Source organism: Arachis ipaensis, chromosome B5, assembly GCF_059453495.1.
Source record: "Arachis ipaensis isolate K30076 ecotype BB chromosome B5, ASM5945349v1, whole genome shotgun sequence".
In the NCBI taxonomy this organism is placed as follows: domain Eukaryota; kingdom Viridiplantae; phylum Streptophyta; class Magnoliopsida; order Fabales; family Fabaceae; genus Arachis; species Arachis ipaensis.
In genome coordinates, this window is record NC_142440.1 from 54,504,546 (window position 1) to 54,576,634 (window position 72,089).

At 39.0% G+C, this 72,089-nt stretch overlaps 2 non-coding genes across 2 annotated transcripts; one reads left to right on the top strand and one right to left on the bottom strand.

The window, feature by feature from the left end:
- The first annotated feature begins 6,127 nt into the window (after positions 1 to 6,127).
- On the top strand, positions 6,128 to 6,236 carry LOC148564225 (small nucleolar RNA R71). Its single transcript, XR_015885022.1, has one exon. It is a non-coding gene; the product is annotated as a small nucleolar RNA R71 (small nucleolar RNA).
- A 9,308-nt stretch (positions 6,237 to 15,544) lies between these two features.
- On the bottom strand, positions 15,545 to 15,648 carry LOC148564226 (small nucleolar RNA R71). The gene has a single exon (XR_015885121.1). It is a non-coding gene; the product is annotated as a small nucleolar RNA R71 (small nucleolar RNA).
- Between the last annotated feature and the right edge of the window lie 56,441 nt (positions 15,649 to 72,089).

The following is a 72,089-nucleotide window of genomic DNA, read 5'->3' on the forward strand; positions in this document are numbered from 1 at the left end:
AGAAAGGTTGAAGCAAAGAGGAATGGCTAGGAGTGAAGAGAGGACAATGGAATAAGTGAAAATTGAACCGGGTTGCATGAAGTTAGCCCCAACGTTAGCCCCCTAACTTGGAGGCTAACGTTGGGCATATGAATCACTCTTTGGAAGTAGCCAACGTTAGCTCCAACGTTAGCCCCCTAACTTGGAGGCTAACGTTGGAACTTGAGAGTTTCTCCCTGGGCTACCAACGTTTGCGCCAACGTTAGCCCCCTAACTTGGAGGCTAACGTTGGCACTTAAATCACAATGGGGGAGTAGGCAACGTTTGCGCCAACGTTAGCCCCCTAACGTGGAGGCTAACGTTGGCACCAATCACACCAAGCAAGGCCAACGTTAGGGTCAAAGTTAGACCCCTAACGTTGGCGCCAACGTCTAAACCAGAAGAATGTGGTTTGCTGATATGAAAAGTTAGGGTCAAAGTTAGACCCCTAACTTTGACCCTAACGTTGAAGACCAACGTTGGCTAACTCCATTTCCGGTTCAATTGGTTCACTTCGGTTCTTCTTCAATCTTCAAGAGCAATCAACCAAGGCCTCTTTCAACCCAATTCCACCAAGAACAAAGGCCCAACTCAAGGCTTGAAGATCATTTTGGAAAGTGTATAAATAGGATAGAATTCAATTTGTTTGGAGAGCTTTTTCGGGAGAGTTTTCTTTTAGAGCTTTCCTTTTAGAATTTTCATAATAGTTTTCGAAGAGCTTTTGAACTTGAGTGAACTTTAATTTCTTGCTTTCATTGCTTTCAATTTCATTTGACTTTTGTCTTGGATCTTGGATTGGAGAATTGAAGAAATTCTGTTTCAATCTCAATCTTGGATCTCTCTGTTTCCTTTACTGTTAATTGAATTAGCATTTCTGTTTCTGTTACTTACTTCATCTATTCTCTTTGCAATTTACAATTTCCTTGCTATTGTTCTTGTTGGATCTAGGAAGGCATTGAGATCTAGACTTGGTTTTCTAGTCTCTGGGTCCTGAGATCTGAATTTCTCATTTCAATTCCCTGCTTATTGCTTTTTCTGTTCATTTACTTTACTGTTTCAAGATCCGGTTTAATCCCAATTCCCTTTCCCTCTTCTGTTTGATGCAATTTAGTTTTTCCTTGTTTAAATTCTGCAAATCCATTCCCCAATTCCCTTTACATTTCAAGCAATTTATATTCCTTGCACTTTAAGATTCCGCAATTTACATTTCTTGCACTTTAAGTTTCTGCCATTTAATTTCTTGTTCTTTAAGATTCAGCAATTTAATTCCCTGCTTTCTTTAATTTCATGCAATTTACATTCTGCAAGTCACAAATCACTCAACCAACACTTGATTCGCTTGACTAAATCAACCACTAAACTAAAATTGCTCAATCCTTCAATCCTTGTGGGATCGACCTCACTCCCGTGAGTTTTTATTACTTGATACGACCCGGTACACTTGCCGGTTAGTTTTATGATGTTTTGGAAAAGATTCGTTTCTCACCAAAATATCTCATCAATTGTTTGCCACCAAATCAATGAGGTTTTGAGCCTCCTCTACTGTCTTCATAAGTTGCAAAGAGCCTCCTGCTGAATGGTCTAGTGCTTTCTAAGCCTTAAGAGTCAATTTTAATAGAAGTTTTGAAGGACGTCCCATTCATTAAACATTTTAGGGGGACATTTTCTAATCAGGGCCTTGTACCTCGCCCATGCCTCATAGAGAGATTCTACATCCATTTGTGTGAAAGTTTGCACCTCAGTCTTGAGCCTGATGATCCTTTGAGGGGGGTAAAACTTGGCCAAAAATTTATTCACTAGATCCTCCCAGCTAGTGATGCTTCCTTATGGAAAGGTTTCAAGCCATTGAGCAGCCTTGTCCCTCAATGAAAATGGGAATAGCAGTAATTTATATGTGTCTGGATACACACCATTGGACTTCACTGTGTCACAGATCCTCAAAAAAGTAGATAAATGCTGATTTGGATCTTCTAGAGGGCTTCCTCCATAGGAGCAGTTGTTTTGTACCAAAGTGATGAGTTGGGGTTTCAATTCAAAGTTGTTTGCATTGACATTTGGGGTAAGGATGCTACTCCCACAATGCCTTGGATTAGCAAACGTATATGAAGCCAAAACTCTCCTTTGGGGTTGACCATTGTTGTTGGCCACTCCCACTAGTGGATTTATTGGATTTTCCTCCATTTCTTGGTTCTCTTCTCAACCTCCAAAGTGTTTCAGGATCAAAAAGTGTAGATTCATCGCTTCTTCCTCCTGACATAAACACAGAACCAGGAACCAGAAATAAACACTCTATTGCTAGAGTGAAGTTAGTGTTAGCTTAAGCAAAAATTTAAAAAGTTAGTATGCTTAGTAAAAAGAAAAAGAAAAAGTGCTTAATCTAGACCACCACCTTACTTAATCATTGTCAATCTAATCAATCCCCGGCAATGGCGCCAAAAACTTGATGGGTTACAACCGAAATTCCAACACCTAAAACTCACCTGCAAGTGTACCGGGTCACATCAAGTAGTAATTACTCACATGAGTGAGGTCGATCCCACAGGGATTGAAGGATTGAGCAATTTTAGTTAGGTGATTGATTTAGTTAAGCAAATAATTGATGATTTGATTGAATTGTGACCAACAGAAGCTAAATTGCATGAAATTAAAAGGGAGAGGGAAAATTGACGGTAAATTAAAGAATAGAAGAAGTAAAAGAGTTGAATATTAAAGTGCAAGAAATGTAAAGAGATGAATCTTAAATTGCAAGAAATGTAAATAGCTGAATCTTAGAGTGCAAGAAATGTAAATTGCTTGAATAATAAAGGGGTGTGGGGTGCTGGGATTCAGAGATCAACAACCGAAAGTAAAGAAGATGAGCTAAATACAGTAAATCTAAACAGATTTGGCAAATTTCAGGGAAGAACAAAGCAGAAAGTAGATTCAACTCAATTGCAAGATCTAGGAAAGAAATTCAAGAGCTCATAGGCTCAATGAGACTAGAAAACAAGTCTAGATCTCAATCCCTTCTGTGATCCAATAGAGAACAATTTGTAGAAGAAAAGAAAATTTAAAAATAGTAAATAAGATTTAGACCCAATCCTTAGATCAATTGAGAGGAAGAGTGAGAGATGATTCTCAGAATTTGAATCAATGGAACTCTTCAAAATCTCAATTCAAGATCCAAAGGAAGATAGCAAAAGCAGCAGGAGAAATGAAAATGAAATCAAAATCCCAAGTCCAGTTCCAAAATCTTAGAATTATGCAGAAGAGAACAAAGATGAATTGTAGATCAAGGATTGAAACAGAATTCCTTCAATCTCTATCCACAATTCAAAAACAGAAAGCAAAAAATGCAAAAGTGAGAACAAGGAGGAGAGAACTCAGTTCTCAATCCCAATTCCCCAATTCAAAGCTCAAAATCATAATGAAAATTCAAAAGTGAGCAAAAGGTAAAAGGTAAAGTCCTGTCTAAATCAAACTAAGTCCTATTTATATACTTTCTATTTTTGATTTTTAGAATTTGGAGTGGGCTTCTCATTTGGTGAAGAATTGAATCCAAAATAGCAATTGAAGTGAAATTGGCCCATAGTGCACCTCCAGGGGAGCGTTCAGTTAACTAAGTTAATTGAGCGCTCCAAGTCTTGGTCCCATGCACATCAATTTTGTGCGTGCATGGCTCCAGGGTAACGTTCAGTTACTTAAAGTAACTGAGCGCTACATATGCTTGTGTTCCTTGGCCCCTTTGTTGTTGAACTAGCGCTAAGTGAGGAAGAGTTAACTCAGCGCCTCAAGCTTGTACACGGTCCCTCCTTCGAGCCTTCCTTCTCCTATTTTGTGCTAATTTTATTTCATAAGTAGCACTCAGTGAAGAAGAAGTAACGTAGTGTTACTTTGCTTTGAGTGGAAGCTCCAAGTTCGAGCCTTGAGGAGAGCAATTCAACGCCAATTTCATTGGCCATTTGCAATGTAAGGAGCACTTGTGCAAGGAAGCTCCAGGTTCGAAACATTGCTCCAACACTTTGGCCCAATTTTCCTTTACAAGTAGCGCTCAGTGGAGTAGAAGTAACATAGCATTACTTTGCTTTGAGTGGAAGCTCCCCCTTTCGAATCCCACTGGATGCATTTTGTGAAGCCAATTTTCCTTATGCCTAACAATATAGGGTAGCGCTCAGTTAAGTAAAGCAACTGAGCGTCCTTGCCCTCCTTGGAGTAGCGCCTTCTTGTTATCCCTCAGGTGTAGGTTCAAGTCTTGGTGAATGCTTTTTGGCTAATTTCCCTTGGAGTAGGGCTTCTCTTGGCTCCCTAGGTGCAAGGTTCGAAACTTGGTGGTTTCACTACTAGGTGTAGCGTCTTGCATTTTTTTCTTGGAGAGGCACGATAAAGGTAAAAAAATTTAACTCGGTGCCCATGCTTCTTTGTTTCTTGTAGCGCTCAGCTAGTAAAGCTAACTTAACGCCATAAGCCTTGGTGCTTCCTTGGTCATCCATGGCCTTGCCTTTGGTCATGCTTCCACTGGCGCTTAGTTAGGTGATTAAACTGAGCACCCTTGCCTCCTTTGTGCGCCACACTTTTGTACCTTGCGTCACGCTTTTCAAAGCGTGGCCTAAGGTCCAAAGCGTGCTCTATTTTCAAAAGTGTGCCAAAAATTCCTTTTTCAACCATTTCTTCACCTACAAGTAATCAAAACAAGCAATCAAAGTATCACCAAATTCACAAGGTTCATAAATTATTCAAAAACCAACTAATTTTAGCTTAAACCTCATGATTTAATGTCAAATAAAGGATGATTAATTGATTCAACAAAACCATGCAAATCCACTCCAAATCACTTACTTCTAATGCAAGAAAGTGCATAAAACCTAATGAAACAAGTGAAAAATACTTGAAAAGCTAGCATAAGATGACTTATCATCAGGCATGAGGTTTATTCCTGACCCAAGGTCACACAGAGCCTTGTCAAAGGTCATGGTGCCTATGATACAAGGTATTAAGAACTTTCCAGGATCCGATTTCTTCTGAGGTAATTTCAGTTGATCAAAGGCATTCAGTTCATTGATGAGCAATGGAGGTTCATCCTCCCAAGTCTCATTACCAAATAACTTGGCATTCTGCTTCATGATTGCTCCTAGATACCGAGCAACTTGCTTTTCAATAATATCTTCATCCTCTTCAGAGGAGAAATACTCATCAGAGCTCATGAATGGCAACAGTAAGTTCAGTGGAATCTCTATGGTCTCTGTATGAGCCTCAGATTCCTTTGGTTCCTTATTAGGGAACTCCTTAGTGGTCAGTGGACGTCCATTGAGGTCTTCCTCACTGGAAATCACTGCCTCTTCCTCCTCTATAGGTTCGGCCACTTTGGGTATATTGATGGCCTTGCACTCTCTCTTTGGATTCTCTTCTGTATTGCTTGGGAGAGTACTAGGAGGGATTTCAGTAACTCTTTTACTCAGCTGACCCACTTGTGCCTCCAAATTTCTGATGGAAGACCTTGTTTTAGTCATGAAACTGAGAGTGGTCTTAGATAGATCATAGACTATGGTTGCTAAGTCAGAGATGCTCTGCTTAGAATTCTCTATCTGTTGCTGAGAAGATGATGGAAAAGGCTTGCTATTTCCAAACTTATTTCTCCGACCATTATTATTATTATTGAAGCCTTGATTAGGCTTCTGCTGATCCTTCCATGAGAAATTAGGATGATTCCTCCATGAAGGATTGTAAGTGTTTCCATAGGATTCTCCCATGTAATTCACCTATTCTATTCCAAGATTCTCAGGGTCATAAGCTTCTCCTTCAGAGGAAGCTTCTTTAGTACTGCCAGATGCGGCTTGCATTCCAGTCAGATTCAGAGAAATCATATTGACTTACTGAGTCAATATTTTGTTCTGAGCCAATATGGCATTCAGAGTATCAATCTCAAGCACTCCTTTCTTCTGAGTCATCCCATTATTCACAGGATTTCTTTCAGAAGTATACATGAACTGGTTATTTGCAACCATCTCAATGAGTTCCTAGGCTTCTGCAGGCGTTTTCTTCAGATGAAGAGATCCACCAGCAGAGTGATCCAAGGACATCTTAGACAATTCAGACAGACCATCATAGAATATACATAGGATGCTCCATACTGAAAGCATGTTAGAAGGAAACCTTCTGATCAACTGCTTGTATCTTTCCCAAGCTTCATAGAGGGATTCACCTTCCTTCTGTTTGAAGGTTTGGACTTCCACTCTGAGCTTGCTCAACTTTTGAGGTGGAAAGAGTTCAGGCTTTCTTTAGGTTGTGAATCCAACCATATCCTAGCTCTGTCTCTTACATCAAAAGGGAAAAGCATAAGTCTGTAGACCTCGGGATCAACCCCATTGGTCTTAACAGTGTCACAGATTTGCAAGAATTCAGCTAAGAACTGATGAGGATCTTTCAATGGAAGTCCATGAAACTTGCAATTTTGCTGTATTAGAGAAACTAATTGAGGCTTAAGCTCAAATTTGTTTGCTCCAATTGCAGGAATTTAGATGCTTCTTCCATAGAAGTCGGAAGTTGGTGCAGTAAAGTCACCAAGCATCTTCCTTGAATCTCCACCATTGTTGTTGTTTTCGGCTGCCATGTCTTCTTCTTTTTCGAATATTTCTCGAAGGTCCTCTCCGGAGTATTGTGCTTTAGCTTATTTTAGCTTCCTCTTCAGAGTCCTTCCAAGTTCAGGATCAGCTTCAACAAGAATCTCTTTATCCCTGTTTCTGCTCATAGAAAAAAGAAGAGAACAAAAATGAAGAGAATCCTCTATGTCACAGTATAGAGATTCCTTTATGTGACTATAAGAATAGAAGAATAGAAGAACGAGGTAGAGAGAGGATAAGAAGAATTCGAACACAGAGAGAGGGAGAGGGTTCGAATTATAAGTAGAAGAGAAGTGTTAGTAAATAAATAAAATTAATAGAAAGAGATGAGAGAAAGAGTATTCGAATATTAATTAAAAGAAAAGAAAAATATTTTTTGTTTTTATTTTAATTATTGGTTAGTATTCCAAAATATTAAAAGAAATAAAAATAAAATTAGAATTTAAAATAATTAGGTAATTAAAAAGGATTTTGAAAAAGTGGTTAGTGATTTTCGAAAATTATAAGTGGAGAAGTAGTTAGGTGGTTTTGAAAAACATAAGAAATAGTAAACTTTTTAAAATTAAAAGAAACAAATCAAGTGTTTAATTAAAAAAGATTTGAAAATAAATAAGAAGTTAGAAAAAGATTTTGAAATTAAATTTTGAAAAAGATATGATTAAAATTTATTTTGAAAAAAGATTTGAAAAAGGAATTTAAAAAGATTTGATTTTTAAAATTAAGGTTGGTGACTTGACTAAAAAGAAACTAAAAGATATGATTCTAGAATTTAAAGATTGAACCTTTCTTAATAAGAAAGTAACAAACTTGAAATTTTTGAATCAAAACATTAATTGTTAGCAATAATTTTGAAAATTATGATTTAAAATTAAGGAAAAGATTTTGAAAATCAATTTTAAAATTTACGAAAATATTAAGAAGAAAAATGAAAAAGATTTGATTTTTGAAAAAGGTTTGAAAAGATAGAATTTTTAAATTGAGATTTTGACTTGACTAACAAGAAGCAACTAAATTTTAAAAATTTTTTGACTAAGTCGACCCAAAGTTTTGAAATTTATGAGTGAAATAAGGGAAAGATATTATTTTTTTGATTTTTTTGATTTATTGAAGAAAGAGAAAAACAACAAAATGAAACAAAACATAAAAATTTTAGATCAAAACAAAAAATGCATGCAAGAACACTTTGAATATCAAGATGAACACCAAGAACACTTTGAAGATCATGATGAACATCAACAACATATTTTTGAAAATTTTTAAGAAAAGAAACACATGCAAGACACCAACTTAGAAATTTTTAATGTTTAGACACTATGAATTCGAAAATGCATATGAAAAATAACAAAAAGCACAAAACAAGAAAATCACAAGATTAAACAAAGAAAATCATCAAGAATAAGTTGAAGATCAAGAAAGAACACATGATGAATTTTAAAAAATTTTGAGAAAATTAAAAAAAAATGCAATTGACACCGAACTTAAAATTTGACATAAGACTCAAACAAGAAACACAAAATTTTTTTTTGTATTTTTTTCGAAAATAAAAATAAAAAGCTTAAACATAAAATAAAATTACCCAATCTAAGCAACAAGATGAACCGTCAGTTGTTCAAACTCGAACAATCTCCGGCAACGGCGCCAAAAACTTGTTGGACGAAATTGTGATTCACACTTTTCACAACTCCGCACAACTAACCAGCAAGTGTACTGGGTCATCCAAGTTATACCTTACGTGAGTAAGGGTCCTTCCCATGGAGATTGTCAGTTTGAAGCAAGCTATGGTTATCTTGTAAATCTCAGTCATGTGGATTCAAATGGTTATGAGGTTTTGATAATTAAAAGATAAAACAAACATAAAATAAAATAAGATACTTATGTGATTCATTGGTTGGAATTTCAGATAAGCGTTTGGAGATGCTTTGTTGCTTCTGAACCTCTGCTTTCCTATTGTCTTCTTCCAATCATGCATGCTCCCTTCCATGGAAAGTTGTATGATCCTCTCGGGTGAAAAATACCAGGTACGATCTCTCCACGGCTAATCAACTGTCGGATTTCTCGTCTCGGATGAAAAATACCATGTACAGCTACCGCACGGCTAATCATCTGTCGGTTCTCACTAGCGTCGGAATAGGATCTCTCTATCCTTTTGCACACTGTCACTGCGCCCAACATTTGCAAGTTTGAAGCTCTTCACTGTCATCCCTTCCCACATCCTACTCGGAATACCACAGACAAGGTTTAGACTTTCCCGATCTCAGGAATGTTGCCAATGGTTCTAGCCTATACTACGAAGGTTCTAATCTCAGATTCAGATGCTCTGTTGTTAGGAGAGACGATGCGAATCGTAGATCAGAGACTGAAGAGAATATACTCCGGCTGTCATCCAATGACTACGTTGAACATCATGTAGACCGCTTGTGGTTGTCAGGCACGCAGATCTTGGCTAAGCGAGTAACGAAGATAGTGGGTGATTGTCACGGGTCACCCCTTCATTCTGACTTAACTGAATTAAATATGAGAGTATATCTTGGAGAAGAAGTAGGCGTGAATTGAAAGAAAAACAATAGTACTTGCATTAATTCATGAAGAACAGCAGAGCTCCACACCTTAATCTATGAGGTGTAGAAACTCCACCATTGAAAATACATAAGAGAACAAGGTCTAGGCATGCCCGAATGGCCAGCCTCCAAACGTGAATAATGGCATAAGCTGATCGAATACAATAGTAAAAAGTGCTATTTATACTAAACTAGTAACTTAGGTTTACAGAAAATGAGTAACTAAGTGCAGATAGTGCAAAAATCCACTTACGGGACCCACTTGGTGTGTTCTTGGGCTGAACATTGAAGCTTTCATGTGCATAGGCCATTCTTGGAGTTAAAGGCCAGCTTGGGCGCCAGTTTGGGCGTTTAACTCAAGTTTTGGTGCCAGTTCTGGCATTTTACTCCAGAAAAGGGTCTCTGGAGGGCATTTGAATGCCAGTTTGGGCCATCAAATCTCGGGCAAAGTATGGACTATTAAACATTGCTGGAAAGCCCAGGATGTCTACTTTGCAACACAATTGAGAGCACGCCAATTGAGTTTCTGTAGTTCCAAAAAATCCACTTCGAGTGCAGGAGGGTCAGAATCCAACAGCATTTGCAGTCCTTTCTCAGCCTTTGAATCAGATCTTCGCTCAGGTCCCTCAATTTCAGCCAGAAAATACCTGAAATTGTAGAAAAATACACAAACTCATAATAAAGTTCAGAAATTTGATTTTTGCATAAAAACTAATAAAAATATAATAAAAAGTAACTAAAACATACTAAAAATTATGTAAAAACAATGCCAAAAAGGGTATAAATTATCTGCTCATCAGTGGGCGAATATCTGCTGCCAAGTCCTAGCCTCTCTAGACAGATAGGTAAATAACATCCCCTTAGGCCTCTTGTTTTTAGAATCCATCACCCAAGGGGCGTCTGGTGTGGCAATAACACACTTCAGCGCCTCATAATCAAAGGTCATAGCATTTATCGCTATCTCTGCCTCCTGGTATGCACATGTATCACCAGTCTGAGGTAGACAATGCAAAACACCCTCAATAGCAGCCTCAGTCACTAAGACCTGCCCGCCCCATAGGTGGACTAACTCAAGAGTCGTGCGGAAGAGGTTGCAGTAGAACTCCTTGACCCATGAAGTGTTTATCCATCCCACATCCCTATCAACAAACCCTAAGTCCAATCCCTGAATGTGGGTATTAATGGAGTGCCTCAGGTCATTGGGAAGGGCCAATTTCTTCTCAATGTTCAGCTTTGTCTTTCAATAGGTAGGTAGCAGCTGATTCTGTTTACCCACTTCATTAAGTGGGTTCTTTGCATAGTTGGCATAAGGAGAGAGGGTAGAGGCTTGAGATTTCTTCCTCTTTCTTGAGGTAGAAGCCTTTTCTTTTCCTCTATCGGCCATCCTGAATGCAAATTTGATATGATATAAGGACATAGCCAAGTAGAGAGATAGCAAGCAAGCTATGGCATATTCCTGAAGTGAGTGAAGAAAAGAAAATTCTTGGAATGCAAGTAATCACAAGGTAGAAAAGAAAACAAGGTTACAAACCAAGAATGTAAACGATAATCACATCATGCTTGTTTAATAAGCTTAATGAGCATCATACCCAAAAAGAATGGTTAAAAAGGGTTAGTTGAAAGCTGAAAAGAAAAACCAGCAGGTTAGGCAAGTTAAAAGTTTGAAAAACTAGTTCAAGGGTTAGGGGTACGATGGATATTTGCTTAATCACAATGAATCACAAGTATGGATAACAAGCATACTCACAAACCTGAGGGAGAAACAGTCATTGATGATGAAATATGAGATTGCAAAAGAAGCAATTAATTGAAAGTAAGTCATCAATCAATGTCGCGGTCATGGATAATGCAATAATTAGTGTTGCAAAGGTTGAAATGCATTTTGTGTAACGTAAACTAAGTTGGAAACTAATTTGAGTGAAAAAAGAGTTACACAAGTTGAAATAACCAATTGTTGAAAATGTATGAACCATATTCAACACAATTTCAAGTTAAATCAAATGGTGAGTGAAGCACAATCCAAAGGCATTAGATTAACTTGAAAGGTGAAGGCATGTGAGGGTTCAAAGCAAATCCCGGAAAACATAATAAACATGGAAGAACCAACCCAAAGTTACCTAAGAATTGGGCTTTGTGTAATCAAATGAGTACTCAATTCCAAAAGCACGAAGTTCAGTTATAGGTAACATGTTTAAAACCAAAAACAATTTCTAGAAAATTGGGCAACATTCCGGTAGTAAATCGGATGTTCCCGGATAGCAAACAACAGCAAAAATCAGTCATATGAATTCAGCATATCAAACAATCAAGGAATTCATATGACTTGGCGACATTAAGCAAGCAAGACAGTAGTGAAACAGAGCATATAAGACAGAGCACACCACACATCATACTCATCATGTAACACTCAAACAATTAAACACAAACGGAGATCTTATCAGGCCTAGAATCATCTAACCACAACCTAGCTACCTAACAACCTAGCATCAACTAAAACATGCATATCTAACTAGCCTAGCAAACAGAGTATTCAACTAATTAAACTAATCTAAGCATGACAAAATTAATGGAAAGTGGTAAAGAAAAAGAGCAAGGGGTGAGTGAAACCTAGAAGTAGAGGCAGAACAGAATCGGGAATGGATAGGGGAAAGGAGAGGGACAGCGCCGCCCAGCAGTGGTGGCGGTGATGTAGGGCAGAGAGAGAGGTGCGGTGAGGGTGGTAGAAGGGGTGAGAGGCCGAGGGTGAGAGAGGGAGCATAGAAGAGAGAACGGTGAGAGAAGAGGAGAAGTGGGAAAGAAAAGGAGAGTTGGGAGTCGCGGCGGCGCTCAACGGCAGTTGCAGAGAGGAGTGAAGGTAAGGCTGAGGGTGAGACGAAGAGGGAGTGAGGGGGGATGTTAGGGTGCGCGACTGCGCTGTGCTCTTTGCGTCCCTTAGGGTATATGAATTTGAATCCACGCGTACGCGCATGGTGCGCGTCCGCGTGGGTCAGACAATGAGTGAGTGGCGCGGAAGCGTCGGGTGTGCTTTCGCGCAGTTGGGGTATGTAGGCATGGGCGCGGATGTGTACAGTGCGTTCGTGATGCCAAGGCATCATAGGCTAGTTTCACTAGCATTTTTCTGTTAGTTTTAGTTGTTTTATGCATTTTCTTGAGCTTAAAGTAACCAAAAATGGTTAAATGAAGAACAAAGCAATGAACCATCGAAACAATATAATTTTGATGCAAATTCCATGAGTTTTAGTTATATTACTTAAATGTTATGAATGGAAGATTTCTCATGAAATTTTGCAAGACTTTGATGCAATTGTTTGGATGATTTCAGGGAAGAAGAGGCTAAGCAAGGAAGCAACAAAATCAATAAAGGAAGCTTGAATATCACATGTGGAGTTTAAGTTCCAGTTTAAGCCTAAACTGGAGCTTAAACGCCAAAATCATGAAGGATAAGAAATGCTGGGATTGAAGTTTAACCTCCAGTTTGACCTCAAACTGGAGGTTAAACGCCAGAATGAAAAGCCTCACTTAAGGAGCATTCCACGTTTAACCTCCAGTTTGACCTCAAACTGGAGGTTAAACGCCAGAATGAGTATGCCACCCAGGGAGGAGTTCCACGTTTAACCTCCAGTTTGACCTCAAACTGGAGGTTAAACGCCAGAACCAGGAAGAGTACCAGGGAACCATTCCACGTTTAAGCTCCAGTTTGACCTCAAACTGGAGCTTAAACGTGTTCGACAGCTTTTCTACTCCAGGGTTGCTCTCTCCATTTCCACGTTTAACCTCCAGTTTGACCTCAAACTGGAGGTTAAACGTGTTCGACACCTCCAGGGCTACCATTCTAAGCTTCCACGTTTAACCTCCAGTTTGACCTCAAACTGGAGGTTAAACGTGTTCGACCTCCAGTATGCCTCCACCCTTTTCCACGTTTAACCTCCAGTTTGACCTCAAACTGGAGGTTAAACGTGTTCGACCTCCAGGGCTGCCCTTTCTATCTCCACGTTTAAGCTTCAGTTTAACCTTAAACTGAAGCTTAAATGTGTTCGACTACATGACTCTCCAGGGCTACCTTCTTCCATTTCCACGTTTAAGCTTCAGTTTAACCTTAAACTGAAGCTTAAACGTGCTTCTACAAAAGGCCTCACTGGAAGTGTCTGGCGTTTAAGCTGCAGTTTAAGCTTAAACTACAACTTAAACGCCACTCTTGGAAAAGGTTTCTGGGCCAAAAATATTGTGATTTAAGTTAGTCTTTGAGCACAAAGATTAACTTAAACTTACTTTGGTATGAAACCCAATTGAATATCATGGTTTATGGGATTGGGCCTGAAGGATTGATGAGTTTGAAATCTCAATTTATTGAGTCATGTGTCATTATTTGATTATCACTAAGTTGGCTCAATAAATGTTACAGGATTTGGATCAACAACCTCATCAAGATTATGGATCATAAACCCAAGGCAAAAGGAAAGCAAGGAGAGGCCTCAAAGCCCAAGAAGCACAACTGAAGCTCAATATAGAAAGTGTATAAATAGGATAGAAGTTAAGTTAGGGGGGAATCCAGCCCCTGAGGGGGACTTTTTAGACTTTTACTTTCACTTTTAGCTAGTTTCCCTTTTCTTTGTAATTGAATTGAGAGCTATGATTCACTAAACCCCCTTTCATTGGGTTAGGGAGCTCGATTGTAATTCAATGAATCAATAATAGTTTATCTTCTTCTTCAATCTTTTCTCTTGTAATTTTGTTAGAAAGCTTCTCGATCTAATTCCATTGAGTAGTTGTCTTGGGAAAGAAACTACCCATACTTGGAATCCTTCGGAGCCTTGGGAAAGGAATGGAGGATTCATGCTAGAGAAGCTTTCTCACAGTGAATTGAATTGGGGTTTGGATGGATATTGTGACATGTAATCCTACCAAATTGTGGTTCATGAAATTGTGTGGTATAATCAGTGATCAAGCATCATCTCTTCTTATGAACATTTAAACCAAGGGATTGGGAATTTGTTTGTTTTTAGAGAGAATTAGTGAGCCAAGGGATTGTGATCCAATCATATAAGATTGCCAAGCAAAATTCAATGAATGCATTGGTTGAGGAAGAGATATACATGTTTTGATTCGGAGATTTCAATATCTCCTAAACCCAATGAATTCCCCATTTCTGATTTCCACTTTCTCTTTACATTCTGCAACTCAATTCATGCAACACCCCCATTCCCTTTTAATTTCAGCAATTTAGTTTCTGCTCTTTAATTCATTGCAATTTAAGATTCCGCCATTTCAATTCCTTGTCATTTACTTTTCCCGCCAATTTTACATTCCGCAATACTCATCTCAATCTTGATTCCGCTCAACTAGAACACACTTCTAATCCGAATTGCTCACTCAACCAATCCTTGTGGGATTCGACCTCACTCTATTGTGAGTTTTTACTTGACGATAACCGGTGCACTTGCCGGAAGGAATTTTGCCGATCGTGCAATTTCCTAAATCGTAGCATAACTAGATTATGTGCATCAAGTTTATGGCGCCGTTGCCGGGGATTGGTTTTCGATTGACAATTCTCAAATTGGAAGCTAACTAGATTGAGCAATTTTCTCTTGCTTTGTTAATTCTGTCCAAGATACTTGTTGAATTTTAATTTCTGCACTTGGTTACATGCTTTCCTTCTTTATGCCTTTAAATTCATGCAACTAACTCACTGACTCACTAACTGTTTGAATTAATTCCTCAATTGAGTTAACCATACTCTTCCATTAACCAAGAGTATTTCACTTGTTTGTGTTTGAGCTGTGTTCTTGTATGACAGGTAGGAGAGGAGAGACATCAACTCCTCCATATACCGAACCAGAGAGGACCCTTCATAGACTTAGAAGGGAAGCAAGAGGGAAGAGAGTAGTGGGAGAAGAGGAATCTGAAGGAGAATCTGAGGACAATTTTGAGGAAGCTTTAGATCTCAACATGGATAGAGAAGTTCACAACCATGAGAGAGATGATGGAAACGATGCCATCCCTGAGAGGAGGGTTCTTAGTTCATACATAAACCCAACCTCTGGGAATTGTGGTAGTAGCATCCAGAAACCACCCATTCAGGCCAACAATTTTGAGCTCAAGCCACAGCTAATATCACTTGTGGAAAATCATTGTTCCTTTGGAGGAAGTGCTAATGAAGACCCAAACCAACATCTCACAAAATTCCTGAGAATTTGTGACACTGTGAAGTCCAATGGAGTCCAGGAAGATGCCTATAAACTGCTTTTGTTCCCATTTTCACTTAGGGACAAAGCAGCTAAGTGGCTGGAATCATTCCCAAGGGGGAGTCTAACAACATGGGATGAGGTGGAAAGCAAGTTTCTGGCACGTTTCTACCCTCCACAAAAGGTCAATAGGCTTCGATCTGAGGTTCAGACTTTTAGACAACAAGATGGTGAAACTCTCTACGAGGCATGGGAGAGATTCAAGGACTTGACAAGGAAATGCCCACCAAACATGTTTCATGATTGGGTGCAACTGCACATCTTCTATGATGGGCTCTCTTATGAATCAAGGAAGGCTGTAGACCATTCATCAGGAGGTTCATTGAACAGGAAAAAGACTGTGGAAGAAGCCATTGAAGTGATCGAGACAGTGGCTGAGAATGAGTACTACTATGCATCAGAAAGGCACAACACTAAGGGAGTCATGGAGCTGAACCATGTTGATACAATTCTAGCCCAAAAAAAGGTGTTTGCCAAGCAACTAGCAGAGCTTACCAGGCAAATAGAAACAAAGCAAGTGGCTGCAATACACACACAAGATCAAGAGGAAGTAAGCATTGAAGGAGGTGATTGGGATGAGGCCAACTATGTGGGAAACCAACAAAGGCAATCATATGATCCACACTCCAACACTTACAACCCAGGCTGGAGAAACCACCCAAACTTTGGGTGGGGAAACCAACAAACCCAACCACAAAACCACAAACCTTACAACCACAACCAACAAAACAATTCCACATACCAAAACTCCAACCAAAGATCATACCAAGCCACACAAAACACTTACCCCCAATCATCATATCATGGCCAAAATAATCAACACACCCAACCTAATCCGAACCAACAATTTCAAGATCAATTAAACCGGATAGAAGGAATGATGGCAACCATGAGTCAAGACATAGTTGAATTGAAGAGCTTCAGGGATGATGTGAGAACTACCTTAAGAAACCATGGTGAAAAACTCAAGAGGATGGAATCTCAAGTAGGAGAGCTATCTCAACAGGCACCCAAATCAACTGCAGTATTCCCTAGTGACACAGAAAAGAATCCTAAAGGGGAACAAAAGAGAGTAAGATGGGAAGAATGCAAGGCCATCACCATATTGAAGGAAGTCTCAGAAGAAGAAGGAATCAGGCCCTCAGAGCAGGAACCAGAAATCTTGAAAGAAGGTGTGGAAGAAGTTAAGCAGGAAGGTGGAACTGAGCAAGCCAAGGAACTGCAAAAAGGCATGATGGAAATAAACCAACCAAAAGCACCATTTCCTGAGAGGTTAGGAGGAGGTGAAAAAAGGAAAACCTATTCAAGGTTTCTAGAGACATTTAACTCTCTTCATGTCAATATTCCCTTTCTTGAGATTCTTCATCAAATGCCCACACACATCAAGTATTTAAAGGAATTGTTAAGCAAGAAAAGAGTTTTGAAGGGAGGACAAACGGTAACAATGAACAAAGAATGCAGTGCTCTCATCAAGAAGGACACACTCTCTAAGAAAACGGACCCAGGAAGTTTTCATATCCCTTGCATCATAGGGGAAACAAAAATTGACAGAGGATTCTGTGATCTAGGAGCTAGCATAAATGTGATGCCTCTAACTCTTATGAAGAGGCTACAACTGAATGAGGTGAGATCCACTGATGTAATCATACAACTGGCTGACAAAACTCAGAAGCAAGCTGAAGGGGTAGTTGAAAATGTGCTGGTGAAAGTGGGGGATTATTACTTTCCCACAGACTTTGTCATTATGGACATGGAGGAAAGCTACTTACACCCTATCATTCTGGGCAGACCATTTCTAGCCACTACTAGAGCGCTCATAGATGTAGAACAAGGAGAGCTAATTCTGAGAATACATGATGAACAGCTCATTTTCAAAGTTTTCAAACCTGCATCTGAGCCTGAACCAGAACCTGAAAAGCCTAAGGATGATAGTAGCGATCTGTGTTTGGAGGAAAGGAATCCAGCAGCTGAAACTCTAAAACAGTCCTTGGAAGGCAACCAAGAGTTGCAAGAGTTAGAGCCACAAGAATCAGTGGAAACAGATCAGAAGGATCCTCCTGACATAAGGGTCAATGAAGAAATCCTCAAGAGAAAGGGGAGAGTGATAGGGAGATTGCCAAGAGGATGGAGAAATAAGAAAATTCCCACTGAAGGTTTTTCTCAGGGAGATAACGTGATATCAAGTCATTATCTGCCAATCCCACCTGGCCTCAAAACCATTCCTTCCCAGCTCCCTCAAGTGTTCACAATCAGGAAAGTTCTTTCTATGGAACATTTAGAGATCATGAATGAATCAAGTGGGGACGTTTTCATAGTGAGAGGAGAAGACGTCAAGCACTACAATCCACCCTAACAAGGGACAACCGTCAAGCTAGTGACGTTAAAGAAGCGCTTCATGGGAGGCAACCCATGTTTTTAGTATCCTTAATCTTTAGTGCTTTGCTTTACATCTAATAAAGCATGGTTTCTTATCCATGAACTTGAATCCTCAGGACAACTATTGATTAAGTGCACTAAACCTTGCATGTAAATTACAATGGGTCTCTAAGTTTGGTGTGCCTGATGGCACTCCCAAATCTTACTCAAATTGAATTCCATCTTTCATTCAAGGTGCACAACCAAACATTAAGTTTGGTGTTCTTTTTGAACACAGTCTATGAAAAGCAAGAAGTTCCTCTGGATTTCAAAATTCATGACAAGTATACCATTCACATGTTTTAATACTTTGGTTTCAATTACTTAGGGTAGTAACTTTGTTTAGAATCAAAGAGCCAAGGTGACTATGATTTATTAGAATCATGCACACTCATTAAGGACAACCAATATGGATTTCATGTCATCAGGAGACTTAACCAAACACTAAGTTTGGTGTCCAAATAATAAGTGTGCATACATGTAGAAGTCACGGCTATAAGCTCATAAAGACAAGCATTGATTTACATGTGCAAATACTATTCATAATTCACATGGACCGAAAAATGATAGCAAATTTGTTTGTTTATGCAGGTACAAAAGAAAAGACAAAAATGGAGGAAAAAGACAAAGGGAGGTACGTGCTTGGTCAAAAAGAAAATTCACAAATCTTTGAAACTAACACATGGGAAAAGGAAGTTCTGCAAGAAAAGAAAGCTACATGTACAACCTAATGCACCCAGAATACTTCCAAGGAAATGAAAAGCAAATCGTCCTTATCCACAATTCATATATTTACCATCAAGCCACCCTTCACAAACCACCCTAGCCGTCCATTTTTCACTCATGGGCACTATAAAGAACCACTTGGGGAACGAGTCCCACACCACCAATTCTCCTTCATACACATTTTCCTTCATCATAGCATAACTATCTCTTGCCGAAAACAACCTCACCACACCTCCAACAACACTTCTTGCTTCACCTTGTCAACTTTAGCTTGTCACTTACCAAAACTAAAAAAACCAATGGCAGCTTCATCTAGCCACAAAAGAAGAAAAGACAAGCAGCCAATGGAGGAAAACAGGGAATTCGATGCATGGAGATACAGATCAGTGTTCCATGAGATTCAAGCCGAATGGATGAGACCTAAAACGGTACTAGCTGAGGTTCCCTTTGACCTTGAAAAGGATGAGTTCCCAGGTGTTTGGGAAAAGATCAAAAAGAGGAAGTGGGAGCTCCTAACTAAGCCAATCACTAGAATCAACATCAACTTGGTGAAAGAGTTTTATGCAAATGCAGTAAGGGAGGATCAAACCAAGAACCCCACATACAAAAGCTATGTGAGAGGGGTGGAAGTTGACTTCAGTCCCAAAGCAATCATGAAAACTCTTGGCCTGAAAAACATACATTTCAGCCAAGCAAGTTATGAAGAAAGGATGATAGGAGAACCTGACTATACAACTATTGCTGAAGACCTTTGTGCCATCAAAGCTGAATGGGTGAGAAAAACAAGAGGGGCTCCAAGAGTCTTGAGAAGGGGAGACCTAACACCTGAAGCTAAAGGGTGGTATGCAATAGTTAGGAGATCCATCCTACCCACTGCAAACTCTTCAGAAATAGTCCCTAAAAGAGCCATCTTGCTACATTGCATTATGGTTGGACGGGAGATCAAAGTTCATAAACTCATTGCTGAACAGATACAAGAGTTTAGTGAGAAAAGTGACCCTGAATCCTGGCTTCACTTCCCTAGCACTATCATTAGACTATGCATCGATGCCCAAGTACCACTTGAGGATGAAAGACCTAATTGGCTATATCCTGGACTGGCCATAACTGCACACAGAATGACTCTTGGCCCAACTCCTCCAAGACATACAAGAAGAAGAAATGAAGAAGGGCAACAAGTGGAAGCCGAGCAAGAAGCAGAACAAGAAAGACAGGAAGGAGAAGATAGAGAAGAAGAGCAAGAAGAGCAAGCAACTCCTGAAAGAAGACAACGAATTCCCAGAGACCCCATGGATATGAGCAGAATGCAGGAAATCATGGAAGGAATGTCTCAACAATACATGAGGTCTCAGGAGAGACAAGAGGACTTTCATCTAAAAATGATGGATATGCAAAGGAACTTTGAATCAAGATTCTTCGATCTGCAAAGGGAACAAAATTTACACTTACAGGAATCCTTCAGCCACATATGCCAACACCAAGATGCCAATGTCTTGGCAATCAAGGAAGCCACCACTTTACAGAATGCAAGATACTCAGTCCAAGCTGATTACAACATCAGTTCGCAAATCAAGCTTAACTACATAGGGGAACATCTACACAAGATGGACCCAGCATTCCCAGCTTATGATGAGTATTTCAAAGGGAGGAAAGAAGGAGAAATAAACAAGGCAATGATCCTTGAAAAAGGAGTGGAAGAAACGATGAAAAAGGCTGGATTCTGGAAAAAGCTCATAAGAAAAGACAAAGGAAGCACAAGTGGTCAAAAAGAGGCAGGAAGCAAGAAGAAGCAGGATCCCAAGAATTAAGAAGAACCAAGCAATGAATAAGAGGTGGTCTCGTTCCTTAATAATCAAATGATAATTGGTGAATTGTCTTTATGAACGTGTTTTCATCATAAGTCATTTAAGTGTTATGTGGAGTTTTTTTTTATGAGTCATTTTTTTTAGTATGTGTGTTTGTTAATTGCTTTGAATAAAGTGAATGCCTGGATGTTGGATATGACTTCACCTTCTTAAACATGTGCGTGCCATGCTTGTTCTGTTTCCAAAATAAAAGAAAAAGTTTGAACAAAAGTAACTTGGCTAAATTAGTAACAAATCAAGTAGAATTAAGTGGTGGTATGCATGCTTGATTGTTTAGTCAGATCACTGGAATTAGAGTGTAGAATTATCATTTTTTTTTTATGTAGAAAGTGAAAATTGTCTATGGATCTTGATGAATAAATGTCTTTGGCCATGAAAAAGAAAGAAAAAGAAAAAGAAAAAGCCACGGAAAAAGGCAACCAAAAAGCAAAAAAATTGAGAAAATAAGCTAGGTACCAATGGTTTGAACTTCTGAGACAAATGCCTGTGGTGTTTATGTATTAAGGATATGCTTGGATGAATAGGTTCTGAGGAGTGTTTCAACACTTGGTAACTTGGGTTAACTAACCCGGGATTATCAACCAAAAGTCCATTATCAAGAGCAACCTAAATACAAAACATTTAGTCACACAAAGAGGTGCTGGGCACCAATGTCTCAAGAAGAAATGTGAACTAAAATGCCTAAAGTGGATATGTGTAGTGCACTGATAAGAAAAGGAAAATGCCAAAGGCTTGTGCAACACATGACACTAAGCAAACAAGGAGCAAAGGAGCTCTAAGAAAAAGAAAAAAAAAAAACAAAGAAGAGAAAAGTGCCAAAGACATAAGAATAACAAGAGGCCATAGCAATGTTTGATGGATGCAATGAAAAAGTGATAATCCTACCTGATAAGTATGAAAAAGTGATGCTGCAACTTTCTGCATAAAACCCTTCTGATGAACTTCAAATGCTTGCAAATATAGCCAATGTAATTGCTTTTTGTTTCATACTTTCTTCTCAAATAACTCAGGACTTGCTTAGGGACAAGCAAGTATTAAGTTTGGTGTTGTGATGCCAAGGCATCATAGGCTAGTTTCACTAGCATTTTTCTGTTAGTTTTAGTTGTTTTATGCATTTTCTTGAGCTTAAAGTAACCAAAAATGGTTAAATGAAGAACAAAGCAATGAACCATCGAAACAATATGATTTTGATGCAAATTCCATGAGTTTTAGTTATATTACTTAAATGCTATGAATGGAAGATTTCTCATGAAATTTTGCAAGACTTTGATGCAATTGTTTGGATGATTTCAGGGAAGAAGAGGCTAAGCAAGGAAGCAACAAAATCAATAAAGGAAGCTTGAATATCACATGTGGAGTTTAAGTTCCAGTTTAAGCCTAAACTGGAGCTTAAACGCCAAAATCATGAAGGATAAGAAATGCTGGGATTGAAGTTTAACCTCCAGTTTGACCTCAAACTGGAGGTTAAACGCCAGAATGAAAAGCCTCACTTAAGGAGCATTCCACGTTTAACCTCCAGTTTGACCTCAAACTGGAGGTTAAACGCCAGAATGAGTATGCCACCCAGGGAGGAGTTCCACGTTTAACCTCCAGTTTGACCTCAAACTGGAGGTTAAACGCCAGAACCAGGAAGAGTACCAGGGAGCCATTCCACGTTTAAGCTCCAGTTTGACCTCAAACTGGAGCTTAAACGTGTTCGACAGCTTTTCTACTCCAGGGTTGCTCTCTCCATTTCCACGTTTAACCTCCAGTTTGACCTCAAACTGGAGGTTAAACGTGTTCGACACCTCCAGGGCTACCATTCTAAGCTTCCACGTTTAACCTCCAGTTTGACCTCAAACTGGAGGTTAAACGTGTTCGACCTCCAGTATGCCTCCACCCTTTTCCACGTTTAACCTCCAGTTTGACCTCAAACTGGAGGTTAAACGTGTTCGACCTCCAGGGCTGCCCTTTCTATCTCCACGTTTAAGCTTCAGTTTAACCTTAAACTGAAGCTTAAACGTGTTCGACTACATGACTCTCCAGGGCTACCTTCTTCCATTTCCACGTTTAAGCTTCAGTTTAACCTTAAACTGAAGCTTAAACGTGCTTCTACAAAAGGCCTCACTGGAAGTGTCTGGCGTTTAAGCTGCAGTTTAAGCTTAAACTACAACTTAAACGCCACTCTTGGAAAAGGTTTCTGGGCCAAAAATATTGTGATTTAAGTTAGTCTTTGAGCACAAAGATTAACTTAAACTTACTTTGGTATGAAACCCAATTGAATATCATGGTTTATGGGATTGGGCCTGAAGGATTGATGAGTTTGAAATCTCAATTTATTGAGTCATGTGTCATTATTTGATTATCACTAAGTTGGCTCAATAAATGTTACAGGATTTGGATCAACAACCTCATCAAGATTATGGATCATAAACCCAAGGCAAAAGGAAAGCAAGGAGAGGCCTCAAAGCCCAAGAAGCACAACTGAAGCTCAATATAGAAAGTGTATAAATAGGATAGAGGTTAAGTTAGGGGGGAATCCAGCCCCTGAGGGGGACTTTTTAGACTTTTACTTTCACTTTTAGCTAGTTTCCCTTTTCTTTGTAATTGAATTGAGAGCTATGATTCACTAAACCCCCTTTCATTGGGTTAGGGAGCTCGATTGTAATTCAATGAATCAATAATAGTTTATCTTCTTCTTCAATCTTTTCTCTTGTAATTTTGTTAGAAAGCTTCTCGATCTAATTCCATTGAGTAGTTGTCTTGGGAAAGAAACTACCCATACTTGGAATCCTTCGGAGCCTTGGGAAAGGAATGGAGGATTCATGCTAGAGAAGCTTTCTCACAGTGAATTGAATTGGGGTTTGGATGGATATTGTGACATGTAATCCTACCAAATTGTGGTTCATGAAATTGTGTGGTATAATCAGTGATCAAGCATCATCTCTTCTTATGAACATTTAAACCAAGGGATTGGGAATTTGTTTGTTTTTAGAGAGAATTGGTGAGCCAAGGGATTGGGATCCAATCATATAAGATTGCCAAGCAAAATTCAATGAATGCATTGGTTGAGGAAGAGATATACATGTTTTGATTCGGAGATTTCAATATCTCCTAAACCCAATGAATTCCCCATTTCTGATTTCCACTTTCTCTTTACATTCTGCAACTCAATTCATGCAACACCCCCATTCCCTTTTAATTTCAGCAATTTAGTTTCTGCTCTTTAATTCATTGCAATTTAAGATTCCGCCATTTCAATTCCTTGTCATTTACTTTTCCCGCCAATTTTACATTCCGCAATAGTCATCTCAATCTTGATCCCGCTCAACTAGAACACACTTCTAATCCGAATTGCTCACTCAACCAATCCTTGTGGGATTCGACCTCACTCTATTGAGAGTTTTTACTTGACGATAACCGGTGCACTTGCCGGAAGGAATTTTGCCGATCGTGCAATTTCCTAAATCGTAGCATAACTAGATTATGTGCATCAGTTCGCGCGAGGTGACTTGGGCTAGAGGCTTAATGCTGGCCCAAGCTCAGCACAACTCTCGGGTTGGAGGCCTGGAAATTGCTTCAGTGGATTGGCGCGCACGCGGCATGTGCGCGGGCTCGTGCATTGCAAAATATGGATATCGACGCGTATGTGTGCAGTGTGCGTCACGCGTGCAAGCAATTATGCGATTGGTCTAGTGTTGGCACGAGAGTGGCCCAACTCTCTTGACAATGTATGGGCATGTATCCGCGTATGGACGCTCATGCGCACAGCGTGCGTATGCGTCCTTGAACCCTTTTTTTTTTCAAAAAAGCAAAAATAGCTCAAAATCCTATTAATACTACCTACAGCTCAAAAATTAACTCAAAATACAAAATGACAAATCTTTTTGGCTTTTTGAGAATCTTCAAATATAACCAAAGGATACTTGCCCCACAAGCAACCTACAACCAATTTATTGAAACAAGTAGATGGAAAGAAAACTACTTACAATGGTAACTCAATTCACTTATTAATTAAAAATGCAAGAGGGTGGAAAGAGTTTACCATGGTGGGGTGTCTCCAACCTAGCACTTTTAGTTTAAGTCCTTAAGTTGGACATTTGGGAAGCTCTTTGTCATGGTGGCTTATGCTTGTACTCATCCTTGATTCTCCAAGGATCTTTGCTCCTCAAATGGTTGACAGAAGTTCTAACCATCTTCACCAAGTTTGGATGGAGTTCCACCCAATATATGAGCTCCCATAGTTGGTCTTCATGCTTCGATCCGTGGTCCCATATCTTATTTTCGCACCCGTCTTCGAGTTGATCTTCATGAATTTTCCGTTCGGGTGGTTGACAAGTATGACAAGTAGAATTCTCTCTAGCATACCAAGTCTTCTTCCTTGACCCATGTAAAGTAGCATTCATCCAATCATAGTCCTTATACTTTGAAGCTTTGATCTCAATGAGCCTAATTCCCAGCTTCCAACCACCACACAACTCCTTTTTACACTTAGTTCTGCAAAGAGCTCTAAGTTGTCCATCCGTTTCAATCAAGCCATATTCAAGTGAGAAAGTGAAGCTTAAGGGTGAGAGTTTTACCCACTCAAATGTTGTGTTGGATGGTGGCTTAGGGAGGGGAACCTCCCACACTTAGACAATGCAAGGTCGACTTCCTTATGCTCTTCTTTGTGTATTTCCACCTATTGACAACTTCTTTCATTTTCTTCGTGCTTGTTGACTTCTTCCAATTCCTCCTCATCATCAATCAAATCAAACTTGGGAGGTTGTGTGAAATCTATTTCCATGTCAACTTTACCTCTGATGGAAGAGTCTTCAATGAGATTATCAACATCATTTGGTGTTGAGTTCTCTTCAATAGCTTCAATTTCACGTCCCATGGGAGAGGATTCAATTATTGATAAGAAATCATTTTATGATTGAGTCCAACTCTTGATCAACCCCCTCATATTCATCAATCTTGATATGCTCCGGAGGTTGTTGAGATTTCCATGGTGGTTCCGCATCTCCTAGATCTTCAACCACTTCTTCCTTTTCTTCAATGACCCTAGGCTTCTGATGCGGGTGGAAACTGTCTCTCAACCAAATTCCTTCGGCAAGTGTACCGAATTTGTCATCAAGTAAAAACTCACAATAGAGTGAGGTCGAATCCCACAGGGATTGATTGATCAAGCAACTTTAATTAGAAGAATGTTCTAGTTGAGCAAATCCAGAATTTGGGTTGAAAGTTGCAGAAAATAAAATGGTGGGAATGTAAATAACAGAAAAGTAAATGCTAGAATTAAAGGACTGGAAGTAAATGACTGAAAGTAAATTGCAGAATTGTAAATGGGAATGGAGGATTTGCTCATAAAAGTAAATGGCATAAATTAAAGAGAATGGGTAAGATCAGAGATGGGGAGTTCATTGGGCTTAGGAGATATTGCAATTCTCCGGATCAAGTTCATTTTCATCTCTTCCTCAATCAATGCACTCATTGATCTCCTTGGCAATCTTAATTGATTGAATTACAATTTCTTGCAATTCAATCTCTCAAATCTTGATCAATAGCCAATTCCTTGGTCAATTGCTCATGAGAAGAGATGAAGTATGGTCACTGATTATACCACATGCATTTCCCAAATCAAGTATTGAGAGGGTTATAGTCACATACCCATCCAAACCCAATTTGGTCCAGCATGAGAAAGCATTTCTAGCTTGATCTCTTCATTCCTCTTTCAAGGTTCAGAAGAGATCCAAGTTTGAATAGCTTCTTTTCCAAGATAACTACCCAATTGGATGAAGATCGAAAGCTTTCAAGTAAAATCAAGAGAAAAGATAGAAGAAAAATAATGAAAACTAGTATTGATCCATCAAATTACAACAGAGCTCCCTAACCCAATGAAAGGGGTTTAGTTGTTCATAGCTCTAGAAAATGAAAACAAAGATGGAGAATACATCATAAAACTAGAAATTGCAAAGAAGGTAAAATACAGAGAGTAGTTCTCTTTTCCAACTTCCAGAACTCCTTCAACAATTCAAAGCTACTCCTATATATACTACTTCTCTCAGCTTCTAGTTGGCTCTTCAAGTCTTGGGCCTTTGGATCTTGAGTTTGAAGCAGTTCTCTTCTTCATTTGGGCTTGGCTTTACTTGCAAAGAGAAAATGTGAAATGGGCAGAGACTTTAGCTCAGGACGTTAGGGGTGTTAACGTTTAATGAAAATATAAGTTCGAGAACGTTAGTGACAATCAACTTTCTCACTAACATTACTAAGCGAAAGCCACGTTAACTTCAACATTAGTGGCATAAATGTTGCCACTAACGTTACCTCTAAGTCTTTCGCACACATTATTGAGCATTTGCCAACGTTAGTGACAATGTTAAGTGTCACTAACGTTGGCTCAACTTCCCCTCTCCACGTTAGAGTTCACATTAACTTAGTTAACGTGACTCTTAATGTGGTCAATGATGGCTTCGAGAGCGTTATTGGCAATCACTTTTCTCATTAACTTTGCAAGTTACCTCCCATTCCTTGCTTCCTTTGGTCCTGAAATCAAGCAATAGAGCGCATCAAAGTTCTAGTCCAAGTCATGGGCAATGCAACATACAATTTGTCAGTAAACTCATGCAAAATTCTCATGAAATAATGTAAAATGCATAATGTATGCTTGAATCAAGGTGTAAGTAAATATCTACCTAAAACTAGCTTATTTCCTAAGAGAATGCATGAAACTAACCTAAAAACAGCAAAGAAAAGGTCAGTGAGACTGGCCAAGATGCCCTGGCATCAGCTTCTCCAATTGCTCCAATACAAAGACTCTTCCTTCTTCTCCACTGGATCCTCCAATCTCTCTTTCATGTTTTACTCCTGTTTTGATTTTTCACATGCGGCCACAGACGCACCTTGAGTATTCAAGCATTGGTAGGCTAAAGTGTGCACTACCTTAGTCAAATTAGTCACAAACTCTAGCGCATTTCTTTGCATATCCGCTTGGCCTTGAAGTAGCAAGGTGAGAGAATCATCTAGTGGGGCTTGGGGTGGATAGGAAGGTTCATTAATTTTGAGAAGGGGCTCGTAGTAGGAAGGCGGTTCTTCTTGGTAAGGGTATAGAGATGGTGTGCATTGAGGTGGTTCTTGGTAATAATCACAATGGAATTGTGGTGGTTCTAAAGGTTCTTGCTCATAATGGTCACAAGGATTTGGTATGGGTGATTAGTCATACAATGGATGTGGGTCACAAGAGGGTGCTTGGTAAAAATGGGCTTGTGAGCATGGTTGATAGTCATGTTGCAAATAAGGTTCTTAAGCATATGGTGGTGGTACTTGATTATCACAAAAGGAGTCACCATAGCCATTGAATTGGCATGCACTAGGATGTAAATTGTACCTATAAGTATCCGGAGGTTCTTGCCAATAGGAGTGATCAATTTCTTGAGGCTCCTTCCATCTTTATTGGTTCCATCCTTGGTACATGTTCTCATGAAAGTCCACATTTCCTACAACATAGTGAGAACCAAACTCATAGCCAAAATGAGAATTCATAGTGGAAAAACAAAATAAAACTAACCAAATCTAGTAAACAAACAGAAGACAAACCTATTCACACTATTCACATATATACAATAACCAATCAAATAACACAATTACAAATTCCCCAGCAACGGCGCCATTTTAATGAATGAAAAATTGACGGTTTAGAATTCACAAATGAATTCTCGTTGCAAGTATAGTTTCTAAACCAATCAATAATCTTTTCATACAAAAATTTGTTTGTCACAAGTACAAACCCCTAAAATCTATAAACCGAAGTATTTGAATCTCGGGTCGTCTCTCAAAGGACTTGCAGGGTAGTGTTCTTGTTATTGATTATGAGTTGTATATTTTGGGGTTTTGGGTAAGAGATAAGAAAAGTAAATGACAATGTAAATGTAAATGATAACGCAGTCTTGGCAAGGTTTGGTGGTCAAGGATCTCTATCCTTATTACTAACCACAACATGAGAATTGGCAAGGATCAATCCCATTAAATCATCCTCTAACTAGTAGTAAAGGAAAGTTAAATGAGCTATGTCAATCCAAGTCCATAAGTCCGAGTTCTCCACCAATTCAATTAGTGATATCTAGAGTTAATGGCTCCCAATCGTCAATTACTTGGACATTAGTGACTCAAGAATTCCTAATTTACCTTCCCAAGCCAGGAGCATAAAATTCTACTCTAACATCCTTCTAAGCATTTCATCAAACACTTGGAAGGCGCAAAAATTGACAACAAGAAAATAGAACCTAACAACAATTATTGCAAGGAATTAATAACAACAATCAAAAGAAACACAATTATCATGAATTACCTCAAATTGAATTGAAAGAAAATAGAACGAACAAAAGTAGATCTACAACAAAGCCTAAAAACAAAGTAGAAGAAATTATAACAAACAATGGAAGAATGATGAATGTAACAACAAACAACTGGAGAGTAGAAGAAGATGAAAGCATGAATTAAAACCTAGATCTAAGATTATGGACCTAAACCTAATCCTAATCCTAATCCTAGAGAGAAGTGAGAGCTTCTCCCTCTAAAACTAACTAAAACTAGCCTAATGTGTGTTGTGTGTAGTCCTCATGTGTATGATGCCTTCCCATTCCTCCCTTGATCTATTTAGCCTTTTCCCGCCAGAAACCCAGCTCCAAATTGGGCCAGAAACCCTCCAAAATCGCCAGGCATGAGTTCTTCTTTAAAAATCACGTGCGACCTTCGGCGCGTACGCGCACAGTGCGCGTACGTGTCCCTGGAGTATTTCGCAATCCGCGCGTAGGTGCATAGTATGCGCGCGCGTCCATGAGCTTTTTCCAAATATTTAGCTTTTCATGATTTCTTCACTTTGTATGCTTTCCTTTCACTCCTCTGATCCTTTGCTAGCCCTTTTTAATCTGAAATCACTAGCAAACACATCAAGGCATCTATTGGAATCAAAGGAAGATTAAAACTATCAAATTAAAGGTCTAACCTCAGCACTTCAACCCCTCCTCATAATAAACATAACACTTCAACACATTCCCAGCTTCACCTTTTCATCCCTTCTCTCATCCATTGTAGCCTTCCTTATTCCCTTCCTCAAACCAACCCTTCAACCACATCCAAGCCTATACCCTCCAACCCCAACCGTACCCCCTCTACTATCCAGCAACCCCCCTTCTTTCATTCTTTTCTATTTTCTGTTCAATTCAAAAAAATTTTACAAAAAACAAAAAATATTTTTAGCATTGATTTTTTTTCTTCTTTTTGAATTTCTGCTGTTCCTTCTTCTTCCCGTTTGTATTCCTTTATTTTTCTCGAGGACAAGCAACAATTTTAAGTTTAGTGTTGTCGCTCTGCTGTTTTATTCTGTTATTTCAATGGCACCAAAGACCACCCAACCTTGCAAGAAGAGAAAAGGAAAGGAACCGGCCACCGGTTCTCATGAGTTAAGACGCCTCCGCTCTAAGCTGCATGAAGAGCACTTTTATGATGTTACTAGCAAGAGGCCGATTCTAGCGGAAGTGCGGTTCAATCTCCAACCGGATGAATATCCAGAAATTTAGTGTGAGATTCAGAGAAGAGGATGGCAACTTCTGTGCAATCCGCACACACAAGTGGGACAACTAATGGTTCAAGAATTTTATGAGAACCTGTGGATTACTTATAAGGATGTGTCTGGAGTCAATGCAAGGGACCACAAAAGCTTTGTAAGGGGAAGAGTCATTGATTTCAACCCAGAGATTATGCGGCAGACCCTCCAGTTAGCACGGACTATGCGCTCACTTGATTCTCATAGTGAGAGGGTAGAGAGTGATCAGCAACTGGAGCAAGTAATCGCTGACATATGCATTCCAGATGCCTAGTGGAATCTGGGGGCAAAGAGGATGCCAGGCCATATCAGAGTTGGTGACCTGACACCTTTATCTAGGGGATGGCACCATTTTATTCGCTGGTCTATTATGTCCACAAGCAACCGGTCTGAGTGTACTGTGGACCGAGCCATCATGATTTACTGTATTCTGTTAGGGAAGCCAGTGGAGGTGGTGGACGTTATTGCTGATTCGATTTACCACATCGCTACCAACACCAAGGACAATGCCAGGTTGGGCTTTCCACATCTCATCTTCCACCTTTGTGAGGCCGCTAGGGTGATGATAGAGAATGATTTCCCCATTCTATATGAGAAGCCCATCATAAAAAAAGACTATGGAACTGGCAAGGGAACGTCAGATGCCCCCAAAAGAATAGGCTGAGGAAGGAGTTGGAGAAGGAGCTCAAGAGGAGCAGCCACTGCCTCAAGGACGATACTTCTCTCCTCAAGAATACTGGCAGCAGCTTGCATCCTCCATGGAGCAGATGAGGGTCACTAATGACAGCCGCCGGCAGCAGTACACTACATCTGTGGAGGAGATGAGAGCGGTACAAGTCAGTCATTGGGCGCATCTCTGTAGCACCCTTGATGAGATGAGGGCTGCTCAGGACTTTTAGCAGCAGGAGATCTCTCAGTTGAGGCAGGATTTCTGTCGACTGAGAGGACCGCACGGAGCACAGCCTGAGGAGAGAGATCCACATCAGGGAAATCGAGGTGGCTCAATTCCTTTTCATTTTCCTTATTATTTTGCTATTTTTATGATTAGATTCCTATTATTTCAATTCTTAGGCTCTAGTTTAATTTACTATTTACTTTGTTATTTGATTTTTATTCTGAAAGAGTGTCTCATGTATTACTCACTAAGCTTGAAATCAAAAGAAAAGAAAGAAGAAAAAGATGTAATACATGAGAAATTGAGTTTATATTTAATATTAGTCTTGTTTACTTAAATGTGATGGTATTATTTGTGATTCTGAATGAATGACATGAACAGTGCATATTAGAAATTGAATCAAGGCATGTTGATGTATAAGGAACAAGAATTTAGAGAACTATTATGACTTCTCTGAAATCATTGAAAGCTTAATCCTTGAAGCAAAAGAAACAGCAAAAGAAGAATAAGAGCAAGGTCCAAGGCTCTGAGTATCAATGACTAGGGAGGTCAGACATTATTAAAAGCTCAAAGAGTTATTTCCTTAGTCATATGCTTGTGGTGTTCTTGTGTCAAGTAATCCTTGAGACAGAACATTTAGATTCGAGACCAATTGCCTTTAGCAGAGTATGCTAAAGGCTTTGAGCACCACTGTCTGAGAGTAGCTGAAAAAAAATCAGAACTTAAAGAGAGTTCCCCAGTTAAGTGCTTGTGGTGTTCTTGTGTCAATTAACCCTTGAGACAAAACATTTAAAGTCATAGCTAGACTCAAGGTGCAAAGCACCATTTTATTGAGAAGTAAAGTATATCTGATGTGTTCAAGGATTAAACGGAAGTGTAAAGATCAGAGAACTCATAATATGATCCGGATTCTGATTCCAAATGACAGTGACATTCCTCTGATTCAAAGGAGAGTGAAATGCCAAGACTGTTCAGAATTACAATAGATAAACCCCACTTTAAGAAGAGACATGGGCATAACTGAACTCTTGCTTCTCTTGCGAATTCACATCTTGATCATGTACTAATTTTGGTTACTTGAGGACAAGCAACAATTCAAGTTTAGTTTTGTGATGCGTGAGCATCTTCTCTATCTTTTCCTAGTGAATTTGCACTTGAATTGCTAAGTTTAATCAAGATTTAATATATTTTAGCCACTATGAATACTACTTTAAATTGTGTGCAATTTTGTTTATTTCAGGTAGCAGTTTGGACGAATTTCACAAAGTTTAAGTCAAGGCTAGAAAATGGAGAGAGTGAAGAATTGTTGCTGCCTCCTCCACGCCGAACTTGAAGTTCTTCAAGTTTGGTGTCAACATGAAGAATTCCAAGAAAATGCTCTGCCTCCTCCACGCTGAACTTGAGCTTTCTTAAGTTCAGCGCCAGTCCAACGCACCAAAGGAAGTCATGCGCATCACTCCACGCTGAACTTGGGTTAATCCAAGTTCAGCGTGGACTCAAGAAAAGCACAAGTTTAGCCACTGCCTCCTCCACGCTGAACCCGGGAATTCTCAAGTTCGGCGTGGACCTTAATGAAGGAGTGGTCCCCAATGCATTCCAAAGGCTACGGGAATCAATTAATTTATTTTAGTTAAACTTTTATTTTATTTATAATTAGGAAAAAATATGATTTAGTTTAGGAAATATATTTTACATTAATTAAGATTAGATATAAAAAGGGAAAAGAATCAGCCCTTTGGGCTCTTCTCTTCTCTTCTACCTCATTCCGCAATTTACAGTTTTATAGAATCCTAGTTTTCTCTCTGAACCATGAGCAACTAAACCTCCACTGTTAAGGTTAGGAGCTCTGTCTATTGTATGGATTCATAATATTATTTTTCTATTTTAATTCATATATTGATTTTAATTCAAGAATTGTTTTCGTTCTTTATTTTATGAATCTGGGTGGAATAGAAGTACGACCCTTGTTCGAATTGAGTTCTTGTAAAACTTGGAAAACCTTTTTACTTGAACAACAGCTTGAAAACATATTCTCCTAAATTTCTAATTTTCTGGACTTAACGGGATACGTGACATATAATTCTCTTATATTTGGGTAATTAGGGTTTCTGTGGCTTATAAACTAGAATTGAACTTCACCTTCTAATTAGAATTAATTGACCAAGGAATTGGCGGTTGATGAAGGTTAGAGGAGACTAAAAAGGTCTAAGGAATTAGGGTTTAGTCAAATATAGTTTGCCATGAATTGAATCTTGCATGCTTAAAACAGTTAGTAAGAAAAGTCAATCCGGAAGATAGATAACTCTGAAGCCTTAACTGTTTTCCCCATATATTATTCACAACTTGTTTACTGCTTTCTTTTTGATATTCTGAATTTGCTGTTAATGCATTTGAACTCTCAAAACACCATTTTCTGCTTGTCTAACTGATCCAATCTCTCAATCATTATTGCTTGATCCATCAATCCTCGTGGGATCGACCCTCACTCACCTGAGGTATTACTTGGTATGACCTGGTGCATATGCCAGTTAGTTTGTGGGTTATAAATTTCGCACCATTCTCCTAGGCTTTCTAAACTAACCAATTCCTTAAATCTAACTAAAACATAATGAGAACCCTAATTCTCTTCGCCTTTCCTCTGTTCCTCCATCTTTGTTGAAATTACAAAGACAAACAAACAAATAATGGAAAACACAGGTAGAATACAAGTAATACAGATAGCGAATATAACAAATATCATATTATAATCGCTTAGGCAATCCCAATTAATGCACTACCAAGCAATTCAAATAATATGCATATGATGCATGTCTGTCTAATGGCTGATGAGTCTCATCCGTCGATTTTCAAGCCAACCCGACAAATCTGGCTACTAAACCCAGGACTGTCCCCCGACGCGCATCTCCAAGAGTCTATTCATAGCTTTTTCTCACATATATATAAAATTTCTCAATGGGGGTTAACCTTCCTTGGAATTTATAAGTGCCCGGTTACCTCTTACGTCGTAGGGTCAACAGAGTATCGAGTCTCAACCTGGAACACGTGGTGACAAGCCACGGTACTTTACCCAGGAAAACTCGTAACTCAGATAATCATTTCATATTCATTCATAAACATTTCATAATCATTCATTATGGCCATATGATCACTTATACATCATATAATTGCACTTTTATACATAACTCATCAAAATTCGGAGCAAGTGGGGTGAAACCACAACCTTTGCGTCTACCTGGGAAGCCTCTATAGTAACCAACCTGGAGCAAGTGGGGCAAAACCACAACCCTTGCGTCTACCCAGGAGGTACATTCTCATATGCCCAGGAGGAACAAAGGAGGGGATCCTAACCTCCCACCATCTGGCTGGTGATGATTTTACAGTACCAGGAGGAACAAAGAAGGGGATCCTCACTTTCCACCATCTCCTGGGGTCGCACTTTCAAGAAAGAGTACTAAGATGTAATATTTATTCCTTTCTTTAGCCAGTTTCATAATTTAAGTAGTATATATATATACATATACATATACATATGCACCCTACCTCCTCATACCTAAATCATTATTTCTCAAACTTTCTTTATCCCAAAGTTACCACCGTTTCCTAGTTTCATCGCATTACTAGGCCTATTACTAAGATCTAGAGTTAAAAGGATGAAAATAGAGGTTTAGAGGTTTGAAATTTGAGCTTTAAAACACAAAAATCTATTTTTGCTGAAATAGGGGTCACGTGTACGCTTTGGCCATGCGTATGCATGGGAATGTAGTTTAGCCCATTTCACGTATGCATAGCCTTGTCCGCTTACGCATGTACACTGGACTGAAACGACCTTTCGCGAATGAGGGGTATGCGCACGCATACACTGCAGTTTGATCAGAAATGGCTAAGTTTGCAGAATTCCAACTTTACATACTGAATATCCGACGCGCATAACTTCCTCGTTTTAAACCATTTTTCATCCGTTCTTCAGATGGAGTAAACTTCACGGACCCAATTTTCATATGAAACAATTTTGAAACAATTTGGGGGTCCGGAAGCTAGGTTATAGCACGCTGAAGTTTAGCAAAAATCAGATTTTCACAAAAGTTTATAAACCTCTATTTTCACTAAAATCACACTCAATATCAACTTTCTATACATACAACCAGCATCACCATTTACCATTCTTAGCACCATATTCTCCACATCCTACTACAATCAACCATACCTCAATTTTGCATAATCTCATTGATGGGATGCAGAAGCTGGTGAATTAAAAATTATTAAAATGGTTACGTTGCAAGTATAGTTCTTAACTCACCGAAAATCTGCCTATCAATTTAAAAGTATGTCACAGAGAATTTCAATTAAAATTACTGGGAGTTTTAAGTCCCAGGTCGTCTCCCAACGGGTTGCAGAAAAGTGTGCTATCTTATTAATCAGATGTTCCAAGAAGTTGAGCTAAGTAAATTGGGATGTAAATTGAGGAAATTTAAATAATATGAATAAAAGCCTTGATTGGGAGTTGATTGGTTGGAATTTCTACTATTGATGGTGCGATTGTAAGATTAATTTATAATTAATGGTTATTCTGTTTGGTTATCCTTTACTAGGTAAGGAAAAGTCAAACAAGTTGGAATGCCAGATCTATTCACAAGTTGCAACCCACTTAGTTCAAAGGGATTGGCGTCGGTGACAGGATAGCAATCCAACATTCAACCCAACTACAAATTTTCTTTCAATCCTTCCAACTCAAGAGTTCCTTTTAATCAACTCCCCATCAAGTAAGGAAACTACTCACGCATTGTAAATAAAGAATCCATAGCACATGAAAGGGAATTAAAAGAAGACATGATTATTGGAATTAAAATTGAATTAACAAGAAATAATCCTTGCATTAAATAATCATAAAAGTATCTGGATGACAAAATTGAACAAAACAAAGAACATGGAAGAATAAAACCAAGTTACGAAAACAAACTAGAATGATGAAGTCTTGATGAGGAAATAACTCTTCTCAATGATCTAATGCTAAGATCAATTGAAAAATTAAAATCCTAAAAACCTAGAGAGGAAAAAACTAAGAGAGTAAAAAAAAACTAGATCTCAAACTACTGAATGAATGTGTGTGTTATTTCTGCATATTCTCTGACTCTAGTCTGTTGTTCCGGGCCAAAAACTGGGCCGAAATAAGGTCCAAAATCGCCCCCAGCGAATTCTGCAGATTATGCAGATCGCACATGTCACGCGATCGCGTCATCCATGCGGACGCGTCGCTTGCGCTTTTTTTCTCTCCACGCGTTCGCGTCGTCCACGCTACCGCATCGCTTGCGCTTTCCAATCCGTGCGGCCGCGCAAGCCATGCGGCCGCGTCACTGCGAATTGCGCTCCTTTGTGCGGTCGCGTGAGCCATGTGACCGCGTCACTTCTCGCTGGTTATCTCTTCAAATTCTTGTGTTCCTTCCATTTTTGCTAGCTTCCTCTCCAATCTCCATCTCATTCATGCCCTATAAAGCCTGAAACACTTGAGACACAGATCACGGCATCGAATAGAATAAAGGAGAATTAAAATTAAATAATTAGAGTCTCTAAGAAGCAATTTTCAAACATGTACTAAATTTAGGAAGGAAATCTAAATGCATGCTAAATTGATGAATAAGTGGGTAAGGATCATGACAAAACCACACAATTAAACACAATATAAACTATAAAATAGTGGTTTATCAACCTCCCCACACTTAAACTTTAGCATGTCCTCATGCTAAATTGAAGGTGACAAGGAAATAAGTATGAACATGCAGAAACTCATGGAATGCAATGCAATCCTACATATGCAACTATATGATTATTGTCCACTTGATCAAAAGTAAATAAGCTCTTCAAAATAATTACAAATCAAATTCCACTAATTCTATCATTATACAATAAAATGGATAAAAGCACAAGAAGATAGCTCATGAAAGCAGGGAACATGAAAATTCAAGTATTGAACCCTCACTGATAATGTATGTACGCTCTAATCTCTAGTGTATAGGGTGATCACTCTATCCTTCTCTAATCATGCTTTCTAACTTTTGTTCTTCTCCTAACCAATCAACAACAGTTAATATATCAATGCAAACATCATGAGGTCTTTTCAAGGTTGTAATGGGGCTAAGGTATAGGTAGGGATGTATATTTGGTCAAGTGAGCTAATAAATTGAATCTTTAATTAACCCAAGCTCTAACATAACTTGTATACACTTAATGTAATCTTTAAAGTTCATACCTAGGTACCCAGAATTCCCTTTTTCAATCCATACTCATGTATCAACTTATATTTTGGTTCTATCATATGTGCACTGATCTTCGAATTCTGAATTTAACATTGGGGTAATTTTGTCCCCTTATTTATTGATTTTTCATATTTTTTTTATTATTTTTTTATTTTTTTTTATTTTTTTTAATAAATAAAGCTTATCAATGCACATAGATTTTTCATTCTTATATTTTCACATGAGTAGGTATCCAAATTTCCCTTAAATTTTATGACACATTCCCTTAACAACTTTTGTTCCCACAATTTCCCATACTTAACTAGCACACATAATTCTATCTTAAGCTAACCAAAGATTCAATTTGGGATATACAATTGTTTTTCGGCTTAAGGTTAGTAATGTGGTAAAATATCGAATAAATGGGAATTAAAGGCTCAAAGTGGTTAACAAAGGTAATTGAAAAGGGTAGGCTTAATTTGGATGAGTGAGTTTAAACAAATAATGGCCTCAATCATGTGCAAGCATGCAAATATAATAACTATTGGACATATAAGATAAAACAAAATATAGATTACAATCATAGAGAAGTAAACACACAAGAATGAAATAATTATGGTTAAATAATGTAACCATTCATAAAGGCTCAAATCTTCCACAGGTTGTGTGTTCTTTAACTCAAATATCATGTTCCAAATACAACTCAAGCAAATTTATCATAAGAATTTTTTTGAAAAATTAGTGAAAATTTTTTTTCAAAGATAGATTTTAAAAGAAACTTATTGTCTTTTCAATCAAGTAGAACATGCATGCAACTATCCTAACCTATGCAATTTATTCTATTCTATAAAGGAAAGAAAAATCTAACTAAAAATATCCTAATTATTGGTGTCAGAGAAGAGAATTTACCTCCGGAAGTCAGGTACTAACCGACCTCCCCACACTTAAGGCTCTGTACCATCCTCGGTGCCATCTGTCAGAAATAGGGGTGGGCTGGTAGCAGTATCTCCGTCATCGGGACCGTCATGGCTCCCTGTGCTAGTAAAGGAAGTGGAGTCCGGGGTGTCTGAGTCTCTGAAGCGTCCCTTGAGTAGCTCCTTGAGGTGTTTGAATCGGCACTCGTTACGGCGCTCTCTCATCTTTGCTTTCTGTTCTTGCCGATCCAACCGTTCAATTATCTGCTGGAGCAATTTCTCATTTGTAGATGCTTGTGGTGTTGAAGAAGGATTATCTTCAACTGGAGCAGTAGGAAGGCTTGTAGTGGCTGCTGAGAGTCTGAGGTATTTCCCGTTAGGGACATATTGATCATCCCGTGGAAGCATGGCTTTGGTGTCCCTAGCTCTGTAGGAGACTCCGGCTGCTGAAACAAGATCTGAGACCAAGGCGGGGAAAGGTAAGTTGCCCACAATTTGTACGTGTTCCATAGCATTCCGGATATGTCTTGAGAGATTCAGAGGTTGGTCTGTAAGGATGCACCATAGTAGAACAGCCATGTCTGCAGTGAAAGAGGACTCATGAGTGCTCGGAAAGACGTAATGGGACATGATCTGTGCCCATACGCGAGCCTCCAAGGTAAGTGCTGAAGCTAAGATTCCCTTAGGGCGGGTACGGTGGTAACCGTAGATCCAACGGCTGCCAGGTAATGCGATGACTCTGAGAACGGAGTCCCAATCGAATTAGTATCTCTGGCGCTGAAGGGCGGCTTCTTGAAAAGTGTCCATTCCTGCTGGAATAGTGGAAAGACTCAGAGCTTGCTGAATGGCCTCTTCTGTGATGGGGACTTGCTTCTGCCGGACATAAACAGACGGCAGGGTCGGCATGTAGAAGTTGGAGTAGAACTCAACTACCCAAGAAAGATTGACCTGCCTTGGCTGTTTCCATAGGAAACCCCATTGTCTTCGCTCAATTTGTGGCTCAACAAAGGTGGCAATATTGGACGGGAGGATAAGAAGGTATTCATTGTTATAGTTCCTTTTTGCCAAGATAGGGAACATCTGCTCACAGTAGCGATTGGAAAATCGCGCAGCGTCCTTTGCTGGAAAGGCTTTCTCCTTTTCGTCAACCTTTATTATCCTCTTGACTCGTTTTGTTGAGGGCTTGACTACGGTTGAAGAAGGCTCTGCCACTAATGCTCTTTTAGTTCCTCTTCTTGCTGGTGGTCTGGAAGTTGCTTTCTCCTTTCCTTTCTTGGTGGCCATCCTTGTTAATGATGGTGAGAGAGATAGAGAGTGAAAGGTAAGATAGAAAGGGGAAGGGGGAAGGAAGAAAGAAGGAGGGAAAAGAAAAATTAGGATTTGGAGGAGAAGAAGATAAGATATGTGGCAATTTTAGATGGAGCTGTGCGGCGCATGCGACGCGGCCGCTTGGGTGCGCGTCAGGGAGGTGGACGCGATCGCGTCAGTCACGCGGTCGCGTGACCCATGTTATGCGTCTGGCGCGAGTGCATCCTCGCTCCAGCACAATTCTCTGTTCAATTTAATTCAATTGCCAAATTGGGGTGACGCAATCGCGTGGGTCATGCGATCGCATGAATGTGCGTCATAAAATGGGTGACGCGGCCGTGTCGGTGATGCAGTCGCGTGACAAGGATTGTGCTTCCAGCACCAATCCATCATCACGCTCGCACAAAATGTTGATGTGCACCCTTTTACGTCGAAAATTCAGGGCACGCGGCCGCGTGGAGCACGCGGTCGCGTGGGAGGCCATGATTCCCATGCGACGCGAACGCGTGAGGGACGCGGTCGCGTGGGTTGATTTGTGCCATTGGCACGCCTCTAGCCCCAATCCAGCCGGACTCTCTGTTCATTTTTTTTTTATTTTTTTAAAAGAAGTATAAAGACGTGTAAATGAAAGAGCACGAAAGCACTAATAAAGAGAAGAGTTATTAAAGAAGAAAAACTAAAAGTGAAGAAAAGAACGATCATACCGCGGTGGGTTGTCTCCCACCAAGCACTTTGCTTTAACGTCCGTAAGTTGGACGCTCCACTAGCTCAATCTGCTGCGATGTGGGGATCTTCCAGGTGGAAGATCTCAAGCTCCTTATTTTTCTGCACCTTCTCACTATGGTACAGCTTCAGGCGTTGTCCATTAACCTTAATAAGTTCAGAGCTTGAAGGAAGGCTTAGGTGATAGACTCCATACGGTTCAGCCTTCTCTACTCTGTATGGACCTTCCCATTTTGATCTCAACTTACCGGGCATGAGCCTTAGTCGAGATTTGTAAAGGAGAACAAAATCTCCAGGTTGGAACTCTCTCTTCTTGATATTTTGATCATGCACAGCTTTCGTCTTTTCCTTGTAAATTCTGGAATTCTCATAAGCTTCTAGGCGAAGGTTCTCCAGTTCCTGCAGTTGTAACTTTCTTTCAGCTCCGGCATTCTCAATTCCCATGTTGCACTCCTTAACTGCCCAGAAGGCTCTGTGTTCGATTTCAACTGGGAGATGACAAGCTTTTCCATAAACTAAGTGGAAGGGACTTATCCCAATGGGTGTCTTGTATGCTGTTCTATATGCCCACAGTGCATCTTGTAGTCTGGTGCTCCAGTCTTTTCTATGAGGCTTTACTATCTTTTGCAAGATACGCTTAATTTCTCTGTTTGACACCTCGGCTTGCCCATTAGTTTGGGGATGGTAAGCTGTTGCAACTTTATGGATTATCCCATGCTTCTTCATCAATCCTGTTAGTCTCTTGTTACAAAAATGGGTGCCTTGATCGCTCACGATCGCTCGTGGTGATCCAAAGCGGTATATAATATGGTTTCTCATAAAGGAAACAACAGTGTTAGCATCATAAGTGCGGGTAGGAATTGCTTCCACCCATTTGGAAACATAATCCACATCTAACAATATATAAAAATATCCACTAGAATTTGGAAATGGACCCATGAAGTCAATGCCCCAAACATCAAAAATTTCACAGAAAAGCATATATTGTTAAGGCATCTCATCCCTCTTGGATATGTTACCAAATTTCTGGCATGGGTGACAAGATTTACAAAACTCAGCAGCATCTCTAAAAAGAGTAGGCAACCAGAATCCGCAGTCTAAGATCTTTCTAGCTGTTCTTTGAAGGCCAAAGTGTCCTCCACTCTCAGATGAGTGACAGGCCTCTAAAATGGACCGGAATTTTGATTGAGGCACACAACGTCTAATTATTTGGTCAGCGCCACATCTCCATAAATATGGGTCATCCCATATATAATATTTAGACTAACTTTTCAGCTTGTCTCTTTGATGTTTAGAAAAATGTGGGAGAAATGTGCGGCTAACTAAATAATTAGCAACAGGTGCATACCAAGGGACTACCTCAGATACTGCTTGCAGGTTGTCAAAAGGAAAATTATCATCTATAGGAGTAGAATCATCCTTAATATGTTCAAGGCGACTCAAGTGGTCTGCTACTAAATTTTGATTACCACTCCTATCCTTTATTTCTAAATTAAATTCTTGTAGCAGCAGTATCCAAGGTACAAGTCTTGGTTTGGACTCCTTTTTAGCTAATAGATACTTTAGAGCTGCGTGGTCCGAATACACTACTACTTTGGTACCAAGTAAATAAGCCCGGAATTTATCCAGAGCAAAAACAATAGCAAGTAGCTCTTTTTCAGTAGTAGTATAATTGGACTGGGCAGTGTCTAAAGTCTTAGACGCATAGGCAATAACAAAAGGATCATTACCTTCACGCTGAGCCAGCGCTGCTCCTACTGCATGGTTAGAAGCATTGCACATGATTTCAAACGCCTGGTTCCAGTCTGGTCCTCTCACAATTGGGGCTTGCGTTAGAGCAGTCTTCAGCTTATCAAACGCTTGTTTGCAATCCTCACTGAACTCGAGCTCAATATCCTTCTGCAGTAATCTGGATAAGGGAAGTGCCACCTTACTAAAGTCCTTAATAAATCTCCTGTAGAAACCTGCATGGCCAAGGAATGAACGGACTTCCCTCACAGAAGAGGGGTAAGGTAAACTAGAAATAACATTCACCTTTGCTGGGTCTACAGAAATGCCATTATTAGATACCACATGTCCTAATACAATCCCTTGTTTTACCATAAAGTGGCATTTTTCGAAATTCAATACAAGGTTTGTATTAACACATCTATCTAATACTCTAGATAACCCATCTAAGCAAAGGCTAAAAGAATCACCATAAACGCTAAAATCGTCCATAAAAACTTCCATACAGTCCTCAATAAGATCAGAGAAAAGACTCATCATGCACCTTTGAAAAGTAGCTGGTGCATTGCACAAGCCAAAGGGCATTCTCTTATAAGCATAGGTCCCAAAAGGACATGTAAAAGTAGTTTTTTCCTGATCCTCAGAAGCTATATGAATCTGGAAATAACTTGTGTAACCATCTAGAAAGCAGTAATGTGATTTACCTGACAGGCGATCCAGCATTTGTTCAATGAATGGAAGTGGGTAGTGATCCTTACGGGTAGCTTGGTTGAGACACCTGTAATCAATGCAGACTCTCCAAGCATTCTGAACTCTAGTTGCTATGAGCTCTCCATGCTCATTCTTCACGGTAGTGACTCCGGACTTCTTGGGCACCACTTGTACTGGGCTTACCCATTCACTGTCTGAATTGGGATATATGATACCGGCCTCCAATAGTCTGGTCACCTCCTTTTTGACAACTTCCAAGATGGTGGGATTCAATCTTCTCTAGGGTTGACGGACAGGTCTTTCTCCCTCTTCTAAAAATATTCTGTGCTCGCATACTTGAGGGTTGATTCCCACTATGTCTGCCAAACTCCACCCAATTGCCTTCTTATGCTTCCTTAGCACATCAAGTAGCTGCTCTTCTTGTTGAGAAGTCAGTTCTCTTGCAATAATAACCGGAAGCTTCTGCTCGTCCTCGAGATAAGCATATTTGAGGTGTGGAGGAAGAGGTTTCAATTCTAACTTTTGATCATGGGCAGGCTCTGGATTATCTGGAGCTCGTGAAAATGGCGAAGTGCCCTCACTGTCAGTTAAGAGGGTCCCCACACTCGGACCTTGTCCAGTGTGCCTCTCTTCAAACTCTTCTTTTTAAACTTCAGCCATACTTTCGTCTATGACATCACACTAGAAGATATAACGATCTTCTGGGGGGTTGTTAATGACTCCATTCAGATTGAAGATCACTATGCGGCCATCTATTTCAAAGGAGTATGTTCCTGAAAAAGCATCCAATTTGAATTTTGATGTCTTCAGGAATGGTCTTCCAAGTAGGATCGATGATGGCTTATCTGAATCATTATGGGGCATCTCCAATATATAAAAATCAGTGGGAAATGTGAGCCCTTTAATATTCACCAAAACATCTTCAGCAACTCCAGCCACTGTAATAATGCTTTTATCTACTAACACAAAATGAGCTGCCGACCTTTTTAAGGGAGGGAGCCTCAAAAAATCATATATGGACAAAGGCATTATACTAACACATGATCCTAAATCACACATGCAATCATAAATTACTACACCACCAATAGTACAACTAACTATGCAAGGACCTGGATCACTACATTTTTCAGATAATCCTCCCATTAAAGTAGATATAGAACTACCTAAAGGAATAGTTTCTAATTCATTAATCTTGTCTTTATGGATACATAAGTCTTTTAGAAACTTTGCATATTTAGGTACCTGCTGAATAACATCAAAAAGGGGAACAGTTACCTCGACCTTTTTGAATATCTCTACCATTTTAGGATCAGGTTCCAGCTGCTTCCTGGGCTTCCTTGCAAGCTGTGGAAATGAAATGGGAACAGTGGGTTCCGTGGTTCCTGCGCCTTTTGGTGCTTCTTCTTGTGCTTGAGCTATCTCTTCTTCAGCTATGTCCTGTATATCCTCTTCCTCTTCAACATCTTCGATTTCCACCACTTCTTCAGCTGAGGCGTATTCTGGTGAGCTTGGTTCCTCCTGATTCCTCTCCTGCAGTGTAGTTCCAGACCTCAAGGTGATGGCATTAATGCCTCCCTTTGGATTGGGTAATGGTTGAGATGGGATTCCAGTGGTGCTTGAAGGTTAGTTACTGGAATTTTGTGCTGAACTAAGCTGTGTCATAAAAGCTTGGAGAGTAGAGGTGAGACCATTCAGACTGGCGTTAATACTGTTCACGATGGTACTTTCCATGGCCAGTTGACTTTTCTCAAAAGCTTGTAATAAATCTTCATTAGAAGATACAGAAGAATGAGTAAATTGAGAGGTTTGCTGCTGATTGTTCGGTGGTCCTTGGTTTTGCCTCAGGTGAGGTGCTCGGTAAGGTTGATTTTGCTGCCTGTTGTTGTTATTATTCTACCTCTGATTTCCCTGATTATCTCTGCCTCCCCTGTTATTGTTGTCCCTCCAATTCTGGTTTGAATTGTCCTGCCATCCATGGTTATTATTTCCACTTTGATTATGCCCTTGGTTGGGGTGGTCATAGAAGTTGTGAGTGGATGCCACCATGTTGTCTTCTTGTTGGAGCTACAGGCATTCATCAGTGTAATGGCTGTAATCAGCACAAATTCCGCAAATTCTTTGTGGGATTAGTTGTTGGTTTTGCTGTGGTTGAGTTTGTTGAGCTTGTTGATTCAACTGCATTTGCTTCAGCAGGTTGGTCATCTCACAGATGCTTTGAGTTAGAGCAGCAGTCTCTCTGCCAAAAGATACTTCTGCAACGGCTTTTGAACGGCCTTGCTTCTGTCTCTGGTTCCGAGTAGATTCAGCTAAATCACTGATCAATTTCCAAGCTTCATCAGTGGTCTTATACTTCTTCATAGACCCATTGCTGGCACTTTCCAATGTGGTCTTATCTTGGGGCCTCATACCTTGTGTGATATAGCTGAGTAGCACGATCTTGTCAATCATGTGGTGGGGGCATGCTTCCAGAAGATTATTGAAGCGCTTCTAGAAGATTATTGAAGCGCTTCCAGTATTCGAAGAGAGTCTCATTGTCATCCTGAACAATCGTAGAGATATCCTTCCTCAATTTATCAGTAATTTCAGATGGAAAGAATTTCTCCAGAAACTCCTTTCTGAGTGTATCCCAGTTGGATACATTTGCTATAGGTTGAGTGTAGTACAACTCTCTTGCTTTTCCCTCAAGAGAGAACGGAAAAGCTTTCAGCAGAATTGAAGTTTCATCAGTGCTATCACGCCTGACAGTAGAACAGGCTGCCTGGAAATCTCTCAAGTGCTTGATAGGCTCTTGAGCAGGTAGGCCATGAAACTTGGGCATCAAATTTAACAGTGCGGTCTTTATTTCAAAATCTGTAGCTACCGCTGGATGATGCGCTTGAAATGGTTGCATTGTAAAATCAGGAGCTCCTTCCTCCTGAATGGTAATTCTTCTAGATGCCATGTTTTCTGCACATAAAACAACCGAATCAGTAGAACGGGGGCGGGTTTCTTCCTCAGAATCACTTTCAGATCTGCCCTCAGAGCGGGCTAACCTACGCTGTTCTCGCCTTATTCGTGAAATAGTCCTTTCAATTTCAGGATCGAATATTAGCAAGCGCGGATCAGGAAGTGAACGCGTCATTTGACGGAAGAAACATGCAGCTCATAGTAGCAAAATTAAATAAAATGCAAATAAATAAATTCTAATTAATAAAATTAGCACTCTATTGTAACTCCCCCGACAACGGCGCCAAAAATTGATGGGACGCAGAAGCTGGTGAATTAAAAATTATTAAAATGGTTACGTTGCAAGTATAGTTCTTAACTCACCAAAAATCTACCTATCAATTTAAAAGTATGTCATAGAGAATTTCAATTAAAATTACTGGGAGTTTTAAGTCCCAGGTCGTCTCCCAACGAGTTGCAGAAAAGTGTGCTATCTTATTAATTAGATGTTCCAAGAAGTTGAGCTAAGTAAATTGGGATGTAAATTGAGGAAATTTAAATAATATGAATAAAAGCCTTGACTGGGAGTTGATTGGTTGGAATTTCTACTATTGATGGTGCGATTGTAAGTTAATTTATAATTAATGGTTATTCTGTTTGGTTATCCTTTACTAGGTAAGGGAAAGTCAAACAAGTTGGAATGCCAGATCTGTTCACAAGTTGCAACCCACTTAGTTCAAAGGGATTGGCGTCGGTGACAGGATAGCAATCCAACATTCAACCCAACTACAAATTTTCTTTCAATCCTTCCAACTCAAGAGTTCCTTTTAATCAACTCCCCATCAAGTAAGGAAACTACTCACGCATTGTAAATAAAGAATCCATAGCACATGAAAGGGAATTAAAAGAAGACATGATTATTGGAATTGAAATTGAATTAAAAACAAATAATCCTTGCATTAAATAATCATAAAAGTATCTGAATGACAAAATTGAACAAAACAAAGAACATGGAAGAATAAAACCAAGTTACGAAAACAAACTAGAATGATGAAGTCTTGATGAGGAAATAACTCTTCTCAATGTTCTAATGCTAAGACCAATTGAAAAATTAAAATCCTAAAAACCTAGAGAGGAAAAAACTAAGAGAGTAAAAAAAACTAGATCTCAAACTACTGAATGAATGTGTGTGTTGTTTCTGCATATTCTCTGACTCTAGTCTGCTGTTCCGAGCCGAAAACTGGGCAGATTATGCAGATCGCACATGTCACGCGATCGCGTCATCCATGCGGACGCGTCGCTTGCGCTTTTTTCCTTTCCACGCGTTCGCGTCGTCCACGCTACTGCGTCGCTTGCGCTTTCCAATCCGCGCGGCCGTGCAAGCCATGCGGCCGCGTCACTGCGAATTGTGCTCCTTCGCGTGGTCGCGTGAGACATGTGACTGCGTGACTTCTTGCTGGTTATCTCTTCAAATTATTGTGTTCTTTCTATTTTTGCTAGCTTCCTCTCCAATCTCCATCTCATTCATGCCCTATAAAGCCTGAAACACTTGACACACAGATCACGGCATCGAATAGAATAAAGGAGAATTAAAATTAAATAATTAGAGTCTCTAGGAAGCAATTTTCAAACATGTACTAAATTTAGGAAGGAAATCTAATGCATGCTAAATTGATGAATAAGTGGGTAAGGATCATGACAAAACCACACAATTAAACACAATATAAACTATAAAATAGTGGTTTTGTCACTCATATACAAATTACTCAACTAACCAGCAAGATCAATATCATTCATCATATATACATGTTCATTTCTTAATACGTTATCATTTATCATTAATTCATCATATAGCATTCTATTTCCAACACGAACATCAATGACTAAACCAATGCTCAACATATTTCAGCACTTTCATCAAGGCATTAAACAATTAACATATTCATGCATTCCAAACTATCCTATGGTCATCCAGCCTAAGTTTTCACAAAACCTTACAAATTAAATATGAGAAAGCAAAATCATACCTTGGTTGATTTCTCCCCCAAGCCAAAAATACTAAAATTCAAGCTTCAAGATTCCTAATCAACTTTAATGATTCCAGCTACCAAGGGTTGTTCCAAGAGCTCCAATTCACCAACTCAAACTGCAAATTAACATATATTTAATCTAATTTATACAATTCACTAAATTATCACTAGGGTACACAAAAATTGGACAAACCACAAGGGTTTAGAGTTTTCTTATCTTACCTATTGATGATTGGAGTATAATCCAACAATTATCCAATGTTAGATTGAACCTAAACCACCAAAATCAACAAAATCACTCAAAACTCAAACCAATTTCGTGGAGAAAGGGGCCACAAAAAATTGGGTGCAAATTACAAAGAAACTTACCACTTTGTTTGGATAGTATTGAAGAGGACTCCGAGACAAATGCGTGGCCACAAATGGCTCATCAATTGGAATTCCGGATTGAAAGTTACGAAGGATTGAATGTTGGAGTGAATAGTGAACAAAGGGTTTGTGTTTCTTGCTCCCTTTCTCACTGTGAATTGAAATGAATAATGGGGAAGGAGGCTGAATTTTTAACTTGTATGTGGGTTGTGGTTATGGGCTTGGTCCCGGTTTGATTGGTTCGGCCTATTTGGCTTAATCTTCGGCCAAATTCTTTGAAATTAGTGTCAAAATTCTTATTTTAATTAGCTCTATCTTATTAAACTATATAATTGGCATTTCTAATTTCTTTTACTAAAAACTAATTCATTGATTAATTATTCACTAATTTTGTGGAATTTACAGGAATCCCATTGAATTGATTCGAAAAATTTCTTTTGAACTTGCTTAAAATGTTTTCGTGGAGTATAGGAAAGAGCTAGAATAAGCAATCTTGTGAGTTGTGGAACCTTAATGTGTGGTTGGATACTCCAACCACAATTTTTATTCTTGTGTGTTATACTCCTTCTTTGATTGTGATTTTGAATTGGCTTAATTCTTTATATCCGATATTTGATGTTTTGAATGTATTTAGCATGATTGAGGCCATCATTTCAATTGAAACTCACTAACCCATATAGCCATACCCTTACATCAACCTTTGTAGCAAATTTTGAGCCTTTGAAACCTCTTTTGTTCTATGTGTTACCACATCACTAATCCTAAATGAAAAACCATGAATAACCTTAAATTGCATCTATGATTAGCTTAGTTTGAGGTGTGTGTGTTAATTAAGTGTGGGGGATTTGTTGGGAGACATTGGTAGTGAATGAAAAATTTTTTTTGGGTACTTCATTGAAAATATTGGAAAATGGGTGTGCATTCATGTGACAAGTTGCTTAATCATATGCAATTAGTGTTGATAAAAGGAAAGAAAAACAAAATTTTCAAATTATGAATATATCTTTTTCTCAATTAAAAAAAAACTAAAAAGGGGACAAAATACCCCAAAGTAAAAAAATGGTAATAATGCATATATGTTATGACAAAAAGGGGAATGCATGAATGTGGACAAAGGAAGTGGTGGGTAGTTAGGTTGCATTTTTGGTGATTAGGTGATATATAGGTTGTGTAGACACTTAAGCTAATTAAAGATTCAATTTTAAAGTCCACTTAACCATATCAATCCTACCTTGACCCTAGCCCCATTACAGCCCTTTAAAGACCTCATAATATTTGTGTTCATACATTAAGTACTTGTTGATTATTAGATGAAGAGAAAATTTGAGAAAGCATGGGTAGAGGAGAATTAAGTGATTAAACCCTAAACACTGAGCGCTTAGAGTGTACACACATCCGGTGAGGGGTTTGATCGCTCAATTCTATTTCTCCACACCTTGTTTATATTGTATTGCAAGTTGCTCAATTATGAACTTGAATCAATTTTTTGGATTATGATTACATTGCACTTGTGGCTCGTTTTAGCTCTATGTGCTTATATACTTGCTTGGAAGTTTGGTTGTTTGTTTTTTTGCCAATTTCATAGGACATTATGGTATAGATATAGGTAGATATCATGCATTAGTATAGTTGCATACATGTGAGTAGTTGCATTCATTAACTTATTCACGCCATCTTTTACTTTCTCATTTGATTAGAATGAGGACATGCTATTGTCTAAGTGTAGGAAAATTGATGAATCCATATTTGATGATAAATTTTGGATTGAAATGAATGGATTTCATCAAATAATCTAACTTTAATTCACTAAAATAGTATGCATTTGTGATTTCCTTCCAAATTGCACATAATTGCAAAAACATGCTTTTTAGGCTCCAAAAATGTTAATTTTAATTCTCTTAAATTTCATTCGATCTATGGATATGTCTGTTAAGTGATTTCAGGTCTTAGGAATCAAGGTTAGATTGGAAGAGATGGAAAAATGAGCAAGCAAGAGTAGGAAATCATAAAGAAATGGAGATTTTGAATTTCTGCATTTGTGCATACGGATCATTACAGCTATGCGTATGCACACTTCATTTTCTCCTCGGCCGCGTACGCGGACCACATTGTTGCGTACACGGGAATGCTATCACGTGCCTCGTTAGTGGAGACACCCTGGGGGCAATTTCTAGCTTGCTTTTGGCCCAGTTTGAAAGCCAATTCGAAGACTAGAGGTTGGCTGTGAAGCAAGCTTGACGACATACATTCCATTAGTTTAGTTTTACATAGTTTTGAGTTTTAGAGAGAGAAACTCCTCATTCTCTCTAGATTGTAGTGTTATTCATTTTCACTTCAATCCATGGTTTAGATTCTTGTTAATTTCAGTTTTTATTACTCTAATTGTAGTTTCTACTCTCTAATTTTGCTTAGCACTCTTGTAATTTTAGTTATTTTGGGTTATAATTTGGATCTTTGGTGTGCGAAATTGAACTCCAGAAGTTTCGCACAGATGAACTGGCAAGTACACCAGGTCGTCCAAGTAAAACCTCAAGTGAGTGAGGGTCGAATCCCACGGAGATTGTTGGATTAAGCAAGCAATGGCTATCTTGTAAATCTGAGTTAGGCGATTAGAAAAGATGATTGTTTGGTTGAAAGCATAAACGAAATAGAAAAGAATGAAATATCAAGTTAATATGAAAGCAATGATAGAGATTCAGTTAAGGCTTCGGAGATGCGTATTCTTCCCGAATTAACTTTTCTTACTGTCTACTTCAATAACGAATGATTCATTCAATGGCATCCGTAATTGACTAACTAGTGTAGCATCCTTATCAAGTTAGCCTCTTCTAAACTATAGCAGTCCATCATATCCGAGCAACTCATGTAGCATCCTCATCAAGTTAACTCATGGCTTTCCACTATAGCCGAAGGTGAAGACTTAAGCTCCCTTTTACGATCCTACTCAAAACGCCACAGACAAGGTCGGATCTTCCGAATCATGGAATGTTGCTTCTCAGACTCTAGCCTTAACACCACAGAGACCTCAGTAACCCACGATCAACAGGATTTTATGTCACTTATCAAAATTTGCCCAGGCACTCTCTTAGAATCCATAGTGCATTATCTAGCTGTTGTTCAAAACTATCTGGGTCAGGACTCACACGGAACCCATGTAGAATAAGGATGACTATCATAGTTCATCCTCAATTCATGAGATGAAGAACAAAAATGCACAAGAGAATGGAATCAAACGTGTATTGAAACAAATACAGTAATATTATTAATCCATGAGAATCAGCAGAGCTCCTAACCTTAATTAGGAGGTTTAGTAGCTCATAGCTTAAAGAAAGTAGTGTGAATTCGAAAGTGGTGGAAGAAGATCCTAAACAAGGGTGATCTTTTCCTATATATAATAACCTAATAACTAATAAGTACAAAATTATGATAGATTAGACTAGAGGTGCAAAAATTCACTTTTGGGCCCACTTTGGTTGAGTACTTGGGATGATCTTGGCGTCCAACTTTAGGGATGGGCGTTGAACACCCATTGGCGGTGATTGGCACTGCCTTGTGCCTCTTGATGGCATTGAATGCCAGGAATAGCATGGAATGTGGAAGTCAACGCTGGCTTGGGTTCCATTGGGGCGTTGAATGCCAGAAAGGGGGTGACTCCTTGGCGTTCAACGCCGAATATGGGCAGGCTCCTTCGAAGAAAAGCATAGACCATCATATATTGCTGGAAAGCTCAAAAATTTAGCTTTCCAACACCGTTAAGAGCATGGCATTTGGACCCCTGTATCTCTAGAAATACTTGTTTGAGTGCATGGAGGCCAGAGTCTGACAGCATCTGCTATGCTTTCCTTGCCTCTGAATCGGACTTTGCCAAAACTCCTCAATTTCAGTCAGAAATTACCTAAAATCTTCAAAAAACATAACAACTCAAAGAGGAATCCAAAAATGTGAATTTAGCACTAAAACCTATGAAAATATAATAAAACTTAAGCAAAACATAACTAAAACAATATGAAAATGATGCCAAAAAGCATATAAAATATCCACTCATCAGAACACCAAACATAAACTGTTGCTTGTCCCCAAGCAACCAAAAACAAAGTAGGATCAGAAAGAAGAGAAGGATACAATAAATCTTAGAGTTTTCAAGGAAGCTTAGTTCTAAGTGATGAGCGGGGTTAGTAACCATTTAATTCTGAACAGTTTTGGCATCTCACTATCCTTTGAAGCTCAGAAGTGTTGGTGTCTTTAGGAATTCAGAATTTGGATGATATTATTGACTCTCTTAGTTTAGTTCTCTTTTATTCTTGAACATAGCTTCTTTTAGAGCCTGGCCATGACCCTAAGTGTTTTGTTTTCCCAATCTACCACCGGATACATAAACACCACAGGCACTTAACTGGGTGAACTCAATTGGATTGTGATTCAGATTTGCTAGAATCCCCAGACAGTGGTACCTAGAGTTCTTAGGCACACTTGCTGCGAGCGTTAACGTCGGTTAGGAAAATTCACACAAAATAATTCGGTTGATAGTATAGTTCCCAACCGACAAACAACACTCAACCAAAGTTTGGAATCAAAAGATGTCACAACTCAAAACAATTATAAACCGGGAGTTTGAATTCCCAGGTCGTCTCCCAAGGACCAATGATCAATGAGTGCACAATTTTTGTTGTGAAGGCAACAAGATTTTCAATGAAGAGATAAACAATTAAAGAAATAAAAGAACATTCAAAATTGCAATTAATGAACTAATAAAGGAATTAAAGAAATAGCTATGTAATATGAACAAGTAAACTATAAAAGTGATTGATGTATGTGTATGTATGTGTATGTGGTTCAAAGCATAAATGAAATCTTGGCTTGGGATGAGCTAAGGTCCTTTCCTTATTGGAACCACAACTATGACAATTGTGATGGATTAATCCCACTTAGTTAACCCTCACATCGGAAAGTAGGTTAAGTGAGCATAGTTGTTCTTAATCTATAAATCCTAACTCACTTACTAATTATCTTAGCAACAAGTTAGCGTTAATCGAAATAAGAACAATTAACAATCCAAGAATTATAACTAAATGTTGGATATTCCAACTCTAGGAACCCAATTGCTCATTTTCCCCAAGCCAAGAGGTGGAAATTTAGCCCATAATTAAACTTGACGTTTCCACAATAAACACTAAACATGGGAAAATTGAGAAAATGCTTGAAACTATGAGCAACATATGATCAAAATCAACAATACCAACTCAAACAAGCATATAATAATCATCAATCATCAAAATCATCAACAAGAGATCAAAATTGCAAAAAGTATATACATTAACACTATGACTTTAAATACAAGAAAGAGTATCAAAATTACAAATCTAAAGAGTAGTAATTAAGAAATACTTACAATAGAGGCTAGCAAAACCCTAATATAAACCCTAATGGTGTTGAGAGAAAACTTAAGGAAAAACTAAACTAAAGCCTCCTACTACTACTGTAAAAACAATCCTAATGATATCCTATGCTTCTATGATGTTTGCCCCCTCCAATATGAGGTATGGCCATCAGAAATGGGCCTCCAGTCCATCAGAAACGCAAGTCACGTGCATTTTTATTGAAGACATGTGCGGGTACCTGTGCGTACGCACAGACGTGTGCGCACGCACAGTTGGCCGGAATCTCAGGTTGTGCGTACACACAAGGGGTCGGGCACACGCACACTTCGCGATACTTTGGATGCATGTGCGATGTGCCAGATGTTGTGCGCTCGCACACTTGGCCTTGATTTGTGATAACCCCCAATTTTGTGGTTTATCTTGTGCTTAATTTTGGGGATTTTATCAACTTTTTTCACATTTATTCAATGAAATAGCATGGTTTTGTATTCTCCCTAAATTTGTGCTTAAGTGTGAAAACATGCTTTTTAGGCCCTTAAAGAAGTAAACTGAAAAGCTTGCAAAGTGGAGAATTCTTGAAGAAATGAGCATTTGGATAATTGAGGGTCACGCACACGCGTCATCCACGCGTACGCGTAAGTTGAAGATTTGCAAGCCACACGCACGCGTCACCCACGCGTACGCGTGAGGAGGGATTTTGGCCAGCGACGCGCACGTGTCACCCACGCGCACGCGTCACCCAAAGCACGTGACCTCATTAAAGTGAAAACGATGGGGGCAATTTCTGAGCTTCCCAAGCCCAAATCCAACTCATTTCTGAGGGTATTTCATGCAGAATTCAAGATTGGGCAAAGGGGGAGCACTTAGTTGTAGGATAGCATCATGTAGGTTACTTTATAGAGAGAGAAGCTCCCTCTTCTCTCTACAATTAGGGTTCTTAGGGTATTTGCATCTTAGATTTAGGGTTTAATTATTGTTTTCATCTTGTTTTCCTTTCAATTTCTTGTTTCTACATCTCGATTCTCTTAGTTTGTATTTTTAATTTCCCTTTGCATGCCACTTTATGTTTATGAATACTCTTATTGGATTTGGCTTTTCTTTAATGCAACTGATGTTTCTTTTATGTTCTTATGGTTGATTTGAGTTGTTAGTGTCAATTTTCTTGCATTGGGTAGTTGTAGAATTTACCTTTCCTTGCAATTTACCATTCTTTCCTTTTATGCCTTCCAAGTGTTTGACAAAATACTTGGTTGGATTTTAGAGTAGCTTTTTGAGCATTCTTGGCTTGGAAAGAGGAATTAGGAAATCTTGAGTCATTAATGCCCAATTTAGATTGGTGATCTAGAGTTGTTAGATAATATTATTTCCATTGACTATAATCTCTTGCTAATTCAATTAGTGAGTTGATTAGGATTTTTGGATTGAGATTAACTAGTCATATTTGAGTTTCTCTCATGGAAGATAACTATGCACCTTCTTCCATGTTGGAGATGACAAAATAGGATAAATTCTTGTTAATTATGGTATTAGTGACTAGGATAGAAAGCTTATGTTCTCAATCCTTGCCATGAATGTATCTCTTTATTAATTGTTCCTTCGTTGTTTGTTTTACTTTTCTTGTCATTTATTTACTTGCGCTTTTACCAAATCAAACCCCCCTTATTCCCTCAAAGCCAATAATCATTCACTTCATTGCAATTCCTTGTAAGACGACCCGAGGTTTAAATACTTCGGTTAATTTTTACTGGGGTTTCTACTTGTGACAACCAATCTTTTAAATCTGATTTGAGAATTATTAGTTGGTTTGGAGCTATGCTTACAACGAAGTTCTTATTTCTATAAGAGGAATTCTAGACCGACAATAATTCTTACTATCAAATTTATGGCGCCGTTGCCGGGGAGTTGCAATGGTGTTATGTGACGATCGAATTTCTTCCAGTAAAGAATTTTTATAAAAATAATCGCATTGTAAGTATAGTTTCTAAACCAACAGAGAATCCTTTCGTACAAAAACTTTGGTTATCACAATTAACAAAACCCAATAAATTTATAACCGAAGTATTTAAACCCCGGGTCATCTTCTCAAGGAATTATAGGGAGGTGTGTTTATTATTGGTTATGGAAAAAGGTGTATTTTTGGGTTTTTGAAATAAGGAACAAGTAATTTAAATGGCAAGAAAAATAAATTAATAATTAGAAAATCTCTTGGCAAGGTATGAGAACTGAAAATCCTATCCTAGTTATCCTTATCAGGTGTGATAAGAATTGGATTTTGCTCCCACTTAGTTAACCCTTACTAAATAAAGGAAAGTCAAGTGGACCAATCGATTTGATCCTCAAGTCCTAGTCAACCCCTATGGAAAGACTAGCTTTAGAGCGATCCAAATCAATCAACAATCCCAATTTCCAATCAACTGCTGAGTTTGATAACTCAAGTGTCACCAATTACTTAACCAAAGCCAAAAGGAGAAAAAATCTAAATTAAATTAAAAGCATCAATAACTAAATAAAACAATTATAAATCTAAAATACCTCAATATGTATTAATTAAGAAAATTAATCCTAACATGGAGTTCATAAACCAAATTGAAAAGACAAATAACAATTAAAGTAATAGAATAAATAAAAGTAGAAAATAAATTAAAGGAACATTGAACCTGTGATTGAAGAGAAGTAGCCTAATCATAATAGAAATCCTAAATCCTAATCATAATCCTAAATCCTAGGAGAGAGGAGAGAGCCTCTCTCTCTAAAAACTACATATAGATTATGAAAAGTGAATAATCGAAGATCCCCTTGAATGGATGCATTCCCCCACTTTATAGCATCTAATCTGTATTTTCTGGACCGAAAACTGGGTCGAAAATAGCCCAGAAATTGCCCCCAGTAATTTCTGGTACGTACAGGTTGCGGGAAAGTGACGCGGAAGCGTCGTCAACGCATTTGTGCGGATTGGGTTTTTGCCAAGTCACGCATGCGCGTGATCCACGCGTTCGCGTCGCCTGGCTTTGGGGCAGCTATAGCAAATTATATATCGTTGTGAAGCTCCTGACGTTAGCTTTCCAACACAACTGAAACTGTATCATTTGGACCTCGGTAGCTCGAGTTATGATCGTTTGAGTGCAAAGAGGTCAGGCTGGACAGCTTAGCAGTTCCTTCAGCTTCTTGTATTCCTTTCACTTTTCCATGCTTTCTTTCCATCCTCTGAGCCATTCCTGCCCTGTAATCTCTGAAATCACTTAACACACATATCACGGCATTGAATGGTAATAAGAGAGGATTAAAGTTAGTAATTAAAGGCCCAGGAAACATGTTTTCAATCATAGCACAAAATCAGGAAGGAAAATGTAAAACATGCGAATTGTATGAATAAGTGTGCAAAGATTTGATAAAAACCACTCAATTGAGAACAAGATAAACTGTAGAATACTGGTTTATCAACCTCCCCACACTTAAACATTAGCATGTCCTCATGCTAAGCTCAAGAGATGCTATAAAGAAGTGAAGGGGAACGGTAGAATACATGAAATACAACCTATCTATATGAATGCAACTACATGCAGAATATTTCTACCTACTTGGATAAAAGTAAATAAGTTCTTCAATGACAAAAATAACTCAAATTCCACTAATTCAAATTATACAGTTAAAACAAGTAAACTTGTAAGAAGACAGCTCATGAAAGCAGGGAACATAGAATCAAGCATTGAACCCTCACTGGTAGTGTATATGTACTCTAATCTCTCAAAGGTCTAGGGTTAATTCACTCTACTATTCTCTAATCATGCTTTCTAAACTTTGTTCTTCATCTAACTAATCAACAAAAATTTAATGTACCAATGCAAACATCATGAGGTCTTTTCAGAGTTGTAATGGGGCTAAGGTAAGGGTGATGATATATGTATGGCCAAGTGAGCTATAATATGAATCTTTAATTAACCTAAGCTCTTCACCTATACACACACTCTATGTACTTCTAAAATCATGCCTAGCTACCCAAAATTCCCATTTTTGCATATCATACTCATGTATCAACTTTTCTTTAATTTTATCACATATGCATTGATCTTTTCCTTAACTTAACTTAGCATTGGGCTGATTTTGTCCCCTTATTTATTTACTTATTTATTGAATATTGTTTTGGATTTTTTTCTTTTTTTTTATTATTTTTTCTTTTTTTTTAATTTTTGAAACATAAATACAATATATCAATGCACATGGTATTTTAATTATTTTGGTTTCACATGAGCATGCTCCCAAATTTCAAATGATTTATAGAGTTAATACCTTCCTATCAACCCAAGTTCCCACAGTTTCCCCACACTTAGTTGATACACAATCTCTATCTTAAGCTAACCAAAGATTCAATTTGGGATTTTTAATTTATTTTTCTGCTTAAGGCTAGTGATGTGGTTATAGAATAGAAGGGGATTAAAAGGCTCAAGGGAGCTAACAAGGGTGACGTAAAAGGGTAAGCTTATTTAGGATAAGCGAGTAAAAACAAATGATGGCCTCAATCATATGCAAGCATGTAAATTCACTAAATAGTGGACATATAGAATGGAACAAAGTAAAGATTGCAATCATAGGGAAGAAAACACACAAGAATAAAAATTTATGGTTAAATAATGTAACCATATAAATAAGCTCAAAATCTCACAGGTTGTGTGTTCTTAGCCATAAACTATGTTCCAATTTACAATCTTCAAACAAGTTTTAACATAAAAATTTTAATTTAAATTAGTGAAATTTTATAAAATAAGGTCTTGAAAAGAAACTCATTACTTTAACCAAGCAGTGGTAAAATATGCACAAAATCAAGAAAAATATGCAATCAAACATGTAAATGCAATGATGAACTAATAAGGAAAATAAAACATTGGTGTTGGGAAGGAAATAACTAACCCATGGAGATCGGTATCGACCTCCCCACACTTAAAGATTGCACCGTCCTCGGTGCATGCTAAGATGTGCAAGTGGATGGGTGGCTCCAACTGATGCTTTTCTCCAAAGAAGGTGCAGATTGACTTATCAGTTGCCCCATGTAGAAGTTCTTTCTTTTCCTTCTCGGTGGCCAGCCTGAAAGAAGAAGAAAAGAAGAAAAATAACCCAGAAACAAAGATAGAAAAAAAATAAAATATTGGTGTTAATGCCAAATAATAAGGGTCTCAATTACATGGTAGCTATAACATGCAAGTGAGAAAACAGTAGAAGCAAATGGCATATCAATAGTGCAAAAATTGCAACAATGGGGGAGAGAGTGTGGGTAATGTAAGACAGTGTGAGTGCATGTCAAATTAAAAGGAAAACCAGTATTATAAAAATTAGCATTGACTTATGAATAATAATACCCAATCAGAATAAAATAAGTCATGAAGCACCAGAATAATTCAAGAAAAGATGTAACAATTGAATAAGAAAATTTACACCATTGAAAAAATAATAGACGTAGAAAAGAAAATAAAAATATGCACAAAATTAAAAGGCAATGAATGAAAGTATGCAAATGAATCAAGTAAAATAGAATGAAAGAGAATAAGGATGAGAAGTTAAGGAGATGAAGAAGAAGAAAGTAAGAAAGGAAGAAGAAAGAATAAGAAAAGATAGAAGAAAGAAGAAAGAATGATAATAGAAAGATAAGTAGGGTTGGAGAAGAAAAGATAGGAATTCTGGCACTGATCTGGATAAACTGTGCGTCACATGCGACACGGACGCGTGGAGCACGTGATCACGTGATTGGCGATATTCTCAAGCAACGCGGATGCGTGGGGCACGCGAACGCGTGACTCGATTTGTGCTAGTGGCGCGAGTGCAGCCCTGCATTTGCGCAACTCTCTGTTTTAAATGCATTTTGCCAAAATTTAGGATGACGCATTCGCGTGGGTGACGCATTCGCGTGGGTGACACGATCACGTGAATAGCCATATTTTGGAAACAACGCAGACGCGTGAGACACGAGGTCGTGTGATAGGGCTGGTGCTTCCAGCATCATTCCAGTCCTACTCCATCATAACTTGCTACCATACACCTTTTTTACGTCGATTTTTAGGGGCACACGTTCGCGTGGGTGACGCGGACGCGTGGAAGGCTCTTTTTTCAGAATGACACGGACGCGTCATTGACGCGGTCGCGTGGTCATGGTTGTGCCTAAGGCGCGCCTCCAGCCACGCTTCCACATGACTTTCTGTTCAATTCTCTTTTCTTCAGAACGCACCTATGACGCGGACGCGTCAGCGACGCTTACGCGTCGTATGCGTTTTTTTTTGTAGAATGCAAAATGAAGATGCTGATGCAAATGTTATGAATGATACTAATAAACATAAAGTAGAATAAAATAAAATAAATTAAAACTAAGACTGAAAAGGAACGATCATACCATGGTGGGTTGTCTCCCACCTAGCACTTTTAGTTAAAGTCCTTAAATTGGACATTTGGAGAGCTTCTTGTCATGGAGGCTTGTGTTTGAACTCATCCAGGAATCTCCACCAATGCTTGTGATTCCAATGGCCTCCGGGATCCCAAACTAGGCGTATAAAGCCTTCAAGCAAGTCAAAGCAAGTGACAAGGCCCCAAGAGTGTCGATTGCTAGACTGAATTCCAGGGTCGCAAACCTTGCTTTTGCACCCGTCTTCTTATTGATCATCTCGATTCCATCCGGGTAGCAAGCAATCTGAATTCTCACTAAAGCGTCCAAACAGCTTCCTAGACCCATACAATTTAATATTCTTCCAACCACGATACTTCAGCCATGAGCTTCCTACCACAATGAACCTAGGATTGTGTTGCCAACCACTAACCATCTATCTCTTACTCTTAAAGCCACAGAGAGCTCTAAGCTGACCATCTGTCTCAAGTAAACCATATTCAAGTGGAATGAGAAAGCTAAGAGATATGAATTTTACCCACTTGAATGTTGTGAAGGATGACGGTGACTTAGGTGGAGGGTCTCCAGCAGCTTTGGCAGAGTGATATCAAGCTCTACTACCTTGTGTTCTTTCTTGACAACTTTCACCTCCTTGCAAGCTTCTTCAGTTTCAACCTCTTCCTCTTGGTAGCTTTCTTCCAATTCAATCTTCTCTTCATTGCTCACCAAGGGCATGGGAGGCTGTGCTTCTTCTTTTTTAAACTCCATGTCAAGTCCAATGGGAGATGATTCAATTGCAGATAAGAATTCATCAATGATTGAATCCATCTCTTGATCAATCTCTTCAAAGTATTCAACCATGATATGCCTTGGAGGTTGTACATCCTCCTCAACATCAATTTCAAACGTCTTTAAAGGAGGCTCTATAACTTGACTTTCCCATGGAGGTTCAGCGTCTCCTAGATCTTCAACCAATTCTTCTTCTTCGATAATTACAGCATCCTCTACTTGTTCCAGTACAAAGTCATGCTCCGTACTGTCCATTGGAGTTTCTAGTATCTCCTTCATGCTACGTTCTTCATTAGATTGTCCACATGAAGCTATGGGAGTTCCTTGAGTGTCCGAACGTCTGGAAGATAATTGATTTATTGCTTGCTCCAGTTAATGAAGGGTTGCATGAAATTGATCTACTGTTTCCTTGAGGTGAGCCTGTGATTCTTGAGGTGATGGATATGGACATGGTACATAGGGAAATGGTGGTTCTTGGGAGCAATTGGATTGGAATTGGGGTGGATAAGGATCATACGGTGGTGAATGGTGAAAGGGAGCTTGTGAGTGTGGTTGTTCGAAGCTATGTTGAGAAGTGATGCCAGGGCATTTCGGCCAGTTTCACTGACATTTTCTTTACTGTTTTAGGGTAGTTTCATGCATTTTCTTAGGAAATAAGCAAGTTTTGGGTAGAATTTCACTTACATCTTGATTCAAGCAAACATTATGAATTTTATATTATTTCATGAGAATTATGCATGAATTTAATGACAAATTGGATGATGCATGACTCATAACTTGGATTAGAGCTTTGATGCACTTTATTTGCTTGATTTCAGGACAAAGGAGGCAAGGAAAAGCCACGTTAGTAGCCACGTTAGTCTAACTAACGTGACCACTAATGTGGAATGGGAGCTAGCTTGCAACGTTAATGAGAAAAGTGATCGCCAATAACGCCTTCGAAGCCATCATAGCCCACGTTAAATACCACGTTAACTACATTAACGTGGTAGTTAACGTGGAGGAAAAGGAAGCTCCAAGCGTTAGTGGTAAAAGTGAGTGCCACAAACGCTCCAAAAAGGGCAATTGGCCACGTTAAGAGTCACGTTAACTCAGTTAACGTGAACTCTAACGTGGAAGAGAAAGATAATTCCAACATTAGTGACACTCACCTTTGTCACTAACGTTGGACTAAGCCCATATTAGCTACGTTAAGAGCCACGTTAACTTAGTTAACGTGAACTTTAACATGAAAGGAGCAAGGAATCGCCAATGTTAGTGACACTTACCTTTGTCACTAACGTTGGACTAAGCCACTATGAGCCACGTTAGTTGCCACATTAATTACATTAACGTGGAAGCTAATGTGGAGGAAAGGGATGATGAGCCAGCGTTAGTGACACTCACCTTTGTCACTAACATTGGAGATGGCAATCAACACCACGTTAATGTAATTAACGTGAGGCACTAACGTGGGAAAGGAGCGTTTTGGAGCGTTAGTGAAAAAGGTAGGTGTCTCTAACGCTCTCGAAGATTTGGCAAGCCTACGTTAAAGGTCACGTTAACTATACTAACGTGAACTCTAACGTAGGGAGAAAGGGGTACTCTCAACGTTATTGGGAAAGGTAAACCCCAGTAACGTTTGCGAAGGGCCAAGAGGCAACGTTAGTGGTCACATTAGTGCCACTAACGTTGAAGTTAACGTGGACCATTTTGGGTTAGGAACATTAGTGAAAAAGGTGATTGTCACTAACGTTCTCGACCCCACATTTTCACTTAACGTTAACACCACTAACGCCCTAAGCTAAAGTCCATGCCTACTGCACACTTTCTCTGCAAGTGAAGCTGAGCCCACTAAAGATGATAACTGCTTCAACTCAAGATCAAAAGGCCCATATCCAAGACATGAAGAGCCAACTCGAAGATGAGAAGAGTAGTATAAATAGGAGTAGTTTTGAACTAGAGAAGAACTTTTGGATTGGGAGAATTACTCTCTGTATAATTTTACTTTCTCTGCAACTTCTAGTTTTACTTTCAGAATGCACTCTCCATCTTTGTTTTCCATTCCTAGAGCCATGAACAACTAAACCCCTTTCATTGGGTTAGGGAGCTCTGTTGTAATTTGATGGATCAATAATAGTTTTCATTATTCTTCTTCTTTCTTTTCTCTTGATTTTACTAGAAAGATTTCAATCTTCATCCAATTGGGTAGTTATCTTGGAAAAGAAGCTATTCATACTTGGATCTCTTCAGATCCTTGGAAGAGGAATGAAGAGATCATGCTAGAAATGCTTTCTCATGTTGGACCAAATTGGTGTCTGGATGGATATAGTGACATATAATCCTACCAACACTTTGATTTGGAAATACATGTGGTATAATCAGTGACCATACTTCATCTCTTCTCATGAGTAATTGGACCAAGGAATTGGCTATTGATCAAGATTTGAGAGATTGAATTACCAAGGAATTGGAGTTCAATCACTTAAGATTGCCATGGAGATCAATGAATGCATTGATTGAGGAAGAGATGAAAATGAACTTGATCCAGAGAATGCAACATCTCCTAAGCCCAATGAATCCCCCATTTCTGATCTTACCCATTCTCTTTAATTTCTGCAATTTACTTTCATGCTAAATTTCCCATTCCCCATTTAAGATTCTGCAATTTACTTTCCGTCATTTATATTCAGCTCTTTATTCCCAGCTTTTACATTTTCTGCTATTTACTTTCCGCCATTTAATTTCTTGCAACTTTCACATCAAATTCTGCTTAGCTCGACTAGAACATTCCTCTAATTAAATTTGATTGACCAATCAATCCCTGTGGGATTCGCCCTCACTCTATTGTGAGTTTTTACTTGACGACAATTCGGTATACTTGCCGAGGAAAATTGTTGAGAGACAACTTTCCGTGCATGAAGTTTATCGTGCTGTTGCCAGGGATTGATTTTGTATCAACAATGATTAAATTGGTGGATAACTAGATTGAGCATTTTTCTTTCTTTTGTTTGATTTAATTTTATTTGAGTAATTTTCTTTCAGTTTTAGTTATTTCCTTCCCTTTACCCTTTACCCGTTTGTGGTGTTATCTGCGCATTTTTTTTACTATTTAGTTCAGTGACCCACTAACTGTTTGATATATTGCATCACTCACACTAACAACATTTCTAACAAGAATACTCTCTGTATCTACCCCCTTCTTTCTTTTGCCTTGTTGGTTGTATGACAGGTAGAAGAAGCGGGGCTTCAACTTCCTTTGATTCTGAACCTGAGAGAACCTTCCTTAGATTAAGGAGGGAAGCAAGAGGAAAGAGACTAGTTGGTACGGAGGAAGAAGAGGAGTATTTTGAACCAGACATGGATGAGAATATAGAGAACCATCATGAAGAAGAGGCTCACAACCATGGCAGAGAAGGCCCAGTGCATTATGCTGGGCAAGAGAGAAGAGTTCTGGGATCCTACATCAATCCAAACCTAGGAAACTGTGGAAGTAGCATCCAAAAGCCAACCATACATGCCAACAACTTTGAAATAAAGCCACAGCTCATCACCCTTGTTCAGAACAACTGTTCATTCGGAGGAAGTGTTCAAGAAGATCCCAATCAACATCTAACCACCTTCTTGAGGATATGTGACACTGTGAAGTCTAATGGTGTTCATCCTGACACCTACTGACTACTTCTATTCCCCTTCTCACTCAAGGACAAGGCATCTAAATGGCTGGAATCCTTCCCGAAGGAGAGTTTAACAACCTGGGAAGATGTGGTGAACAAGTTCTTAGCAAGATTCTATCCTCCTCAAAGAATCAACAGGTTGAGAGTTGAAGTTCAAACTTTCAGGCAACAAGATGGTGAGACTCTATATGAAGCATAGAAGAGGTTTAACGATCTGACAAGAAGGTGCCCACCAGATATGTTCAATGAATGGGTAATCAGAAGGAACCTAAACCACCAGAGTCATATGAGACCAGCAACAACATTTCCTTGAAAGAAAAAGCCACAAAGAGTAGGGCAACATCAAAAGGAACAAAGAAGAAGGCACCGAGGGGATGGTGGAACAAGAAGATCCATACAGAGGATTTCTCTCCAGGGGATAAAGTGATCTCAGCTTACTTCCTATATATCCCACCTCATCTCCCCACCATCCCATCTCAGCTACCTAAGGTTTTCACCATCAACAAAGTTCTCTCCCTAGAGCATGTAAAGATCCTTGATGAAGCCAATGGATATAGGTTTACTGCAAGAGGGGAAGATCTGAAGTATTACCAACCACCCTGACAAAGGGCAGAACGTCAAGCTAGTGACGCTAAAGAAGCGCTTCATGGGAGGCAACCCATGTTTTATATACTTTTAAAAGTATTTAATAATGTAAGGTTCATGAAGTCCAAATCAACTCTGACATATACTTGAATGAATCCTTTTATGCAACATATAGTGAAGAACAAGTTTGGTGTTCAAGGCACACTAAGAGAACATGAATGCAATTCATATCATGTCACTCTTAGAACCTTGAACAATTCCTTTTACTCCACATGGCCACAAACTAAGTTTGGTGTCACCAATGTTGCATACATGGACAATCAATTAGTCAGTTGGTTTGTACTTATGAATAGCACTTTGTCAGTTAACAATAAAAAAAAATTTAAAAAGTAGTTACTCTTTCTTTTCTTTTAAATTTTGCCACCACTTTCCACAAATTCATTAATCACATCCCTTTATTTGTAGAAGAATTAATGGGACAATTGAAGAGGGAGGGTTCAGCCACCACAAAAAGAGAAGTACTATACATGTGTTTTCAAGGGAGATGCATTGGGAAATGTTGCCATGCAACATTGGAAGAGTGACACGCTTGGAAATCGAACCAACCCCGCTTCATAAAGTTGATGATCCTTGTGCTCATCCCATGCTAAATCCCATCCGTTCATCACACAACCACTCCATCAATCCACACCTTTCATTCACTCACCATCTCCCTATATAAAGTGGTTCCTAGTCTGTACTCCCTTTCACATTCCAATTTCCATCCTTTACACTTCCCATTTTTAACACCCAACTCTTCTTACCCCATCAGAAACACTCTCACTCACTCCATTCAATACACCCAATCTTAACCGGCCAAAGCCAATTATCCACACCCCTTACACCTTCACATATCAACAATCACTCATGGCGTCATCGAGCTCCAAGAGGCAAAAGAGGAAGGAACCAGTGGAGAGCATCCCTTTCGATGAAGGGAAATTCAAGACTGCATTCCATGAACTCAAATTCGAACGGATAAAGCTCAAAAAGATATTGCCTGAGTTAACATTCCAGTTTAACGAGGATGAGTGCCCACAGATTCGAGAGAAGATTGAACAAAGGGGCTGGCAAAGGCTCACGAACCCAGAAGCAAGGATAAATGCAAACCTCATCAAAGAGTTCTATGCAAATATGGTCAGAGAAGACAAAACCAAGGCCCCCACCTTCAAAAGTTATGTGAGAGGAACAGAGGTAAACTTTAGCCCCAATGCCATAACAAGGACTCTTTAGCTGAAATCACCACATTTTGATGAGCCCAGCTATCATGTAAGAATAAGTATTGGCCCCGACAATGATGAACTTGATGAAATTGTGAACGATATGTGTGTTATAGGATCTGACTAGGAAAGGTATTTGGATAGGAGACCCCGGTTCATCAGGGGAGGAGACCTCATCCCGGAAGCCAAGGTATGGTTTGAGCTCGTGAGGAAATCTATCCTCCCAGCCGCAAATAATTCGGAGGTTAACACTACTCGAGCTACTATGGTATATTGCTTAATAAAGGGTGGAGGCATCAATGTGCACGAGATTATAGCTGAGGGGATTCAAGAGTCAGCCGAGGAGAATGATCCAGGTGCTAGACTTTGGTACCCCAACACCATCCTTAGACTGTGTACGAAAGCCAAGGTAGTCTTCGAGGACAGCAATCCAAGTTGGGTGAACCCTAGAAGGTCAGTCACGCTACAGCGAATAACTTATGTGGCACCCGCCTAACAACAAAGAAGGCCTCAAATAGGGAAAAGAACAACACAAGTGGGACCTCACCAAGAAGAATCTCATAAAGAAGAATACTAGCAAGAAGAGTACTATGATCCAACCAACATCAACTTGAATCACATTCACGGAGCCATTGAGGAGCTAGCAAGGAGTTATATGGAGGGACAAGAACAACAACTGCACATTCAAGCCCAAAGGATGGATCGTCAAGAAGAACTGCTTTCTAATTGGATGAATCAACAAGGGGAGTGGCAGAAGTAACAAATCGAACATTACTCCCAGCTCACTCAAGCCATCAATCAAGTGACTGAAAGGAAAGAGTGTTAAGACAAACGCCTTCAAGAACTCAACCAACGACAGCTAGCTCAGATGAAGGCATTCAATGAGTTTAGCGTACTAAATGAAGGACGACAACTACTAGGGAGGAGTTCAACATAAACACTCAAGCCAAGTTGAACTATATGTCTGGTCATATGCATAATCTGCACTCTGCAATCCCTAGGTATGATGAAGTCCAAAAAGAGCTAACAGAACAAGAGGAAAGGAAGGTGAAACAGCAGAAGGACACATTGAAAAAGAAGATGGAAAATGCTGGCTTCTGGAAAAAGTTGATTGGAAAAGACAAGGGAAGTGGGAGTTCAAGCACTCAAGAAAAACACAAAAGGGACAAACAAGAGGGAGAGCATGAGCACCCCCATGAGTAAAAGGTGGTGGAGTTCCCTCTTTGTTCCATCTTTTTCAAAGCTTTAAATAAGGAAAATCATGTATGAAATAGAACATGTTTCCATGGTAGTTTAGGATTTTAAATTCTGCCTTTAAGTTGTCATTGCTTAGGTCTATGCTTGCTAGTCTAATGTCAGTGCTGCATCTTCACCTTGCTTACTTGTATGCTTATCCTTTTGAATCAAATAAAAAGAGAATGTATGCTATGAAAGACCAGAGTAAGGTTCAAATTGTGGAGTAAGTTCCTAAGTTTGTGGTGTGGTAATAGATTAGCTAAGTTGGTTCACCAATAAGTTAGGAAGGCAATTATCTGTCCTGAAGTCATATGCTTGAAACACACCCCATGAGACTAGCTAAATAACAAGATCCTAATAAGAAAAAGGAAAAGAGCAATAAGAGTTGAAAAAGAAAGAAAAGTAATAAGAAATAAGACTAGGCATCAAGGGCTTGAATCTCGAGGGATGTGTCTGTGGTGCTCTTGTACCAAGGATCTGTTTGGATGAATAAGTTCTTAGGAGTGCTTCATCACTTGGTAACTTGGGTTAACTAACCCGGGATTATCAACTGAAAATCCACTATCAAGAGCAACCTTGCTACAAAACATTTAGTAACCCAAAGAGGTGCTGGACACCAAGGCCTCAAGAAAAGAAAATAACAAACCATGTGCCTGTGGTGTGCATGTATGGGGGAGAGAGACTTGAGGGAGTAAGTCCTTAGGGGTGTTTCAACACCTAGCACCTTGAACCAATTGGTTCGGGAGTGTTGGCCGAAAGCTTATTTTAAAGAGTCGCCCCCTCACAGAACACTTAGCCTAAGGATGCAATGAACCTTGAAAAGACAAAGGGGTCAATAAATAAAATTCTCAAAGGATGCAATCAAGTGAGTATTCTAGGGCATGATAAAGGTCTGAAAGCCAGTAAAGGAATGAACCTAAGTTTCTATGCATGAAACCCCATAAAACCAAGGACATGACTTCCACAATAATGATTCATTCCTCATTTCATTTCATTCATCATTCTCATGTTTCAGTACTTGCTTAGGGACAAGCAAGCTTTAAGTTTGGTGTTGTGATGCCAGGGCATTTCGGCCAGTTTCACTGACCTTTTCTTTACTGTTTTAGGGTAGTTTCATGCATTTTCTTAGAAAATAAGCAAGTTTTGGGTAGAATTTCACTTACATCTTGATTCAAAAAAATATTGTGAATTTTATATGATTTCATGAGAATTATGCATGAATTTAATGACAAATTGGAAGATGCATGACTCATAACTTGGATTAGAGCTTTGATGCACTTTATTTGCTTGATTTCAGGACAAAGGAGGCAAGGAAAAGCCACGTTAGTCTAACTAATGTGACCACTAACGTGGAATGGGAGCTAGCTTGCAACGTTAATGAGAAAAGTGATCGCCAATAACGTCTTCGAAGCCATCATAGCCCATGTTAAATACCACGTTAACTACATTAACGTGGTAGTTAACGTGGAGGAAAAGGAAGCTCCAAGCATTAGTGGTAAAAGTGAGTGCCACTAATGCTCCAAAAGGGGCAATTGGCCACGTTAAGAGTCATGTTAACTCAGTTAACGTGAACTCTAACGTGGAAGAGAAAGATAATGCCAACGTTAGTGATACTCACCTTTGTCACTAACGTTGGACTAAGCCCATATTAGCTACGTTAAGAGCCACGTTAACTTAGTTAACGTGAACTTTAACGTTGAAGGAGCAAGGAATCGCCAACGTTAGTGACACTCACTGATGCACAGAAAACTTGTCTCTCAACAAATCTCCCTTCGGCAAGTGTACCGAATTGTCGTCAAGTAAAACTCACAATAGAGTGAGGTCGAATCCCACAGAGATTAACAGATTAAGCAATCAATGGTTAATTGATTATCCTAGTTAGACGAATCATAATGGAGTGATAAGTAACAAGGAAATGTAAATTGACAGAAAAGTAAAGAAAGCAATAAAGCGCAGAAAAGTAAAATGACAAGAAAAGTAAATATAAGAACTAAAAATAAAATGAACATTGGGATCAAGAGATATTGCAATCCTCCGGATCAATTTCATTCTCATTTCTTCCTCAATCAATGCACTCATTGATCTCCTTGGCAATCTTAATTGATCGAATTACAATTCCTTGTAATTCAATCTCTCAAATCTTGATCAATAGCCACTTCCTTGGTCAATTTCTCATGAGAAGAGATGAAGTATGGTCACTGATTATACCACATGCATTTCCCAAATCAAGCATTGAGAGGATTATAGTCACATATCCATCCAAACCCAATTTGGTCCAGCATGAGAAAGCATTTCTAGCTTGATCTCTTTATTCCTCTTCCAAGGTTCAGAAGAGATCCAAGTATGAATAGTTTCTTTTCCAAGATAACTACCCAATTGGATGAAGATCGAAAGGTTTCAAGTAAAATCAAGAGAAAAGAAGGAAGAGAAGAATAAGAACTACAATTGATCCATTGAATCACAATAGAGCTCTCTAACCCAATGAAAGGAGTTAGTTGATCATTGCTCTACCAAAATAGAAAAGAAAGAAAGTGCAGAAGAGTAAAGATGAAGATAAAAACTGAAATTAAAAATTTAACATTCATAAATGAAAATTACAACTAAAAGAAAAACTACTACTAAGAAAAGAAAAGAAGAGAAAAGGAAGAAGAGTGGTTGAGGGGATGGGTCCGAAGACCCACTCCCCTTGGAGTGTGCCAATTCACAGAAGTTCGAATTGGTCTTCAGTCTCTCTCCCTTCCTTCAATTTCCAGAATTCCAGAATGCTTTGAATGTAAAAACTAAGGCCTTTATATAGGCTCTCTTAAATTACAAAATGAAAATAAAATCAAATTACAATAAAATGAAAATTCCTATTCTAGATGCTTCTTGTGGTCTTGATTGGTTGACAATTTTGGGCTTGCTTGCTTGAGCTTTGAAGTGGACTTGAGAGAGAAGTGAGTTAAGTTGAGGCCCAGGTGCTAAAGTTACTGCTAAAGTTAGCCACACTAACGCTACAAGTGTGGCGTTAGTGCTAAAGTTATTGTGGCTAACGTTGCACTTGCTGCCCAGTTGGTGTTTTTGGGGCTTAAAAGATGCCTCTTGTTTGTTCTCAAATTTCATGTCCACTATAGAGTATTATATATCGTTGGAAAGCTTTGAATGTCAGCTTTCTAACTCAACTAGAATCACCTCAATTGGACCTCTGTAGCTCAAGTTATGCTCCTTTGAAGTGGACATGGTCGCTGGCATATATGCCAACGTTACTGGAAATGTTGATTGCCAATAACGCTAGCGATCAGGGCTTCATTATTGCCGGTTTCTGAAGCTCAAACTTAGTATTCACCCCATACTATTATAAATTGTTGGAAAGCTTTGGATGTCTACTTTCCAATGCCTTTGGAAGCGCATCATTTGGAGCTCTACAACTCGAGTTATACTTCTTGGAAGGTGAAGAGGTCAGTTGGCCTTAATACAGGTTGATACATGTTCAACATTGCACTTTCAGGGCAGGTTTTCTCCCTTAAATTTAGTGTCAACCATGTAGTGCCATATATGCTTGGAAAGCTCTGGAATCCTACTTTCCCATGCCACTGGAATCACCTCATTTGGAGTTTTGTGGCTCAAGTTATGCGTGTTTGAAGAAGGCATGGTCAGGCTGCCAGGTGGGACTTTTGCCCACGTTAACTTCCACGTTAACTAAGTTAACGTGGGAGTTAACGTGGCTCATAGTGGCTTGTGTGGCTCATTCCAACGTTAGTGACAATGTTGAGTGTCACTAACGTTGGCCATCACCTTCTTCTCTCACGTTAGCCTCCACGTTAACTAAGTTAACGTGGCTCCTTGGGGTTGTGTGGTTGCTTCAAACGTTAGTGACAATGTTGGGTGTCACTAACGTTGTCGACCACTCTTGCCTCTTCACGTTAGCTTCCATGTTAACCAAGTTAACGTGGGAGTTAACGTGGCATTGTGCACTTAGGCCAACGTTAGTGACAATGTTGAATGTCACTAACGTTTGCTTCCTTTCCCCCTTTTAACGTTAGAGGCCACGTTAACTAAGTTAACGTGGCAACTAACGTGGCCACTTATGAGCTTGATCCAACGTTAGTGATAATGTTAAGTGTCACTAACGTTGTCTCCATTTCCTTTCTTCAAAGTTAATGCCACTAACTTTTCTCACTAACGTTGTGGCTTTCCTTCCTTCCACGTTAGTGCCCACGTTAGTGTAACTAACGTAGCTACTAATGTGGCTCTTCTCTTCTTCTTTTGGCCTGAAATCAATCAAACAAAGTGCATCAAAGTCTTGCTCTTAATCATGGGATCATGCATCATCCAATTTATCATATAATTCATGCAAAATTCTCATGAAATCATGTAAAGTGCACAATGTATGCTTGAATCAAGATGTAAGTGAATATCTACCCAAAACTAGCTTATTTCCTAAGAAAATGCATGAAACTACCTTAAAAACAGTAAAGAAAAGGTCAGTAAAACTGGCCAAAATGCCCTGGCATCACAACACCAAACTTAAAGCTTGCTTGTCCCTAAGCAAGTACTGGAACAAGAGAATGATGAATGGAATGCCAAGAGAAATGAGTCATTCTTATGGAAGTCATGTCCCTGGTTTTATGGTGGTTTCATGCATAGCAACTTAGGTTCATTCCTGGCTTTCAGACCTTTATCATGTCCTAGAATACTCACTGTGATTGCATCCCATGAGACTTTTATTCATTGATCCTTTTGTTGTCATTTCAGGGCTTATTTGTGTTCTTTAAGCTAAGTGCTCTGTAAGGGGGCAACTCTTTAAAATAAGCTTTCAGCCAACACTCCCGAACCAGTTGGTTCAAGGTGCTAGGTGTTGAAGCACCCCTAAGGACTTACTTGCTCAAGTCTCTCCCCATACATACACACCACAGGCATATGGTTTATTTATTTTCTTTTCTTGAGACCTTGGTGTCCAGCACCTCTTTGGGTTACTAAATGCTCTATAGTGAGGGTTACTCTTGATAGTGGACTTTCAGCTGATAA